Raw genomic sequence first — 72,029 nt, forward strand, 5'->3', positions numbered from 1 at the left:
TGTATATATGTGTACATATGTATTTATGTATTTATATGTGTAGTATGTATTTACATATACTGTATATATGTGTACATATGTATTTATGTATTTATATGTGTAGTATGTATTTACATATACTGTATATATGTGCATTGGAGCCCTTTGCGATTAAGTAGAAGAAAACCTATAAAAGCATATTCATTTTTAATAAAGTGTTTAACTATGTATTTACTGGAAATATTTCACATATCTATGTTCTGCACATAGCAGAATATGTTCTAAGTATTTATAAATATATAGTCATATACATATATCTTTATATATCTATACCAATATCTAATCATGTAGATACAGTATCTCACAAAAGTGAGTACACCCCTCACATTTTTGTAAATAGTTTATTATATCTTTTCATGTGACAACACTGAAGAAATTACACTTTGCTACAATGTAAAGTAGTGAGTGTACAGCCTGTGTAACAGTGTAAATTTGCTGTCCCCTCAAAATAACTCAACACACAGCCATTAATGTCTAAAAGGTTGGCAACGAAAGTGAGTACACCCCTAAGTGGAAATGTCCAAATTGGGCCCAAAGTGTCAATATTATGTGTGGCCACAATTATATTCCAGCACTGCCTTAACCCTCTTAGGGCATGGAGTTCACCAGAGCTTCACAGTTATCCACTGGAGTCCTCTTCCACTCCTCCATGACAACATCACGGAGCTGGTGGATGTTAGAGACCTCGCGCTCCCCCACCTTCTGTTTGAGGATGCCCCACAGATGCTCAATAGGGTTTAGGTCTGGAGACATGCTTGGCCAGTCCATCACCTTTACCCTCAGCTTCTTTAGCAAGGCAGTGGTTGTCTTGGAGGTGTCATTATCATGTTGGAATACTGTCCTGCGGCCCAGTCTCTGGGGGGGAGGGGATCATGCTCTGCTTCAGTATGTCACTGTACATGTTGGCATTCATGGTTCCCTCAATGAACTGTACCTCCCTAGTGCCGGCAGCACTCCTGCAGGCCCAGACCATGATACTCCCAGAGCTTACTTTGTATGCAATACTAATAATATGCCATACTGTGTTTCAGTGAGCGTGGACGGGTGAAGACCGCATTGGGCTGTACGGGAGTTTGCTGGATTTAGATTGACATGTTACCTTTTCATTTCTTTTCATTTACTGTATATTAATTGTTATGTACTAGCTGTTAGAGTTTGTTTGCATATCTTAGTATATGTTTTAGTGCAATTCCTGGTGTAGATCGTAATATGAAGTTTAGAAGCTGCAGTTCTTATAGAATCATCCCATAGGTCTGCTTTTGAAGGGGGTGTGTCCCTGCTAACCAATGGGAGGACGGGCTGTTAGTTTTAATGAGCACTTCATACACATTTTAATCAGGTAAAGAGTAAGGCTATATGCTGAAACGCGTCTACCTGCTTGTCTACAGCTCGTAAGATAAGATTTTTTCTGTTCAGTATTCTAACCCCGGGGTGTTTATCCCCTCCACGTAGTGTATATTTATATACTTATCTTTGTTCACTCGTGTATTTTTGTCACTCATATTGCGCTACTTGTAATAAATTTACATTTTATTTGCATCATACCCTTGTCTGTGCTCCTCTATTTTTTCTCATTGTATGATACTCCCACAACCATTAACATTATCCATAAGATAATTTTATTGGCCTGGATACTACACACATTTAGCTATCTTTGAGATAGCGCAGCTGTACTTAATCACTTGCCTGCAGTTTACTGCAGCCAGTGTGATTACTAAGGATTAAGGGATTCCTTATTTGTATATAGCTGTTTTGTGTGATATTCTCAGCGCTGTGGCTTGTTTGTATTTTTGCTTATTTTTTACTACCACAACCATGCTTGACTGCAGGTAAGACACACTTGTCTTTTTACTCCTCACCTGGTTGCCACTACACACACTTGACACCATCTGAACCAAATAAGTTTATCTTGGTCTCATCGGACTACAGGACATGTTTCCAGTAATCCATGTCCTTAGTCTGCTTGTCTTCAGCAAACTGTTTGCAGGCTTTCTTGTGCATCATCTTTAGATGACAGCCATGCAGACCAATTTGATGCAGTGTGTGGCATATGGTATGAGCACTGACAGGCTGACCCCCCACCCATTCAACCTCTGTAGCAATGCTGGCAACACTCATACATCTATTTCCCCAAGACAACCTCTGGCTATGACGCTGAGCATGTGCACTCAACTTCTTTGGTCAACCATGGCAAGGCCTGTTTTGAGTGGAAACTGTCCTGTGACACCACTGTATGGTCTTGCCGACCGTGCTGCAGCTCTGTTTCAGGGTCTTGGCAATCTTCTTATAGCCTAGGACATCTTTATGTAGAGCAATAATTCTTTTTTTTTTCAGATCCTCAGAGGGTTCTTTGCCATGAGGTGCCATGTTGAACTTCCAGTGACCAGTATGAGAGAGTGTGAGAGCGATAACACCAAATTTAACACACCTGCTCCCCATTCACACCTGAGACCTTGTAACACTAAGGAGTCACATGACACCGGGGAGAGAAAATGGCTATTTGGGCCCAATTTGGACATTTCCACTTAGAGGTGTACTCACTTTTGTTGCCAACGGTTTAGACATTAATGGCTGTGTGTTGAGTTATTTTGAGGGGACAGCAAATTTACACTGTTATACAGGCTGTACACTCAGTACTTTACATTGTAGAAAAGTGTCATTTCTTCAGTGTTGTCACATGAAAACATATAATAAAATATTTACAAAAATGTGAGGGGTGTACTCACTTTTGTGAGATACTGTATATAGGTATAGATATATATTTTACCAAGATATATGTAGAAATATTTATTTATTTATGAATGAATGAATAGAACATATTTTGTTATTTCAAGAACATTGGAATGCGAAATGTTCATATTTTCATGTTGGTTTAGCGCAAATGAGAATATGAGATCATTTTTGCGCAAGAGTGTGGTGTTAGGTTTTTATCCACTTTTTTTTCTCAATTGACTTCTATGAGGGAATACGTGAACGCACACACGATATTCTAACTTTGGATTTTTGCGCGTCATAATACGAGTGCAACCCGACGAGCACAAAAAATGTAATTCTAGCACAATTAACACTCAAGCGGGAGCGTTGGACATTCTATTTACTAAAAGCTAAAAAAAAAAATGTTTACAGTTTTTTCCATAGCTTTCTCATATGCCATGAATTATAAATGTAATAATGGTATATTATGAATCTGTTGGGCCTGCTGACAAAAACAATGTATAATTTGTGTGGGTCATTCAATGAAATTTGAGTTACAATAGGGTTTAAATGTAGGTAGCAAAAAACTCAAAATTTGCTCAGCACTGGGTTGAAAAAAGGATTAACAGCAAAAGGGTTAAACAATAAAAATTCTGGAATAGACTTTTATTTTAGTACTGGCAGACTTTCTGCCAGTACTTAAGATGTGGGTGACAATTGTGGGGTGGAGGAGGGAAGAGAGCTGTTTGAGAGGGGTTAGGGAGGGATCAGGGGGAGGGATGTGTCAGGTGGGAGGGTGATCTCTACACTAAAGCTAAAATTAACCCTACAAGCTACCTAATTAACCCCATTCACTGCTGGGCATAATACAAGTGTGGTGCCCAACGGCAATTATTGGATTTCTAATTACCAAAAAACAATGCCAAAGCCATATATTTCTGAACAAAGGGGATCCCATAGAATAATTTACAACCATTTGTGCCATGATTGCATAAGCTGTTTGTAAATAATTTCAGTGAGAAACCTAACATTTTGGAAAAGTTAACAATTTTTTTTATTTGATCGCATTTGGCGGTGAAATGGTGGCATGAAATAAACCAAAATGGGCCTAGATTAATACTTTGGGATGTCTACTGAAAAAAAATATATAGTTTTGATAGGTAAATAAAAAAAGGCTCAATTTATGTTTAAATGTAGTGACGGCAAAAATGCTCTGGTCTTTTAGGGAAGTTTTTGTCTGAAGTGCCCGGTCCTTAAGGGGTTATTATATACGTATATGCTTATATACATATATATTTATGTGTTCATTACATATTAACACAATAATATACATGTATATAAGTATATATACAGTATATATATATATATATATATATATATATATTTACAGGGAACACACAGTTCCTATAGACCACAAAGTAAAGGCACTTTTCAGTGCCGTTTTTGTTCTAACACCCCACTCCCACCAACTTTAAAGCCTCAAAACTGCTTAGTGCAGTTAAAAAAATGCTACTTTTTTAAGAATTAAACCTATAATGCCCACTATATCTGAGTACTAATTTGCGTTGCTTCCATGAGCTCGCGGTGGCAATACCAGACACTCGTAATGGCTGGCTATTGCATGCCCGCATACGGCTGAATTTGCCTGTTTGCAGGCGCCCGATATTTTAGTGCTCCATTTGTAATCTAGTGCTAAATATACAATTTATAAGATAGTTTTTAATTTTAAATCAGAAATGAAAACATAAATAAAAATTTGAAAAAAGGCAAACAAGTAAATTTACCACTAATTTTAGACTTACGGGTAAGTTTTTAAAAGCGCATTGCCCAGGAGAGTGGATCCGTTAGCATTTTGGAAAAATGATTGCAGCTGTGTTGACACAGCCAGGTAAAATTCACAGTTGAACTCTTGTTTTGATGATGGAGATTCAACAAGCCTTGGAGGAAGAGAAAGATGCATGCCTAATTACCTTCCGAAGCTTGTTTAAGGACGTTACTTCCACCACTGCAAACAACAAGAATTAAAATCTCACTGCATTTTTTTCATATAAATATTTAATTCAGTTTATATAAAGAAGAACAAATATATCAAAATGTATTCTTTTGTTGCACAATAATAGTAAGTTCAATAGAAAGTTTATTTTTTTTCTTGCTCACAAACTGTAATATCATTTTTAATAACTTTTTTTTATAGCAATACGTTTTGGAAAAATAAAACGTATTCATCAAAGCATCTGTTAGAATGCGAAAACACAGTATTTTTCAAGAGATTTGCATTGATGTTTAGAGAAATGACTCACATCAAGGAATAAAAAAAAATATACCACAAAACAGCTTTTTATCTATTCCAATCACTACAATCTGTTACTGTGATTATAAAGATTTTGGAAGCACACTTTAGTGTTTATTAGCTTTTGTAAGAATCTTTATAGTCAATCAAGATTCATGACTGAACTCAGCTTCTAATTTCTCTTTGAGTATAGATCTGCAGAGCTACAGTTCAGGTTGTATGACTAATGGTGTTAAAAAGTTAAATTTGGAGTCTATGAATGGAATGACAACCCAGCTCTTCATCCACTATAATCTAAACCTAACTACAGGCAGCAGTTTTAAAGAGTTAAATTCAGAAGATTGAAATTGTATACAAGACTATGCTGATAGCCCATTTGTTGATTTCATATGAATATGCTCTTCTTAAATGCTGCTCTTTTTCAAATTCTACCCTGGTTTCTGTGGTCCAACCGGCCCAGTCCGCCCCTGCGAATTATTCAATATTCAAAATACAAACATTTGAATTAATATATTTGTATCTATTATGTATCAATTTTCTAAATTCCCTACCATATGAACTGTTGAACTTTACAAATTGAATGTTACATTAGAAACCGAAAGTGACATTCGAAAACTGTAAATAGCATTTGATTATAGAATTTTTAAGAATATTCGTTCTTATCAACATTCGATTATGTAAATCGAACTTCTTCAATAACATTCGTTCTATCTTTCGAATTCGAGTAAAAACACATTCACCCATCCTTAGTCAGAAGACTGACAATTCTCCATACACCTCATGGTATAGCACATGGTCAGGCGTTTTTCCTGAGTTGGCAACCCGTTAATTAGTTCTATTCAACATGAGCTTTCAATAGCTGTTAAAATTCCTTCCTACCTTAGAATCTGCACCTTTATTAGTGTTAATTTGTTGTGAGGTTATAGCTCTTTTTTCAGTTAATTGCATCCGATGCTTGGTTCCTAGGTGGTTATGTATTCTGTAGCTTTTTAGCTACATTATGTGACTTACTTATTGCTTCATTCATAACGTGGTTGCTGACTCATAAGATTTCTCAGATTTTAATCTAAGTATTAATGCACACATTCTACATTATAATGTTAATTAATCTTAATAAAAGTTATGTTTTATTTATTTTACGGCTAGGGTTTTCCTCTCCTTGCTTTCATTGGCATAATGACATTATTCATTTCTCTTTGAGTGTTCCCCATTTTTTGTCCATCTTTTCTTTTTTCCTTTTTGATATAACTCATGGTCAACTGTTAATTCATTGTTGTAATAATCATTTTACATAAATTTATCATGATTCACATTTGCTAATTCCAGAAACCGAAAACCTCTGTGCAGAAAGCACAACATAATAGAAGGTTTAGGAGAATAAGGGTTCTCTCTTCACAAGAAGGTATTATATTTGCTATAAATTTTAAAGTTGATTGCATTATTTAATGTAATAATAAAATGAAATACATTAGAGTTAGATATTCATCTGTAATTTATAGGTAGTGAACAGTCTGCACAGCCATCATCCAGTTACCCAAGAACTAATAACAGAAGTATTATTTAGTCATCCCCTGAAGTTATTAAGTATATTATATTTTTACATATAAAAAGATGTTCACATTTGAATATATAATTTTTGATATACATATAGGGAGTGAACAGCCAGAGCAGGCAAGAACAAGCCAAATTAAAAGAACAGGATACAAGTTGTGTCTTCCACTGAAGGTACTTTCAAAACGTGTAAACAAACTTTTAGTGTTATGAAACCAAAATGTCTTAACATTTAGAAAATCTGTATTTTTAGGGCGTGACCAGTCTGTACAAGCTTCTATGAGTAGTATTAGAAGGACATTGAGTATTTTCTCTGTCCCGAAGGTATTTTATTGTAAATAATTACTTAATATTTAAGTTATGATTTACTATAATTTTAATATATCATGTCTGGCTGGCATATAGGCAGTGAGCAGCCAGAACAGGGATGAAAAAGCCCAAATATTGAAATAAAAAACCTGAGAGAGAAAGCATTCTCTATTCCCTGAAGGTATGATACAAACAAACCATTTTAAAATATTTAAATTTATTAATAATGTCCCTAATTAATGAATGTATTACTATTCTTAAGCAGTGATCTGGATGAACAAACTGACATCCATGGGCATAATTTAGCTTTGTCAGATATGCTACAAGGTACCTTTATATCTATCTATCTATCTATCTATCTATCTATCTATCTATCTATCTATCTATCTATCATATACCTACCTACCAACCTATCTATCTATCTATCTATCTATCTTGTATTAATCATGTATTCATATATTTCTATCCTTGTACTTTACAATATTATGCAAAATAGGCTAACTAAGATTTACTGACAAACAGCTAGATTACGAGTTTGGCGTTATGAGTGAAAAAGCAGAGTTATGCTTCATAATGCTGCTTTTTCCCTAACGCCGCTATTACAAGTCTTGTAGGTATAGGTGTACCGCACACCTTTTTGGCCATCACGCAACGTCAGTACCGCACTTTTTCAAAAGTCCTTTTTCAATGGGACTCCCATAGCGCCGGTTTTACGAGTTTGCCTGGGAGGCCAAAAAGTGAGCAGTACACTCTATAACCACAAGATCCGTACCGCCATTTAAAGTCAGTAGTTATGAGTTTTACGACATCGACGCCACTAAAAATTTTTATTAACCCCTATTCTGACACTCCCCGTCATCGTCGCCACTATAATAGGCCTGTTATCCCCTAAACCGCCGACCTCCCGCATCGCAAACACTATTTAAATATTATTAACCCCTAATCTGCCGTCCACTCATACCGCCGCTATAATAAACCTATTAACCACTAAACCGCAAGCCCCCCCACAACAAAATATACTATAATAAATTATTAACCCCTAAACCTCTGGCCTCCCACATCACTAACTCTACATAAATATATTAACCCCTAAACCTAACCCTAACGTAACCCTAAGCCTAAACCTAATCCTAACATCCCCTAACTTAAATATAATTAAAATAAAGCAAAATAAATCTTACGATTATTACCTAAATAATTCCTATTTAAAACTAAATACATACTTACCTGTAAAATAAAACCTAAGCTAGCTACAATATTACTAATAGTTATATTGTATCTAGCTTAGGTTTTATTTTTATTTCACGGGTAAGTTATTTATTTTAACTAGGTAGACTAGTTAGTAAATAGTTATTAACTATTTACTAGCTTCCTAGTTAAAATAAATACATAGTTACCTGTAAAATAAAACCTAACCTGCTTTACACTTAAAAACTAACATTGCAATAAAATAAAATAAATTAAATTATTAAAATACAATTTTCTAAATTACAAAAAAACCAAAACACTAAATTACAAAAAATAAAAAAACAAAATTATCAAAAATAAAAATGAATTACTCCTAATCTAATAGCCCTATCAAAATAAAAAAGCCCCCCCAAAATAAAAAAAAATAAAAAAAAACCTAGCCTACACTAAACTGCTAATGGTCCTTAAAAGGGCCTTTTGTGGGGCATTACCTGTAAAAAAAAAATACAAACACCCTGCAACAGTAAAACCCACCAACCAACTCCCCCAAATAAAAATCTAAATAAACCAAAGCTAACCATTGCCCTGAAAAGGGCATTTGGATGGTCATTGCCCTTAAAAGGGCATTTAGCTCTTTTACATTGCCCAAACCCTAAGCTAAAAAAAAAACTCACCCAAAAAAACTTTAAAAAAAACTAACACTAACCCCCGACAATCCACTTACAGTTATCGAAGTCCGGACATCCATCCTCATCCAGCCGGCGAAGTCCTCATCCAAGCAGCAAGAAGTCTTCATCCAGGAGGCCTCTTTGATCTTCATCCATCCGGCGAAGTCCTCATCCAAGCAGAAAGAAGTCTTCATCCAGACAGCATCTTCTATCTTCATCCATCCTACGCGGAGCGGGTCCATCTTCAAGACATGTTAGTTTTTAGTGTAAGGCCAGTTAGGTTTTATTTTACAGGTAACTTTGTATTTATTTTAACTAGGTAGCTAGTAAATAGTTAATAGCTATTTACTAACTAGTCTACCTAGTTAAAATAAATACAAACTTACTGTGAAATAAAAATAAAACCTAAGCTAGATACAATATAACTATTAGTTATTTTGTAGCTATCTTAGGTTTTATTTCACAGGTAAGTTTGTATTTAGTTTTAAATAGGAATTATTTAGTTAATAATTGTAAGGTTTATTTAGATTTATTTTAATTATATCTAAGTTAGGGAGTGTTAGGGTTAGACTTAGGCTTAGGGATATGTTAGGGCTAAATGTAGGGGTTAATAACTTTAGTATAGTGGCGGCGACATTGGGGGCTGCAGATTATTGGTTAATAAGTGTAATGTAAGTGGCGGCGATGTTAGGGGCAGCAGATTAGGGGTTAATATCTGTTATGTAGGTGGCGGCGATGTTAGGGTCAGCAGATTAGGGGTTAATAACTGTAATGTAGGTGGCGGCAATGTTAGGGGCAGCAGATTAGGGGTGTTTAGACTTGGGGTTTATGTTAGGGTGTTTAAACTTAACTTTTTCTTTTCCCCATAGACATCAATGGGGCTGCGTTACGGAGCTTTTCTTTCCACGATCGCAGGTGTTAGGCTTTTTTTTGCCAGCTCTCCCCATTGATGTCTATGGGGAAATCGTGCACGAGCACGTCAAAGCAGCGCTTGATTTCGGTGCGGTATGGAGCTCAACGCCACCATATCGCCCGCACAAGCCTGCTTTTTTAAAACTTGTAATAGCAGAGCTATAGGGAGGGGAAATAACGCCGCTTTTGTGTAGCGCTCAAAACTCATAATCTAGCTGAAAGTGAACTCCCCCCATAACATTTCATCGAACACATATATTGTTATTTAAATTGTAACTTCATTACTATCTAAAGCAGATGAAAATACAGAAATGTATATCATTGCTGAGTCTGGCATTATTGAATACGTGGAAATTACAAGTGTTTCTAATTATACTCAGACAAGTCCAATTGGGTATCCTTCCCCAACTTATATTATCGGTATGATGTTTTTATTTTATGTCTTAAAAATTAAGCAATATGTTTCTAAATATGTTAAAACAATGTATGTCCATTATTATCTAAACAAATGACAATTCCGAAATGGAAAATGCTAGTGAGGAGAATATTACATCCCTGGAAATTAAAAGTATTACAATAAGTACACAGACTAGTCCAATTGAATCTATGCCATTTTGTATTGTTTGTAAATATAATCTCCACAAATATATATATTTTTAAAATTTCAACATATGATGGCGTACTAGATGGAGGTCAATCAAATACATCTGATAATTATGGACAGCAAAAATACCTTGAATGCACAAGTTAAATATCTATACAACTTATGTAATCGAGCAGATGAATTAATCAGTCCTCATAGAGAGTGCAATCCTGTAACATTTTTTTTTCCACTTTTTTTTTTAAAGAAAAATAGATTTTGTATAATTTTATTTAATATTATGTTCTTACAATTATTGTGTTGTTCTTGCTTAGATAAACTTATTTGGGGTAAAAACACTGTAGAAACAAAAAGTATATAAAAACAATATAAATTTAATAACAACAAAAACAAACTAATATAAATATAAATATCACAACGAAAAACATAAATAACGGAAATACTTTAAATTAATTTAAAGAAATAGGTATTAAATGTTACCTACCCCACCCTTGGCCACTTAGGATCAGGAGAGTCTCCTGCTGCCTATCTCGCATGATGTCTATGAGAGCCTACATAGTGTTTTCAGCTAGAGTCAATGCCCTATTAATTTGTCGGTACTGTCAGCCATATGCTGGTTTCTCTCAGCCACCATCTGCATTTGCCACTCGAAGATTTTCCTGTCCAATTCCAATCTACGGTGATTGTAGCTGTTGCACCTTTCAAGATAGCCGGCTTAGCGCCTGTCTGCTATCCGCCCTATAGCCACGGGCAAGGACCATCATTTTTGATGGTAGGGGCTTCAAGTTATGCAAGCTGACGGGGTTCAGGCTCTGATTGGGCATCGTCCTGATCCAGTTGCTCTACCTGTAGCTGGAGGTTCTTCCTCATCTGAGGAGGTGACTACTGGGTGATGTATCTACAATTCCTACTCTAGTGGTTGTGCAAGTTGTGAGAAATCAGGAGTTAAGCTTTTACAGTTGTTGTTTTTAAATTAATTTCTAATACACTAAAAATACTCTTGATTATATATAATAACTTCCTTACCATCAAAAAGTAATAGAAAATCCGTAATCATAGATTTGAATATGCGTGTAACATCAGCTGTGAACGGAAATAAAAAGTGTTATTAATTGCCTAAACACCGCTTTGTGCGTTCATTTATTTTGGTGTATAATTATATACCTTAAAAAATGTATTTATACCCTTTTGAATGTAATCTCTATACATATATTAAATGTTGTTTTTTTTCTAAAAAGTCTTAGAACTTGAAATACTCTATGCTTACTTCTGCAGGCTAACTCTGCTACATATATGTATATACATTTTTATCATAAAATAACTGCAAAACAATGGCATGCCAACATATTGAGATACTTCATTGCCTTGTGGTATTCCAAATAAAGCGCTGTGTAGTAAAAAATATAAATACTTGTACCTCTTCCTACTGCTGTGAAGCAAGTACAGTATCAGCAGAAGAGAGACTATCGCTCGTTTTGGTTGTGGAAGGAACATACTGACCAGGATGCTGATGTTGCCATGATTCAGCAGAATTATCAGAGAGCCGTGACGAAGATGGCCATGGTTCTGACTGTTTGGAGGTAGGGGGGAATGCTAGCTGAAGCTGTACTAGATGACTGAGACAGTGGTCCTATTAAAAAAAAGATATACTAATACAAGTATTTGAAGGAGAGCAAGTATATGTCTAAGGCACACACAATCTAGCACTGTCTTGCAGAAGCTAGCGTCTTGGACAGCAAGTAAATTTATACGGCACACATGAACTCTCTGGCCTCTAGTTATCAAGCTCCGGATGGAGCTTGACGGCCCCTGTTTCTGGCGAGTCTTCAGACTCGCCAGAAACAGCAGTTATGAAGCAGCGGTCACAAAGACCGCTGCTCCATAACCTGTCCGCCTGCTCTGAGCAGGCGGACACGCATTGCCGGAAATCAACCCGATCGAGTACGATCGGGTTGATTGACACCCCCCTGCTGGTGGCCTATTGGCCGCGAGTCTGCAGGGGGCGGCGTTGCACCAGCAGCTCTTGTGAGCTGTTGGTGCAATGATGAATACGGCGAGCGTATTGCTCGCCGTATTCAGCGAGCTCTGTCGGACCTGATCCGCACTGTCGGATCAGGTCCGACAGACCTTAATAACTAGAGGCCTCTGACTGTTACAGTCATTATTACATAAAAATGTTTCTATATTAACTCAACACATGAAATAGCACTTTCCGGCAGTATATATCATATATTGCAAAAGGTTCAAGTATTGCAGACATGAACTAGTAATATCCTGCTATCAAAATCAGAATGATGCAACATTTTCATAATTATGTAACACATAAACTAGCCCTGGCACTGTATTTAGTATTATGTAGAATGTGAACATTAGTATGGCACACATGAACTAGGCCTGTCTGACTGTTGCTATCATTATGATGCACTAGTAAGTATATTAAACAAAAGAACATAAAGTTACCGATGTAAGTAATTATTATATAGATGTATAAATAATTTTAAAATTAGACTACATTAATGATCTCTAAATTGCTGCATCACATTTACAGCTACACATTGCTGGTTGTAAATTTAGAGACAAGTAATTATAATACTATGTATACCCTAGGCCTTTAGGTCTTCCTTGAATGGAAAAAAAGTTAACATGAATGATTAAATTTAATGTAAACGGCCTATAAAATCTTTTTCAAAATGTTAATAAACTTTGGAAGACTAAAAAACATTATAATTAAATTATAAACTAATATTTACCTGGCCTATCCCTGTCACAGTCATCTATGATGCCCTCAATCAACTCCGTACCCAGCTGCTGGAGAACTTTTTGTTGGCAATGTCTGCGACATATGATGGGTCACCACCGGTATATGGTGCTGATTGCCTTTCTTTGGCAATTTTGGCCTTGGTCTGACGATTGATGTCGTTGAATCCTTTTTTTGCAAGAATCAACATCCTTTGTGGTTGGTCCTCCTTGCACTCACTGTGTCACTAATTTTGTGCGAGATCATCTTTTATCTGGGGTTTGGTTAAAATGAGAGCCATATATGCTGTCAAAATAATCTAGAATGAGATCCACAAGTACCACATTATGCTGATGCGAGAAATTAAGTTTCCAGGATTTCCTGGATTTTCCAGAATCCCCTGCAGCAGCCACAATTCCTTCCTTCTCATGGCAAAAAAGTAGAGGAATAGAAAGTTTTTTATTAGTTCTGGAAAATACTGTTTCGTAATCTTCCTTATCTTGCCGCTCGGTAGACGTTTGTTACACCTTAGTGGTCAAGTTGGTTACCAAATCTTGGAATTGCCTGTACACAGTTTAGTACATGTCTACTTTAGCATCTAGCATCTGTTATGTAAAAGGTGAAATAACTTTGAAAAATATACAGATTAATTCATCTATATATGAAACTTTTTTAAGTATTGTACTGTAGTGTCACAGGTCTTTGTACAGTATTGCAGTTCTGAGGTCAGGATTTCACCAGTTGCTATTTGAATACACATCACTAGAACCATGTCTCATATCCAGAAGCGTCCCTGTATGGGCTGTAGAGCTCTTGTGGGTGTGTACACACCTTCCAATAAGGATGCCAGGATCCCGGTTGAAAAGTCATGTCGGAATAAATACGACATTGGACTGCAAGCGTTAAAACCCTTTGTCGGATATATTCCGACATAGGACCGGAAAGGGTTAATATAATATAATTTGCTGAACAGGTTGAATTGTATTGCTAATTCTCCTAGTGTGATGTAGCTCTCCGGATGCATCTCTTGAGATACTGTGAGTAGGAAATTGTATAGAGACATACATTGAATAAATAGGTGTATTATATATTAGCAGATATGCAGTTACACACATGTCCAATGTTAATTATATATACTCAGTTAAATTAAATAGGCCATATGACAATGACCAGATGTCTTATTGAAACATAAAATCATAAGTGTATTTTAAATGAACACTATATAAAAATATTTAAAAATATATAGTTATCTTTTTAGACAAATACAATTCAAGGCGGGGTGATGCAGCCAGAGGTAATCTAATTGGGGAGGATTCAATTACCAATTAACCAATGAGAGCTAAATTCACACCCAGAATTGTTCTTATTGAATGATTCTAAAATGAAGGAGGAGCTATGTCAGAGAATATGCTCTGCACTATGCAAGGAAGAGGGACAGACTCATTCTGTTACCCAGAGTCTCACACATTGTTTTGGGCCTGCTTTTGGACAAGTATCTGGTGGATAGTCTCTGAACCCTATGCTGGAACTCTCTCTTGGGGAAAGAGAGATGTAACTCTGTGACTTGTTACCCTGCTTGCAAAACAGTGAATCCCTTTACGTATGACAATAGAGAAATTTTGGATACTGAAACTCTCAAATATTGGTAACTGGTAACGTATAGCGGTTTTATGTTTTTATAATGAAATTGTTTAAAGCAAATATATTCTATATAGCAGTAGTTTAATTGAAGCTGTATTTAAAAGTGTAATTTATAGTTATAATTTAATATTTCATAGACCAGTGTAGTCTATAAATAATTACATCTAGCATTAAGTCAATTTAACATTGTGGAAAAGAGAGATTTTGTATTTTGTACTTTTAAATTGATATACTGTAAAATATTTTAGAAATTGAATGTAAAGTTGGCTATATAATATTTATTATTGCTGTATTGATTAATATATTAGTTTGTCAATAGTATTACATCTCATTAGTTGATTAATAGAAGACTATTTTGGATCAGATAGTTAAGTTACACTTCCTGGTATTTCTATCAGATTATTGGATTTTAGTTAAGATTGGTACTGTAATATTTGGCCCATACTTGCTAACCAAGCATTGTTAAGAAAGTAATCCACATTTTGGCATTTGGATTAAGGTTATGAATTGTTCTAATAAAATTCAATTGTGATATTTGATAGTTAATTGATTTTAAGTTAAGGTAAATTTATAGATAATATTATGTCCAAATACAGAATTACAGATGATTTAATTGAATATGAATTGATCTAAATATTGTTATAGCTTGTTAAATTACTTTAATATTGTAATACTCAATTGATATATATATATATATATATATATATATATATATATATATATATATATATATCTGGTAATAAGTGATATTCAGTTTACTGCATAAATATAATAACTGTGTTCATAAAAATTAACTGGTCAGAACTTAGGAAATATTTTAAATTTTGATTGAATATTAATATCGATAATTGATGATAATTTTATTATTAACATAGACAAAATATATAATATTATTGGAGGTTACTGCTGAGATCAATATAAATACTATTGTATATATAAATATACTAATACATCAAAGTTCAATCCGCTATGCATGAATAACAGTGGATAAATTTGATAAACCCTTTTCGATTTTTTTTTTTACCCTTACTACATGGGGCCCGTTACCTCACACTTTCCTCAGCTCACCAGAGTAAGTGCTCTGGTATGAGTTGTACTTCAGCTGCTGTCCAGCTGCAAGTAAAAAAAAATAGCCAATCAGCATCAGCAGTACTCAAGTCATGCATTGCTTTGCTGTTATCTCATGAGATTAAATTTAAATATTGTGAGATTTCATAGTAAACTTCAATAGACTGAATAGGAAAAAAATGACTATGCCTGCACATGCCAGATGCACACTCTCTTGCAAGTCCTTGGACTAGCATCCTGATTGGCTGCTTAAAATAGGGTGTGAAAACTTAAGTGCTTTAACATTTGGTTATCATGTCCCTTTAAATGGTAAGCTGAAATTGTAGCCGCTTTTCAGAAAGTTGAAGTTCTGTTCCTGTGTTTATGAACAATATGCAAATAACCACAGCATCAAACATTTTCACTTCCCCAAATGTAAGTGTAACAATAAAAGTACATTTCTTCTATTTAAAACGTGTTTATAAAAAACAACGCATTTCACAGCTAAACATGAATTTTCTATGAGAAAATGATTTATTGATGGTAATGATAAGCATTTAATAACAAGGTACTTTCTTGCTTTCTCTCTGCTTACAATTTATACTTTCAAAAACATGTAATTTTCAGCCTGTATAAACTTTTTTTATGATAATTTTTTTTCTGAAAATGTGAAAAGTAGAAAATTAAACCGTAGAAAACCTTTAGTAAATAGTGTAAAGATGAGAATACGGGAGCTACGCAAGAGTTTAGGTAAATCTGCATAATTTAAAGGGTAATATAGTCAGGGTTTGAGTTACCAAGGAGATAAGCAACTTCAAAGGATATATAAAATCAAGGGAGACAAAATAGCTTTCTAGATAAAGAGAAAAGGAAATAAATATAAAGAGGAAAAATGCACACTGGGACTAAAGTAACCTTTTATGCTTTTAAGCAAAATGCTTTATTCAGTACTTTGACCTTTAAAATAAATGTGAGAGCATTTCTGCCAATTTAAGTTATAAGCATGAATTGATACAGTGTGTGCCACATGTGTAAACCAGTTCTGGAGAGAAAAGCAAGCATTTGTATACAGCCTGTGCTTTCTATTACGATCCATCCGATTTTCTAAGCAAAAATATAGCGCTAGATTATGAGTGGAGCGGTAATTATTGCTCATACTCGTGCGCTAACTCTGCTAGAAGTAAGTTTTTTTTTGCGCGGGTTAACGCACATGAGAACGTAGGATTCTTAAGGCCTCTCTTTTGCGCTCTCTCTCCCTCCATCTCTCTTTTGCTCTCTCTACCCCCTCTCTTTTTCTCTCTCTCTCCCCCTATCTTTTGCTCTTTCCCCTCTCTTTTGCTCCTTCTCTCCACCCTCTCTTTTGCTCTCTCTCCCCCTCTCTTTTGCTCTCTCTCCCCCCTCTCTTTTGCTCTCTCTCCCCCTCTCTTTTGTGCTCACTCTCGTCCCCTCTCTTTTGTGCTCTCTCTCCCCCTCTTTTGCGCTCTCTCTCTCCCCCTCTCTTTTGTGCTCTCTCTCTCCCCCCTCTCTTTTGCACTCTCTCTCCCCCTCTCTTTTACGCTCTCTCTCCCCCCTCTCTTTTGCGCTCTCTCTCCCCCCTCTCTTTTGCGCTCTTTCTCCCCCCTCTCTTTTGCTCTCTCTCCCCCCTCTCTTTTGCTCTGTCTCCCCCCTCTCTTTTGTGCTCTCTCTCTCCCCCTTCTCTTTTGCGCTCTCTCTCCCCCTCTATTTTGCACTCTCTCTCTCCCCCCTCTCTTTTGAGCTTTCTCTCTCCCCCTCTCTTTTGTGCTCTCTCTCTCCCCCTCTCTTTTGCACTCTCTCCCCCCTCTCTTTTGCGCTCTCTCTCTCCCCCTCTCCCCTCTCTTTTGTGCTCTCTCTCTCCCCCACTCTTTTGCGCTCTCTCTCCCCCTCTCTTTTGCTCCCTCTCTCTGCCCTCTCTTTTGCTCGCTCTCTCCCCTCTCTTTTGCTCTCTCTCCCCTCTCTTTTGTTCTCTCTCTCCATCCCTCTCTTTTGCTCTCTCTCTCTATCCCTCTCTATTGCTCTCTCCCCCCTCTCTTTTGCTCTCTCTCACCCCTCGCTTTTTCTCTCTCTCCTCCTCTCTATTGCTCTCTCCCTCCTCTCTTTTGCTCTCTCTCCCCCTCTCTCTCCCCCCTCTCTCCCCACCCCCCTCTCTCCCCCTCTCTTCTTTTGCTCTCTCTCTCCCCCTCTCTTTTGCTCTCTCTCTTCCCCTCTCTTTTGCTCTGTCTCCTTCCCCCTCTTATTTTCTCTCTCCCCTCTCTTTTTCTCTCTCTTCCCTCTATTTTGCTCTTTCCCCTCTACTTTGCTCTCTCTCCCTCCTCTCTTTTGCTCAGTCTTTCCCCTCTCTTTTGCTCTCTCTTTCTTTCTCTTTAGCACTTTCCCATCTCTTTTTGTCTCTCCCCCTCTCTTTCTATCTCTCTCCCCTCTCTCTCGTGCCGACCGCGCCGGCCCCGCCCCCACCACGCACGGCCACACCCCCGTCCAGGTCCAGCCACACCCACTTTCGCCACACCGTGCCGCAAACAGCAGATCAGGCAAGGCCAGGTGTGTTTTTCCTGTGCTGTCTCTACTGCGCATGAAAGCTTCGGACAAACACACTTGGTCTTTTATATTATAGGATTACATATAAAATATTTTTAAAAATTAGTATAAATTATTAAAAAATAATACACATACTGTAACATATTCTAAATATTCCATAGAATATATCTATATATTTTACAGTATGTTTATTCATTTTTAATATTTTATCATTTGTATTAATATTTTTAATGTAATATTTCAATAATAAGTTCTCATGTGCACTAACCTGACCACATTATGACAACGGTTATCAACCGTGATGCACAAAATGCATATTTTACATTCATATTTTCTTCACATAGAAAATAATGTACTTTTTATTTTTAACTATATTATATATATTACATTTCTTTATATATCTAATGCATAAATACATAAATAAATACATATGTACACACATCTATACATACATATATTTATATATACAGGGAGTGCAGAATTATTAGGCAAGTTGTATTTTTGAGGATTAATTTTATTATTGAACAACAACCATGTTCTCAATGAACCCAAAAAACTCATTAATATCAAAGCTGAATAGTTTTGGAAGTAGTTTTTAGTTTGTTTTTAGTTATAGCTATTTTAGGGGGATATCTGTGTGTGCAGGTGACTATTACTGTGCATAATTATTAGGCAACTTAACAAAAAACAAATATATACCCATTTCAATTATTTATTTTTACCAGTGAAACCAATATAACATCTCAACATTCACAAATATACGTTTCTGACATTCAAAAACAAAACAAAAACAAATCAGTGACCAATATAGCCACCTTTCTTTGCAAGGACACTCAAAAGCCTGCCATCCATGGATTCTGTCAGTGTTTTGATCTGTTCACCATCAACATTGCGTGCAGCAGCAACCACAGCCTCCCAGACACTGTTCAGAGAGGTGTACTGTTTTCCCTCCTTGTAAATCTCACATTTGATGATGGACCACAGGTTCTAAATGGGGTTCAGATCAGGTGAACAAGGAGGCCATGTCATTAGATTTTCTTCTTTTATACCCTTTCTTGCCAGCCACGCTGTGGAGTACTTGGACGCGTGTGATGGAGCATTGTCCTGCATGAAAATCATGTTTTTCTTGAAGGATGCAGACTTCTTCCTGTACCACTGCTTGAAGAAGGTGTCTTCTAGAAACTGGCAGTAGGACTGGGAGTTGAGCTTGACTCCATCCTCAACCCGAAAAGGCCCCACAAGCTAATCTTTGATGATACCAGCACAAACCAGTACTCCACCTCCACCTTGCTGGCATCTGAGTCGGACTGGAGCTCTCTGCCCTTTACCAATCCAGCCACAGGCCCATCCATCTGGCCCATCAAGACTCACTCTCATTTCATCAGTCCATAAAACCTTAGAAAAATCAGTCTTGAGATATTTCTTGGCCCAGTCTTGATGTTTCAGCTTGTGTGTCTTGTTCAGTGGTGGTCGTCTTTCAGCCTTTCTTACCTTGGCCATGTCTCTGAGTATTGCACACCTTGTGCTTTTGGGCACTCCAGTGATGTTGCAGCTCTGAAATATGGCCAAACTGGTGGCAAGTGGTATCTTGGCAGCTGCACGCTTGACTTTTCTCAGTTCATGGGCAGTTATTTTGCGCCTTGGTTTTTCCACACGCTTCTTGCGACCCTGTTGACTATTTTGAATGAAACACTTGATTGTTCGATGATCACGCTTCAGAAGCTTTGCAATTTTAAGAGTGCTGCATCCCTCTGCAAGATATCTCACTATTTTTGACTTTTCTGAGCCTGTCAAGTCCTTCTTTTGACCCATTTTGCCAAAGGAAAGGAAGTTGCCTAATAATTATGCACACCTGATATAGGGTGTTGATGTCATTAGACCACACCCCTTCTCATTACAGAGATGCACATCACCTAATATGCTTAATTGGTAGTAGGCTTTCGAGCCTATACAGCTTGGAGTAAGACAACATGCATAAAGAGGATGATGTGGTCAAAATACTCATTTGCCTAATAATTCTGCACTCCCTGTACATAATATATATATATACACATATATATATATATATATGTATAGCGCTGCAGAATCTTTTTGGCGCTCTACAAATACCTGATAATAATAATATTAGACAGCTATATGTATGTATCTCTATGTTAAAGCTCTATGCAGTTTTTTTTTCCTCGCCCTGAGGCCTCATATCTCTGAGCCCTTATAACTTTTGCAATTTTTTCCCCCCAAATTTTTTATCAGACAGTGTTATTATGAGTGTAACTGTACTTTTTAATGCATTTTTTATGTTTTTTGTCCATTTTTTATTCAAGCGTAACAGTTAACCAGTAGTCTGAGATCACAATAACCTGACATGTGTTAAATTCAATTGTGCTCGAGCAAAAGCGTTTACTTTCATCTTGTAATACGAGCGCTACTTCCAAGTTGCGCAAACACCCGCAATAAACCCCTTATCGTTTGCGCGTAACACCGCACAACTCGTAATCAGGCCCATAGTATGGTAATCATTGCGTTTTGATTTTAAATAGAAGCATATTTTAAATATACTTCCATTAGTAAAATGCTTCTAGTAAAAGTAATTGCTGTTTCAGTGGCATACACACATATGCTACATGTGACTAGAAGATCAGGATTAAAATACCATGCTTGCTCAGAGAGCTGGAGGTGGCGTTATGCATTGCTTCAGTGAAGAATTAATTTTTATCATACAAGCTGCTGCTGAGAAGTTGTGGTATTTGAGTGATGGCGCATCACAGCATATGTGCGTATGCTGCTAAAAAAACAGTAATTACTTTTACTAGAGGCATTTTTGCTAATTGAAGTATATTGTATTTAAAATGTAACTATTTTTTTTACCAAATTGGCAATAATCCTCTGCTGATTGCCCATAATATCTTTTGATGTAAACATTAAACAACAAAACCACTTTTTTTCACAACTTATATCTTATTTCTAAATTAGTTTATATTTAAACTTTACTATTTCAAACTAATCTCTCGTTCCCAACTTCCTTTTAAAGTCACACTCCCGCACAAACCCTATAATATCATGTTATAAGTAAATAGCTGCACCTATCAAACACCTACCACATCTCTTGCATAGCCATAGTTGTAGAATGCATGCACTACATTTACAACGATAACTATGGCCCCAATAATCTAGAGGTCTCTGGGCTGGCGAGATTATTGCTCGTCAGTACTTCTGTTTCCCTGGTGGAATGAACTGATGCCCTGAAAACAGGTTGTCTCACTAAGATACTCATTGTGCATTTTCATATGTTATGTGCACAACAAAGTTTTTATTTTAAAAAATCTTACAAAGTGAATAATTGAATCATTCATCCAAACAATATGCAGGAAAACATTGTATTGTTAAGCTGCATCAAACACCTGCGATAAACTCTTTTTCACTTGCGCATAACTGTTAAACGTTCCATTATGTCACTCATGGTTTTAACCGATAATCTTTTGCAATTAACACTAGTTGTTTTTGATTGGTTGAAATAACTAGCTAAAAGATTTTTTTTTTGCATAGTTAGACTTAGATTTAAACATGGTTTAATAGTAGCATTAAGGTATTTACAAAGTCATTGATATGGGCAGAAAAGCATTGCTTGAAGTCACTTACGATTTTCAAGCTTGAGGGCACCAACACTTATTGAAAGATCTGATTTTGATTTTGAGCTGCTTTCAGTTGGGGGCACCAAGTTATGAAAAATTAAAGTTTATATATACTGTATATATATATATATATATATATATATATATATATATATACAGGTAGCCCTCAGTTTACGCCGGGGTTAGGTTCCAGAAGGAATGGTTGTAAATCGAAACCGTTGTAAATTGAAACCCAGTTTATAATGTAAGTCAATGGGAAGTGAGGGAGTTAGGGTCCAGGCCCCTCTCAAAATTGGCATAAGTAACACCTAATACATTATTTTTAAAGCTTTGAAATGAAAACTTTAAATGCTAAACAGCATTATAAACCTAATAAAATAATCACACAACACAGAATATATAATTAAACTAAGTTAAATGAACAAAAATATTTGCTAAACAGCATTATAAAACTAATAAAATAATCACACAACACAGACTTCACTTGCATTTCAATCTGGACTGATTTATAGACAGGAAGATCTTGTTCCTTTGAAATCTGCTCGATAGCTCAGGTCTGGTTAAACTGATTAATTTTAGCTTGCTTGGCTTTGCTGCAACACAAGCGGACAGCTCACCTACTGGCTATTTTAATAAATGCACAGCTTCTCAATGTTTTTCAATAGCAGTCACATGACTGGAAAAAAAGGTTGTTATTCTGAAACGGTGTAAATTGAACCGTTGTAAAACAAGGGTCACCTGTATATATATACTAATTGTTGTGCAGGTTTTAAAAATATGCCAATGACATATTTTGAACTATAATGTATATACAGCTTTTATTAGTGTATAATTTACTTGGTATATTGTATTGTGCAGTTGTGCTTTTATTGTGTAATATTATATATATGTTTTTATGGAGGGGGGGAATGGGGGACTTTATAGTTTTTTTGTAATTTAATTTTGTAGTCATGCATTGTAAGTAAAAGTACATAAAAGTCAAAATTACAGTTTCATGATTCACACAGAGCGTGTAATTATAAACTATTTTCCAATCTGCTTCTATTTGCTTCATTCTCTTTGTATCCTATGTTGAAAAATATACTTAGGTAGGCACAGGAGCAGAAATGCACTTCTAGGAACACATTAATCTTTAAAAAAAAAATCTACTTTATAAAAAAAAACATATAGGTAGTGGATACCAAATTCTTTCACATTATTATCATCATCATTTAATTTTATGGTGCCGTCTAAATTCAAACTGCAATTTAAAACAAAAAAACAAAAAAACTTTGCAGTCCAATCCCAGGTAACCCAAATAATAAATAAAGTTGATGCACAGGATAGTGCCAAATGTATTTCTTTTTTTCTTTTTTTATAAAAATATTTGTTTTAATTTTCAGTACACATAGAGGTCAAGTTCCATTACTTAGACGATAAGTACAATTTTAGAAAATATCTTTCAAATTTGCTTATTTGATTAAATGTATTTCTTTATGTTTGTTTTGTTTGTTGAAATGTATCTCATTTTATACAAATTTTAAATGAACAGCAGAGTGTTGGCACCCTGTACCATGACAGCCATCAGCCAATTACAGTCTCATATGCATACACTGTGAAATCTTGCACACGCTCAGTAGTAGCTGCTGTCTCAGGAAGAGTCCATATAAAAAGGTTGTGTAGAATTAAATAATGGAAGTAAATGTGATCCTGCACATATCTAGATATGCTCCAATGGAAAGGAGTTACGTAGAGATAAAATTCATAGCAGAAATAAATTGGAACTTTTTTTTAGCTTTACACTGTCGAAATAATACGTTTCTTTTTTTAGTTCCATGTAAACTCAGAAAAAAAATAATCTTAATATTAAATAAACAAACTTATTTGGCACTATCCTATGCAACAACTGTATCCATAATAATATGCGTTTGTCTGGCACTGGACTGGAGCATAGCGGAGTAGGTATGGAGTTGGCTAAAGGAAAGTCAGCAGAAGGGTTTAATTAATAGCTTTCATTCAAATGAAGGGAAATTAGAGATCAGTGCTAGCGCCCGGGGAGCTGTTATTTCAAGTAAACAGTGCACAACTCTACTCATTAACAGCTGGGGTCTAACGGCTTTCCATATTCTTTAAAATAACAGCACATGCTAGCTGCTTCAGTTTGCTAATGTAACTGCTAAACTAACTCACAGCTATGCTTTACATTAGCTTTACCTACACCTCACATTGTAGGTGCAAACTAGCCGCTTGTAAAAAATCAATCTCAGCATGTAGCTGGTTCAAGGAACCAATACTCATTGCTTAACCTGCTAATAAACTTTCATGAATCAGATAGGGCATGTGATTTCAAACAACTTTCCAATTTACGTTTATCATCAAATTTGCTTTGTTCTCTTGGTATTCTTAGTTGAAAGCTAAACCTAGGTAGGCTGTCTGTCAAAATAACTGAGATAAGGGGGCAGTCTGCAGAGGCTTAGATACAAGGTAATCACAGAGGTAAAAAGTGCATTAATATAACAGTGTCGGTTATGCAAAACTAGGGAATGGGTAATAAAGGGGTTATCTATCTTTTTAAATAAAAACAATTCTGGTGTAGATTGTCCCTTTAAAGGAAAATTCTAAGGCAAAAATAACTGTAATTTGTTAGATCAAGTCATTTTTGTGCCACATTACAAGTCAAGCATTGTTGATTTAATCGGAGGTGTGTTAAAGAACCATTAAATACAGTAGAATTACATCATCAACAATGTTTTCTAAAAAAAAAAATTTTCTAAAAGTTTGCCTTAAATTTAACAGCTCTTTTGCTAAAAAAGAAAAACACAAAGACCCACTAACATTACAATCCCCCCCCAAACCCACAAAATAAAAATAAAGTTAAACCTAATCTACCCATTGCCCTGAAAAGTGCATTTGTATAGACATTGCCCTTAAAAAGGCATTCAGCTCTTTCACTGCCCTTAAAAGGGCATTCAGCTCTTTTAAGAGTGCCCATCCTAATCTAAAAAAAAACCACCCCAAAACGAAAAAGAAACATTACACAAAATAACAAATTAATTATCAAAAATAATAAAAATTATTCCTATTCTAATACCCATTTAAAAAAAAAAAACACCCCAAAATAAAAAATCTAATCTATAATAAACTACCAATAGCCCTTAAAAGGGCCTTTTGTAGGGCATTGTCCTAAGTTAAACAGCTATTTTGCTCACAAATAAATATAAAGACCCACTAACATTACAAAACCCCACCCACCCAAACCCACAAAATAAAAAAAAACTATCTAAAAAAACCTAATCTACCCATTGCCCTGAAAAGGGCATTTGTATGGGCATTGCCCTGAAAAGGGCATTCAGCTCTTTTACTGTCCTTAAAATGACATTCAGCTCCTTTAAGGGTGCCCACCCTAATCTAAAAAACACCCCAAAAAAACCCTTAAAAAAACCTAACACTAACCCCTTTTTAGGTACTCACAGTTGTTGAAGTCGCGCTTGAACGATCTTCATCCCGGCGGCTCCATCTTCATCCAGGCGGCATCTTCATCCAGACGGACGGCTCCATCTTCATCCATTGCGGGGCCGGCATCTTCTTCATCCCTGCGGAGGCGGAGCGACAATGCGCGGAGGTCCAGGCCGAAGTCCGGGAGGAGGTCCAGGCGGAGGTCCAGGCGGAGGTACATCGATCCGGCGTGGAGGTCCTCTTTAAGCGATCGTCCGCAGCACACTGAGATTTGAAATGCAAGGTACCCCTTTAATACTGGGGGTACCATTGCATTCTTGTTGGCTGAAAAATTTGAATCAGCCAATAGGAATTAGAGCTGCTAAAATCCTATTGGCTGTTCAAATCAGCCAATAGGATTTAAGCAGCTCTCATTTGAACTGCCAATAGGATTTTAACAGCCCTAATTTCTAATACCCCCAGTATAAAAGGGGTACCTTGCATTTCAATCTCAGTGTGCAGTGGATGATCGCATGAAGAGGACCTCCACGTCTGATCGATGGACCTCCACCTGGACGTCCGTCCGGACTTTGGCCTGGACCTCCGCGCATCGCTGCTCCGCCTCCGCAGGGATGAAGAAGATGCTGGTCCCGCGATGGATGAAGATGGAGCCGTCTGGATGAAGATGGAGCCGCCGGGATTAAGAATGTTCAAGCAGGACTTTAACAACTGTGAGTACCTAAAGAGGGGTTATTGTTTTTTTAAGGTTTTTTGGGGTGATTTTTTTTTTTTTTAGATTAGGGTTGGCACTCTTAAAAGAGCTGAAGGCCCTTTTAAGGGCAGTAAATGAGCTGAATGCCCTTTTCAGGGAAATGCCCATACAAATACCCTTTTCAAAGCAATGGGTAGATTAGGTTTTTTAGATAGTTTTTTTTTATTTTGTAGGTTTGGGGGGATGGGGGATTGTAATGTTAGTGGGTCTTTTTATTTACTTGTGAGCAAAAGAGCTGTTTAACTTAGGGCAATGCCCTACAAAAGGCCCTTTTAAGGGCTATTGGTAGTTTATTATAGATTAGGTTTCTTATTTTGGGGTGTTTTTCTTTAAATGGGTATTAGAATAGGAATCATTTTTATTATTTTTGATACTTAATTTGTTATTTTGTGTAATGTTTCTTTTTCGTTTTGGGGTGGGGTTTTTTTAGATTAGGGTGGGCACTCTTAAAAGAGCTGAATGCCTTTTAAATGGCAGTAAAAGAGCTGAATGCCTTTTTAAGGGCAGTAAAAGAGCTGAATGACCTTTTAAAGTCAATACCCATACAAATGCCCTTTTCATGCCAATGGGTAGATTAGGTTTAACTTTGTTTTTATTTTGTGGGTTTGGGGGATTGTTAGTGGGTCTTTGTGTTTTTATTTTGTAGCAAAAGAGCTGTTAACTTTAGGGCAAAGTCCTACAAAAGGCGCTTTTAAGGGCTAACAAAAGGCCATTTTTTAGGGCCCTTGGTAGTTTATTATAGATGGGGGGGGGGGGGTTTGGGGTGGATTTTTTTTTTTTTTTTTTTAAAAAGGGGTATTCGAATAGGAATAATTTTTATTGTTTTGGATAATTTTGCTTGTTTTTTTTTGTAATGGTAGGTTTTCTTATTTTGTAATGGTAGGTTTTAGTTAAAAAAACCTAAGCTTTATTTTTAGCTTAGGTTTTATTTTTATTTCACAGGTAACTTTGTATTTATTTTAACTAGGTAGTTAGTAAATAGTTAATAACAATGTTTTACTAACTAGTCTACCTAGTTAAAATAAATAACTTACCGGGGGGCGTGTCCGAATGGCGTACCTAACCAGTCGCATGTACTGTTAGCTCCGTAAGATTTCTCTACAAACCGCCGTTTTAGAGCTTTTAACAGAAAATCTAGATATCAGCTTTTGTTGCCTAATATAAGGTGAACATAACCTAACTTCCTTATGCTGTATTTATGAAAGCGGAGACACAGTTTGGAAGCTTAATACCTAAGGCGGCGGCCTACACATAGGTAGCAACCCCCCCCCGGCTCCTCCGGGTTACCAGTGCCGGCAGCGGGAGACTGCCTTACTGTCCTTCTAAACAACACTGCAGAAGCAACATTGCACACCTCAACATATTATTACTAAGCGCACAGCATGAATGAACTCTGTTCAGCAAGCTACCGGGTAATGGACTACTCTAAAATGGCGGCCACTTGGGAGATAGAACTGGAACAGGAACTCAATTTACGCTTCGCTAAGCTGGACAGGCTGCTTGACAAAATATGCCACAACCAGCCTTGTCAGGTCGCTACAGAGAGCACTGGCCACAGGCATTTACACTCTGCCACATCAAATCCATGTATTGCAGAGCCCGGAACAAAAAATGGAGCCCAGAGAGGAGCAATAATGGAGGTGAGACCTTTACCCTTACCTTTACCCGCCCTACCAAAGCCACAGGTGGTTGCCGATGTCCCCCGGGGGCCCGATCACCTCATATATAGCAGAGAGGAAGCGTCATATGGCTCACAGACGGTGCTGGGGGGCTCGGGGGCGGCTGGAGGCCACCCGCATACCATACAGCTGACCGATATGCCCACATGGCTCCTACCGGATCACGGGGAATCAGCAGGTACTATACTAGTCGAGGTGAAGAGTAGCGACAAAGGCCCTGTATTGCATCGCAGTAAAGCCCAACTAATAACAGCACCACCAGAGCTGCTCGCAGTGCAGGAACATATCAAAGGTGCATTGGCTGTCACTCCACGACTTTTCCCATACAGTAAGCTAGAGGAGGAGAGAGGCTCAGAATTGGAGATAGTCGCTATCGCTCTGGGACTGCGCCTTCACAATGTGCACTTAACATCAGCTCCATACGAGCATGAGATTATTAAGCCAAATAACCCCATTGACGGCATATCAGATGTAACCTCGTGGAGCACACAACTGGACACAGGCTGAAAACCATAGCATTTTTGCATGCCCAAAACTCATCTCACTCAGCTAAACCTGTGCTATCACGTTAAGTCTCTTTTGCATAATGTCCCCCAAAAGCTTTCTCTCTATGGTAACCTTCCTCAAAACCCGTAAAATGTTTGTTTGCCTCCTTTAAACCCTGTAAAATGCATGAACAATGTTGGCGCTTGTAAACACCTGAACCTGAACCATCATATCTGGCAGCAACCTTCCTTTATTGCACTTAGTAATGGCCCAGGTATCCCCATATCAGCAATCGGTAGCCGCACATTTATATTGTTGCCCTCTCTCCAAGATGTAATTTTTCAATGCCCCCATATGATTAGCTAATGGGCAAAGCTGCAAGGTGTATATGTTATCCTGTTTCATTACATGTAATTGTGCAAATGTTTATACTGGCTCCATAAGATCCTAGGACTGCGCTAATATGACAACCAGTGTGCCTGAACATATGGACTCTGAAATAATCACATTGTTATCTGTTTGTTTTTTTTTTTGTTTTTTTTTGTTTGCTTAGTTTTATTTAGGTGTAATAAAATCCCCTGGACATTCAAGAAAGCAGAAAAGGTCCAAATGTGGCCTGTAACAATGTTATTAGGGGTTAAAAAATGAGGATTAGCTTTGTTAGTATTCAACCAAATGATTGTTATATGGCTGACTTTATCTGTCCTGTACATATTTATATACTTATTTCTCCCTCAATAAAAATTTAAAATTAAAAAAAATTAAAAAAAATTAAAAAAAAATTTGTAAAGTCTTAAAATATGGGAATTGGGTGTCTTACAAATGATGGCAAAGCTGTTATACATTTTCTAATCTAATTTGTTTCGAATAATTTCTCTCTATTTGTTTACGTTATTAAAAAAAATTCTGTTCAAAATAAATAACTTACCTGTGAAATAAAAATAAAACCTAAGCTAGCTACAATATTACTATTAGTTATATTGTAGCCAGCTTAGATTTAATTTTACAGGTAAGTTACTTTGTATTTAGCTTTAAATAGGTATTATTTAGTAAATAATTGTAACTTTAATTTAGTTATATTTTAATTATGTTAAAGTTAGGGGATGTTAGGTTTAGGGTTAGGGTTAGGTTTAAAGTTAGGGGGTGTTAGGTTTAGGGGTTAATATAGGTAAGTTACTTTGTATTTAGATTTAAAAAGGTATAATTAGTTAATAATTGTAACTTTAATTTAGTTATATTTTAATTATATTAATGTTAGGGGGTGTTAGGTTTAGGGTTAGGTTTAAAGTTAGGGGGTGTTATGTTTAGGAGTTATTATAGTCTTATTTAGGTTGTTGCGATGTGGGGGCCAGCGGTTTAGGGGTTAATAGGTTTAGTTAGTATTGGTGATGTTTGTGAACGGTGGTTTAATTAATGTTGGCATGTGGGGGGTGCCGTTTAGGGATTAATAGTTTTATTTAGTGGCAGGTGTGGGGGGGTTATGATTTAGGGGTAAAGGTTTAGTTTGTGTCAGCGATGTGGGGGGGGTGCGGTTTAGGGGTTAATAGTTTTAGTTTGTGTTGGCTATGTGGGGGGGTGCGGTTTAGGGGTTAATAGCTTTAGTTTGTGTCAGCGATGTGGGGGGGGGGTGCTGTTTAGGGGTTAATAGGTTTAGTTTGTGTCGGTGATGTTTCGGAACGACGGTTTAGGGGTTAATAGGTTTAGTTAGTGTTGGCGATGTGGGGGGTGCGGTTTAGGGGTTAATAGGTTTAGTTTGTGTCGGCGATGTGGGGGGATGCGGTTTATGGGTTAATAGGTTTAGTTCATGTCGGCTATATTTTGGGAAGGTGGTTTAGGGGTTAATCGTTTTAGTTAGTGTTGGCGATGTCAGGGAACGGTGGTTTAGGGGTTAAAACCTTTATTATAGACTTAGAGTTAGTGTCGAGGAACTGTGGTTTAGGAAGGAACAATGAAAAATTCTAAACATGAATAATGGGTCTGAAAATTTGGAAACATATTTATTCAATTTCGAAATTTTTCTGAATTTTTCGGCATGTGCCGATTTGGAAATTCGGATGCATCCGAATTGGCCAAAATGTGTCCAAATTCTGAATTTGTCTGAAACGAAACTCACATATCTACTGGCAACTGTGTCATGTGATAGGCATGAGGTAATCACTAACTAATATATGTACACACCGTTAACTGTATGCTCAGTAGGATTTGGTGCCTCAGAAAGTGTTTATATAAAAAGATGAAATGAGTGATAATGAAATTAACCTAAGCGCTCTGGTTAAAGGGACAGTCTACACTAGAATTGTTTTTTTTTTTATTTGTAACCAATTTTAACATACAGTATACATGTCAAAAGTTTTAGTATATAAGATCGGTTATACTATTAGGTAGGGATGGGCGAATGTGTTTATATTAAAATTTGAATGTTAGAATGAATGTTATTGTAGAAATTCAATTTACATAATAGAATGATGACAAGAACGAATATTCTTAAAAATTCTATTATCAAATGTTATTTACAGTTTTCTAATGTCACTTTCGAATTCGAATGTGGCATTCGAATTCGAATGTCACATGAGAATTTCGAATATTACATTTATAAAACACAGTTGTAGACTAGAAATACTATTTCGAATTCTAATGCTACATTCGAATTTGAATGTAACATTCAAATTTGAATATTACAATTATACAAAACAGTTGTAGACTAGAAATACTATTTCAAATTCGAATGTCACATTTATAAAACAGTATTAGACTAGAAATACTATTTCAAATTCAAATGTTACATTCAAATTTGAATGTAGCATTCAAATTTGAATATTACATTTATTAAATACAGCTGTAGACTAGAAATACTATTTCGAATTCGAATGTGACATTCAAATTCGAATGTAGCATTCAAATTCGAATATTACATTTATTAAATGTAATTATTTTTTTTGCAGTCCACAAGTTAGTCTTTTATTGCCATGTTTATTCATCTACAAAAATACGTTATAAAAATGATTCCATTTTATTCCTAGTGTCATTCCTCTAACTTCAGTGTCAAAATTGTGTGATATTTAATTATTTTACAAATTTCCCTCATTATTATTTGCGATCCTTTGCTTAAAGGGCCATAATACCCAAATGTTTAAACACTTGAATGTGATGCAGTATAGCTGTAAAAAGCTGACTAGAAAATAATCACCTGAATATCTCTATGTAAAAAAGAAAGATATTTTACCTCAAAAGTTCCTCAGTAGCCACATCCCATTGTAAAGGACTTCTAAGCAGCAAAATAGTATGTCTGTCCCGGGACAGCGAAAGGAGTGAGCTTATGTGCACTCTCATCTTATTTCCCTATTTAGCTTAAGGACGTTTACAATGAAATCTCATGAGAGTTAAGTGAAATCTCATGAGATCACTTTAAAAGAGTTCATGACCTCAGCACTGTTGATGCTGATTGGCTGCTGTTCATTTCTTCATTTTTTATTTTTTTTTAAAATGCAGCTGGGCAGCAGCTGAAAATAACTTTTTACACAGAACTTACTCTGCTTAGCTGAGGAAATTGTGAGGTAAAATATCTTCCTTTTTTACATAGAGATGCTCTGGTGATATTTTCCTGTCAGCTTTTTACAGTTATACTGCATAAGTTTCAAGTGATTTAGCATATGAGTATTATGTCCCTTTAAGGTCGTATCTACCAACTCTTCCTTAGGCCAGTTGTGCTTTCTAATACAGGTTTATTGGAGATACTTATAGTGGTCAAAGTCTAATTAATTTCTATTTAGGAGAACCGGCTACTCCGTGCTTATTTGATACAAACATTTCAAACTGTACAAGTGCATTTTTTATATATATTTTTTTAAGACTAATAAAAAAGGGTAAAAAGCTTACAACTCAAAAAAAAAAAAATAGCTATGGGCATCTGAGAACAGAACAAATCCTTTAGAACCTACTTCCTTTAATAACTTAAACTTGCATCATGTCAACTTTAGCCAAAAAGTAAACAAGTATGAGTACAAACGCATTGTCATTTGTCAAATAAGAGTTTTTGGAGTCAAGGACATAATACTAAAATCCTGATTCTCTAAACTTCTCTGGTCAGGCAAGATTCTATAAGATGTCTGGTCAGTATTACAAGTCTCCTAGGGACTGTTATAAAATGTAGTATTAAATGTGTTTTCCTTCAACACTGCTCAGTTTCTAACATTAAATGGACAGTCAACACCAGAATCTTTGTTGTTTTAAAAGATAGATAATCCCTTAATTACCCAATCCCCAGTTTTGCATAACCAACACAGTTATAATAATACACATTTTACCTCTGTAATTACCTTGTATCTAAGCCTCTGCAGACTGCCCCCTTATTTCAGTTCTTTTGACAGACTTGCATTTTAGCCCTCTAGTGGTGAAAAACTGTTAAAATGCTTTTAGATTAGAGGCGGCCTTCAATGTCTAAGAAATTAGCATATGAACCTCCTAGGTTTAGCTTTCAACTAAGAATACCAAGTAAACAACGCAAAATTGGTGATAAAAGTAAATTGGAAAGTTGTGTAAAATGAAATGCCCTATTTTAATCAAGTTTTTTTTGGACTTGACTGTCCCTTTAAAAGTTTCTTCACAGCACCAACAAATTCTAAAACAGTCTCTCTTATAGCACCAAGCTGAAAAGGAGTCTAAACAAGGCACATACATGTTTATTATTCATACATTTTTTTTTTTTTAAAGTGCCAACAATCTCTAGTGAACATTCAGTTAGGTAGGATGATGTAACCAGACCTTAATCACTGTAGAATTCACATAAAATCAGTTTGCTTCTCTACAAGGCTAAATAAAGCTTGCTATTTACAAAAAAAAAGTAATATAAAATTCTAAATGCTAAACTTTCTTTTAGTCCAGGTTGTCAGTGGTAGTTTAAGCTACAACAATGCAGTCTCTAATGTTCTGGCTCAAACGCATTAGAATTTAGTGCGGCAATCTTCCTGACTCTTAAACTTCAAAACGGCATAGTTATATGTGGTAGCCATCATGTAGATCAGCAGTGCAATAACTGTAGCGCCAGCACCAGCACAAGTCACAATGAATAGGTGGTAAGACATGTAAAACTCACTGGTTTTGCATATGCTCTCCAAAGCTGATCCACATGCTTTTCCAGGTAAAGCATTCCGTGGAATAATACCATACTGCCTGATGTCCACACATGTCTGGTCTGGTGAAGTAGTCATATTTATAGGCAATGATTTAATAACTTCACAAGATGATCACAGGTTGTAAAACATTAATACTGGAACAGCAGAAAAGCCAAAGACACCAAGCCAGGCAACTCCAAGGACATATGTAAGAAATACAAACATGCCACTGATACATCTTCCACAAGCAGTGGTTTTGAATTCACTGTGCATTTCCTTTACAGCACTTGTTGTGCAGAAACCTTCAGCCAATATAATGATTCCATACAAGAAGAAGAAGGATGCAATTCCATAGATAACATACTGCATTAACTGTATTACTTCAGTCAGAAGGGCATGATCGCTGACGTTTGCTCGAGGATGGATACTGTTCCAGTAAGTGCCACATGACCGCAGCCACAGAAAAGCACCACTCCAGAGAAGCACAAGATGGTAGCCACTAGCGACACATATGGAACGCCTCCCAGGCACTTAATACAGCATTCAAAGCAACTAATGCTTGTTTTTTTGTCTTGATCTGTCCTTTCCCCTTGATGCGCTTTGTGTCTATGTCCTTTGTGCCCTAATGCAGAAACAGTCTCCCTTTTCCCATCAGAGTCTGTATCCCACTCTCATACACCAACATCATTTAGCCCAAAACGTTCTCTTAATATTCTTGGTTGAAAGCGAAACCTAGGAGGTTCATATACAAATTTCTTAGACCTTGAAGACTGCCTCTAATCTGAAAGCATTTTGACCACTAGAAGGCATTAGTTCATGTGTTTCATATATATAACATTGAGCTCATGCACGTGAAATTACCCTGGAGTGAGCACAGATTGGCTAAATTGCAAGTCTGTCAAAAGAACTAAAATAAGGGGACAGTTTGCAGAAGCATAGATACAAGGTAACCACAGAGGTAAAAAGTATGTTAATATAACAGTGTTGGTTATGCAAAACTGTAGAATGGGTAATAAAGGGATTATCTATCTTTTTAAACAACAATAATTCTGGTGTTGACTGTCCCTTTAAACACAGTTGGAGACTAGAAATACTATTTTGAAATTGAATGAATACATAGCTAAACATTCTATTATTCTAACGAATATTTTCGAATTTTATTGAAAAATTCGAAAACGAAAATTCAAAAATAGAATGTTAGAATATTATATAAACATTCGAAATTCGATTCGAACGAACGAAAGTATCAAAATTAGTTTTAAATTTCGAATTTTTAGAGACATTTGCCCATCCCTACTATTAAGTACATAAACTGTAATACAGTTTTATCAATACAGTAACAATAAACATTATATGACTTTGTTGTGTAGTTATTGTAACATATCAATAAAGACTGAATAAAAAAGTCCTTTAACATGACGTAATTTGATGTTGTCATATGTGTATACATAGACCTAATTGAACCTTCCTATGTCAGATTTTAAAGGAGCGGCAAAGGGACACTAAACAACACGTAGTTACCTTCCATACCTCTGTGCTATATACTGATCCCACATAAATTGAATCTGTTCATACATAGGCCTGGTTTTATTCCTAGTAATTACTCTAGAATTTTTATTATTTAAAAAGATAGATAATCCCTTTATTACCCATCCCCCCATTTTGCATAACCAACACAGTTATATTAATATACTTTTTACCTCCGTAATTACCTTGTATCTAAGCCTCTGCAGACTTCCCCCTTATTTCAGTTCTTTTGACAGACTTGCATTTTAGCCAGTCAGTGCCCCCTCATTAGTAACTCCACGGGCTTGAGCACAATGTTATCTCTATGGCACACATGAATGAATGCCCTCTAGCTGCAAAAAATGGTCAAATGCATTCAGATAAGAGGAGGCCTTCAAGGTCTTAGAAATTAGCATATGAATCTACCTAGGATTAGTTTTTAACTAAGAATACCAAGAGAACAAAGTCAATTTGATGATAAAAGTAAATTGGAAAGTTGTAAAATTACATGCCCTATCTGAATCATGAAAGTTTAATTTTAAATAGATTGTCCCTTTAACTGTTTTGCAAAACAAAAAAGTGTCACAAAACACAAGAAAAATACATTGCAAAGTACACTTACACTCATAATAACGCCATCTAATAAAAATTATTAAAAAAAAATATTGCACACAAAAGTTTTAAAGGCCCAAAGATACGAGATCTCAGGTGTTAGAAGGAAAAAAAAGGCTGCAAAGGGCTTTAACACAGAGATTAGCGATGTGCACGGGAAACATTTTAGTTTCTTCTGAAATTTTTGTTTAATTTAAAATAAAATGTTTGTTTTAGTTCATTTTTGTACATGGTCATATTAATTTCAAACTAATTTCTTTAGAAATTTTCATTTTAACTAAAATTTTTGTTTTGAGCTACAGTGACGATTTTGGCTATTTTGAAGCTGTAATCAGCTTTCTTTGCTTTCGTTTTGTCATCTATGTAATTTTTTAACGTAACTTAGTAATTTTAACTTAGTACTAAAAACAAAAATGTCCCTTTAAGAGACACTAAGAGCAAATTAAAACACCAGCAGCCACTAGCAGCAATGCAACAAAAGGTAAAACATAAATTTATAAACATGCAACTTATATAACTTAGTAAAAAATTGTTTTTTTATTAACAGTACTGAAAACAAAAATGTATTTATTTATAAAATATTTTACCAGGAAGGATACGTTGATATTTCTCTCGTTTTCAAGTCTATCCTGGGTCCACAAAACATTGCAATTGATACAATAGGGTACAATAAAATACAAAAACAATATTAATACACAATATATGCAAAATTTAACATAGAACAGGTAGGAAATATATAATCAACCATGACAGGTGCGTTCTGTTTTGAGATATGCAGAGAGGGATCTCTTAAAGGATTTTAGGCTTGCGAAAGGTTTGAAAGTGTGCGGGAGGAAATTCCATAACTGTGGCGCTCTGTAGGAAAAGGAGGATCGAGCTGCTTTCTTTTTGTATTGAGGCAAGCTAAATAATGTGCTGGTACTGGATCAGAGGTTATAGGAGGTGGAAATAGCCAGGTGGAGCATTCTGCTCAGGTAGGATGGGAGCTTCCCAGAAAGGCTCTTAAACACAAGGCAGGAAAGATGGAGGGTGCGTCTGGATTCCAGCGTCAGCCAGTTTAGTTCTTTTAGCATGTCACAATGATGGGTCCTGTAGTTACATTGTAACACAAAGTGGCAGAACGAGTTATACAGTGTATTAAGTTTATTAAGGTGAGTTTGCGGTGCAGGTGCGTATACTACGTCCCCGTAATCCATGATAGGCATCAGCATTTGCTGTACAATCTTTTCCTTTACTGTAGGGCTTAGGCAGGATTTGTTTCTGTACAGGGCACCTAGTTTTGGATAAAGTTTAGATGCAAGTTTTTCTATGTGGAGGCCAAAAGATAGATTGGGGTCTAACAACATACCCAAGTATTTGAAAGAGTGGACTGCGGTCAGCGTGCAATTGGATTTTGTTTTGATGCGTAGATGGGAATTTTGTAATTTGTGTAATTTAGGTCCCGTTCCAAAGATCATTGTGACAGTTTTGTCAGTGTTCAGGAAGAGTTTGTTTTTTGAGATCCACTTTTCTATGAACTGGTCTTGGAGCACTGCTTCAAGCTACGGCAGATCGGATTTGTTTAAGAGACACTAAGTGCAACCGCTAGCAGCAATTTTAAGAAAAGGTAAAGAGAACATTTTAAACAAAGAACTTGTTTTAAAACTCAAACTATTAGTACTAAACTGCTGTACTAAAATTTTAAAATTAAATATTTATCAATTTACAAACAAAAATCTTGAACTTTACAACTAATCTGCAGTCCTGCAGATAAAAATATTTAAAATAAATAAATTAAATCTGTAGATTAGAGATAAATAAATTTATACACCAATTTTGCTCTATTTCAGAAATGTGTTTCCTAATAGGCTCTAGCCAGTTGATTTAGAAATGTTTGCTGGTTGAAATTGGTTCAATAATTCCTCTTTTAAGACTACCTCTTCCTGTAGATTTTAGCCCTCATGTATATTAAACATATAAGGCTCAAATGATTATTTCCACTTCTAATGTAGAATTAGTTTATTATTGCTCTGTATAAGAAATAGGAAAAGTGAGAAACTGTTATATCTATATTTAGAATGGGAAACCTGTACATTCTGCGAGTCATGTTAAAGGGACAGTCTACCATAGAATTGTTATTGTTTTAAAAGATAGATAATCCCTTTATTACCCATTCCCCGGTTTTGCAAAACCAACACAGTTATATTAATGTACTTTTTACCTTTGTGATTACCTTGTATCTAGGAACCTTCTTCCAGCCCCCTGATCACATGACTGTGACTGTTTATTATCTATTGTCTTAAATTTAGCATTGTATTGTGCTCGATCTTAAAGGGACAGTCAACCCAAAAATTACTGTTACTTATTTAGATTAGTTCATTAACAATCTTTACATCAAACTCTAGCCCAATTTTCATCTAAATACACTTTGGCAGAAAATACACTTACTAGATCTCATCTGGCTGTTTTGAAATGGTCACCTGACTCCTCCTTCTCTCACGTCTCTCAAAAGCTTGAGCTGCAGCAATAGTACAGATCCTCTCATCCCTGCACGCTCACGCTCCTTTCATTCAGTTCATTGGCGCTCTAATAGCTTGTTCCACGTCTGGATCTGCGTATATGGATTATGCCAAGTGAAGCAAATCTCTGTATGTGATACATAGCCTAACGTTTTCAGGCAGTGAGGAGGACGGTGTAGCAGATTACACGCAACACTTAGTATATCAGGAGTCAGACGAAGCGCAGCCGTGGAACAAGCTATTAGAGCGCCTCTCATTCCTGGGCTGTGCACACTGGTCGCTGCTGTGATATGGTGACAAATACTGTGTCATGTGACTGCACCAGTAACGTAACTCATGTACCCACTAGTAAGTCAGCACTCTAGTCACACAGTAATGGTAAAAGGAGCTGGGTGTAAAATCCGCTTATACTCAGATGTTTTATCTAACTTACACCATGTAACAATAGACATTGTATAAAAATGGAAATTACAAGCAATGCATTAAAATACCTTTAGAATAAAAATCTGTTTGTATTTGCATCTGTGACATGCTTTATAACTTCACTAGTGCTACTCTCAGCATGTGCAAGATAAAATGTGCACGGACTACACAAATTAGCCATTTTGGCATCAGGGTCCCAATGAACTGAATGAAAGGAGCGTGAGCGTGCAGGGATGAGAGGATCTGTACTATTGCTGCAGCTCAAGCTTTTGAGAGACGTCAGAGAAGGAGGAGTCAGGTGGCCATTTCAAAACAGCCAGATGAGATCTAGTAAGTGTATTTTCTGCCAAAGTTTATTTAGATGAAAATTGGGCTAGAGTTTGATGTAAAGATTGTTAATTAACTAATCTAAATAAGTAACAGTAATTTTTGGGTTGACTGTCCCTTTAAATAACGTTCTGTGCCTGAACACAGTGTTATCTATATGGCCCACGTGTACTTTCTGTCTCTTTGTGTTGAAAAGAGATTTAAAAAGCCTGTGATAAGAGGCAGCCATCAAAGGCTTAGAAATTAGCATATGAGCCTACCTATGTTTAGTTTAAACTAAGAATAACAAGAGAAAAAAGCAAATTTGATGATAAAAGTAAATTGGAAAGTCGATTAAAATTAAAAGTCCTACCTGAATAATGAAAGTTTAATTTATACTTGACTGTCGCTTTAATTTATGTATAAAATACTCCCACTCTCATATTGTCGATTTGACATACTTCATAATTTTCCTATGTAATTCACAAACAGTTTATTTCATGTCATTTCTAGATATTCTGTAATGACTCTATATGTTTTTGTCCACATTGGTGTGTTGTATCTTTGTTTTTGTTTACTATTTTGTTTTCTGTGTCTTGTTCTGTTCTTAGTTGTTATTAATATAAAATTAAGACGCACTTGTTCAGCATAAGGTTGTACCTGACTAATCCTTATTGTACCCCTCAATACTTACATTTCTTTTATATAGCGTCAATGTTCTCTATTCAGACTTGTGCAGCCCATATATACGTATGAGTAATATTTGTCTTAGTTAATCCCTCATATGATTTTATTATGCAAAACAAAACAACAGCTTTCTAATGATTGCATTAGCTGATTTCTGTATTGGGGGTAGAAATAACCACCTTTTTCTGTAACACTCAATGGCAACTGTACCGCACCGTTTGGCCGGCTTTCTCAAGAATGAATAGTACCTCCTAATAAAAAAATATGATATTGTGTTATTAAATGTTTAAAGTACTGTTTGTATATGAAAGGAAACATTTTAGTGCTGTTTAACTTTTTATTTTGCTACTTGCTCTGTTACGATACGTGTTCTTATTATATTGTGTTGTTTACAAGCCCATCCTATTATTAACTTGGTTTACCAATACCAGTTGTTTCCATCCTATAAATTATGACTCTCTCTAAGGAGGTACTATTCACTCTTGAGAAAGCCGGGGCGCTCTACCGGCGAAACACGTTTAGTCTTTTTGTCCTGAATGAGGATCCGTAGGAGAGGTTTTGGTGTGGCGTCAGCTGGATTTCTGGTGCCGCTAGCCGGGAACTTCAAACGGAAGTTGCTATTTGGCAGAGACGCTGACTGCATTGTTACCTTGTGTTCCTTCTGGATCTATGTTTTTTTGGGGCTTGTTGATTTTAAATGTCTAGTGAGTATATTACTACTAGCGTGTTGTGCATATCATTTGAATAAACACTACCTTGAATCGAGGATTGCGCTGACTCCTTTTGTGTCTTACAGCTTTCCGATTACCTGTCTGTGGATAAGGAACCTACAGAGCAGTGTACAGCTGCATAAAAAAGAATATATATATATATATATATATATATATATATATATATATTAGATGGTATATTATAATCTCTTTAAAGCGGGCATAAGCAATAGCAAATGTCTCTCAGTGAGGGGGCACAGTCACAAAGGTGCTGCTGGCACACTGAAATACACAGGTCTGAGGCTGAAATATATTAGGCAGTAACTTATAATTCCCTCTTTCACTTCACTTCTTCCACCTGAGAATGCTGAACAGGCAGAAAACGTCACCAGCTTCCACTGACAGGCTGATAGAACCTGTCAATCACTGCTTCTTCCTGTTTTTCATTCATTGGCTAAAGCCTGCCTGGATCATAAAAACAGCATCCAAAAATAAAAATGTAAAAGAAAATAATGCACATTTGTTTTCTTTTTCATTTTATTTTCATTTTCAGATTTTTCCATTTTCAGTATGCAAAGAAAATAACAAAAATGTAATTCTTCAGAAAAAAATGAACATCCCTCTCTTATACTGTAGAGATACATACATGCACATGTCTAAATATGTATATAGTTTGTATCTATAAGTCTATATGTGTATTTAAAAACACATAAATACATATATACACATATATAGACATATATATATATATAATTATATATATATATAATTATATATATATATATATATATATATATATATATATATATATAAGGGCATTGGAGCCCTTTGCTGTCAAGTAGAGGAAAATATGTAAAATCATATTTATGCAATATATTAATATTTAATAAATGTTTAACTATGTATTTACTGTTAATATTTCACATTCCAATGTTCTGCACATAGGGAAATATGTTATTATTTGTATTATTATACTTTATTTATGAAGCGCCAACATATTCCACTGCGCTGTCCATGGATACAATTCATTTAAATTAAACAATGATATAACACTTGTAAGAGACAAGACAAAATTTTACAAACACGTACAGGAAGAATTGAGAGCCTTATTCCCGTAGGAATTTACAATCTAGAAGGGTAGGAGGTTGAGAAACAGAAGGTGAGGACTGCAAGATTGAGAAAGATGTTAATGTAGAGTTATATAAGGGAAATGTTAGGTAAGTGAAATTCATTTATTGAGTTGGGTGGTAGGCTTCTCTGAACAAAAAAGTCTTTAGGGAGCATTTAAAGGAAGAAAGATTAGGGCAAAGCCTGACAGCACAAGAGAGAGTGTTCCAGAGGGTAGGTAATGCACAACAGAAGTCCTGCAGTCTAGCATGGGAAGAGGTGATAGTCAAAGATGCAAGGAGCAGGTCATAGTTGGATCTTAGTGGGCGGGCTGGAGTCTACTTGTTTATTATAGAGGATAGGTAGTGGGGAGCGGCGTTGGTTAGAGCTTTTTATGTAAGAATGTTTAATTTAATTCTGCTGTGAATGGGGAGCCAATGAAGGGACTCGCAGAGAGGTGCAGCAGATACAGAGCGACAGGAAAGGTGGATTAGCCTGGCAGAGGCATTTAGGATGCATTGAAGGGGGGAGAGGCAGAAAAGAGGAAGGCCAGTAAGTAGGTTATTGCAGTAGTCAAGTCGGGAAATAACAAGGAAGTGGATTATTTGCTTTGTGGTGTTAGCGCTCAGAATAGGGCAAATCTTGGAAATATTGCATAGGTGGTTGCGGCAGGATGAAGAAAGCAATTGAATGTGAGGGACAAAGGATAGATTTGAGTCAAGTTTAACTCCGAGGCAGCCGACTTGGGGCAATGGGGGGCTATGTTGAAAATGGTGATGCCATCGACAGGGATAGAAAAGGCAGAAGTCGGTGTAGAGCTTGAGGGGGGATTAATCTTCAAGGTATATATATATGTCTTGAAATCCTTTGAAGCCTTTGAAACGCGTAAGGAATATTTTTTAGTAAGGTCTAAATAAGCTATTTGGGCTGTTATTAATTTTTCCACACACCACTGTTTGTCAAGACTTACTGTTATTCGAATGGACTGTCTTTCTGATTTTTATACAATGAACAATTGATACCTCATATCTAATTGAGGTTGGAATGTGTAAGCAAGATTTACCTATGAGTTTAATAAAACTAATTTACTCTTAACCATACAATATTGCACTATCTTGTGTGTGTTTTTTGTCTTCTCTCCATCTGTATTTGCGGTGACAATAAGGGGAAGTGGGAAGTGGAACGAAATTAAGCAGCCTTGCAGTGGATCACAAACCGTCTGAGCAGCTGACAAATCTACAGATTGTGTATACAAGTGGCACTTACCTCATATGATTTAGGTAATTTCGAGTAAATAGGCATTCTACTTATTTTAAGCACGTTGACTGAGAATTTGGAATTCATCTTTTCTGCATGTGGGATACCATGGGATCAACGTTCTTTTATTCTCAATAAAAGTGGGACTGTTTTTGCTTGCATCTATAAGAACTGTGATCTGTGTGTTTTTTACGTAATAGAATTACAAACTCTATACATCACCTACTCTTTATAGAATATTTCATGTTGTGACATTATATTTCCAAATACTCTTTCCCTGCGCCCTTTTTCACCCATTCTTTTACTGTTTTTAACATTAGTCATTCTTTGGCGGGGGCCTTTGTTTGATCTATTGTTTGGTTATTTTGGCAGCAAATTAAGGCTTTTGAAAGTTCTGTTTGTCTGGAGTCATCATAATTGCTAAGCGCTGATTACCTTTTCTCTTTTTATATATATATATATATATATATATATATATATATATACAGGGAGTGCAGAATTATTAGGCAAATGGGTATTTTGACCACATCATCCTCTTTATGCATGTTGTCTTACTCCAAGCTGTATAGGCTCGAAAGCCTACCACCAATTAAGCATATTAGGTGATGTGCATCTCTGTAATGAGAAGGGGTGTGGTCTAATGACATCAACACCCTATATCAGGTGTGCATAATTATTAGGCAACTTCCTTTCCTTTGGCAAAATGGGTCAAAAGAAGGACTTGACAGGCTCAGAAAAGTAAAAAATAGTGAGATATCTTGCAGAGGGATGCAGCACTCTTAAAATTGCAAAGCTTCTGAAGTGTGATCATTGAACAATCAAGCGTTTCATTCAAAATAGTCAACAGGGTTGCAAGAAGCGTGTGGAAAAACCAAGGCGCAAAATAACTGCCCATGAACTGAGAAAAGTCAAGCGTGCAGCTGCCAAGATGCCACTTGCCACCAGTTTGGCCATATTTCAGAGCTGCAACATCACTGGAGTGCCCAAAAGCACAAGGTGTGCAATACTCAGAGACATGGCCAAGGTAAGAAAGGCTGAAAGACGACCACCACTGAACAAGACGCACAAGCTGAAACGTCAAGACTGGGCCAAGAAATATCTCAAGACTGATTTTTCTAAGGTGTTATGGACTGATGAAATGAGAGTGAGTCTTGATGGGCCAGATGGATGGGCCTGTGGCTGGATTGGTAAAGGGCAGAGAGCTCCAGTCCGACTCAGACGCCAGCAAGGTGGAGGTGGAGTACTGGTTTGGGCTGGTATCATCAAAGATGAGCTTGTGGGGCCTTTTCGGGTTGAGGATGGAGTCAAGCTCAACTCCCAGTCCTACTGCCAGTTTCTGGAAGACACCTTCTTCAAGCAGTGGTACAGGAAGAAGTCTGCATCCTTCAAGAAAAACATGATTTTCATGCAGGACAATGCTCCATCACATGCGTCCCAAGTACTCCACAGCGTGGCTGGCAAGAAAGGGTATAAAAGAAGAAAATCTAATGACATGGCCTCCTTGTTCACCTGATCTGAACCCCATTGAGAACCTGTGGTCCATCATCAAATGTGAGATTTACAAGGAGGGAAAACAGTACACCTCTCTGAACAGTGTCTGGGAGGCTGTGGTTGCTGCTGCACGCAATGTTGATGGTGAACAGATCAAAACACTGACAGAATCCATGGATGGCAGGCTTTTGAGTGTCCTTGCAAAGAAAGGTGGCTATATTGGTCACTGATTTGTTTTTGTTTTGTTTTTGAATGTCAGAAATGTATATTTGTGAATGTTGAGATGTTATATTGGTTTCACTGGTAAAAATAAATAATTGAAATGGGTATATATTTGTTTTTTGTTAAGTTGCCTAATAATTATGCACAGTAATAGTCACCTGCACACACAGATATCCCCCTAAAATAGTTATAACTAAAAACAAGCTAAAAACTACTTCCATAACTATTCAGCTTTGATATTAATGAGTTTTTTGGGTTCATTGAGAACATGGTTGTTGTTCAATAATAAAATTAATCCTCAAAAATACAACTTGCCTAATAATTCTGTACTCCCTGTATATATATATATTATACCAAAATACCATCAGATATATATAGAAATATGTATTTATGAATAAATAGAACATATTCTTTTGTGTGAAGAAATTAACTCACTTGAGAATATGAGTGTTGGTTAGCGCAAATGGAGTACTAGTTTTATTCCCACTTTTTCTTATCCCTTGACCTCAATCTTTTTTCTTTCAACCTGTAATACGAGAGGAACCTGACATGTGCAAAAAGTTTACTTCTAGCGCAATTAATGCTTTAGCGAAAGCGCTAAATAGTGCTCCACTCATAATCTGGCCCAGTGTTAGCACATGTATGTTTACATCGATTAGAACTTCCAAAGCGACTTGCTAAAAGACACAGAACACAGGTGATTAAAAGTCACATGCACCAATGGTGGAGAGGCACTCAATCCATAAATATTTATATACAGACAAGGCAAGATCTTTTAAACCTTCATGATATCTTAAAAGAACAGTAAAGTAAAAATTCCATGACTTTTTTTTCTATTATCCAATATTCTTAATTCGCTTGGTATCCTTTGCTGAAAAACATATTTAAGTAGGCTCAAGTGCAGGGAGCTAGCTGCGGATTGGTGGCTGCGCACAAATGCATCTTATTATTGGCTCACCCAGTATTCACCCCCACTGCAAAGAGACTTTAGTGCTAGGACTTCTAAGGGAGTGTGCATCTGGCATGTGCAGGCACAGTCATGCTATTTTTCTATTCAGTTTAAAGAAGTTTACTGTGAAATCTCACGAGAGTTAAGTGAAATCACAACAAAACAAAGCATGACCTCAGCAATGCTCAGCGTTTTATTTTTTGTTTGTTTTTTTCAACTTGTAGCTGTTCACAGGACATTTACTCTGGTGAGCTGATGAAATTTTGAGGTAAAATATCTTCCTTTTTACCTAGATATGTTCATGTTATATTTTATTGCCAGCTTTTTACAGTTGTGCTTCATCACTTTCAAGGGATTTAGCATAAGAGTATTATGTCCCTTTAAATAAATATTGGGTCCATTCCAAACCATCTGAAATTCTCATTTTTTTATATAAAAGAACAAATCAGACATTATTTTGTTTTTATATCAACATCGAAACAAAGTCTTTCCTAGCCAAAAACCCGAGGTTGATAACTCCCATGATATTAATTTTCCATTTCCTCACAACAGCACAATTAACAGCTGATAATGACAATCAATCACAGAAAACTGAATTGTGGTAATGGGGTTAATGAACTCCATGTGTGTAGCAATTAGACAGAGTGGTGTTTTTAATGTCATTTACAGATAGCCACACCCTGGTATTGATATCTCTATCGATTTTGCAACTGTTGAAATATAGTGGCTATGTTATTGTTTTTTACATTTAATTGATGAAGATGAACATGACATATTCAATCTCTTTTTTTTGTTATTTGCAATTCAATCAAAAAGTTCCGTCACAGCTGTTGGCATCAACAGTGCCATCTTGTTCTCAGCATGTGCATATTGGTGACCGATGTGTGTTATTGATCGATCTGTGGGTGTTGAGCATTTATCAAGTGCCTTTGGCTGTTAAACTCTGTTTTTATTTTCCAATGCAAAATGGTGATATTATTTGGATTGTGATTGCTACAATGTCAAAAAAGGGGTGAGGAAGCCAAAAAAACAGACAATAAACACGATCAACAAGATTAGAATTGACCCCAATGTTGGATAGATGTCAAGAGGGATTTTTAAAATATTAAAGGGATCCCTAATTTTTTGGGTAAAATTCTTTGCATTAATTTTTCTCCCAGTACACTAAACTATTAGAAGGGGAATATAGACACAGTAAGGATTTTCACTCCTGCAATGCGCAATTTCTTTGTGATGCACAAGTGTGCATCATGAATGTATGTGACGTATTCCCTGGGAGTGCTCATCACATATTCTCCTGAATTTATCAGTGCTCCAGCAGATTGAACAAAGAAAATTCTCATTTCGATGGTTGCTTGGTAGATAGAATCTTAACATTTCCCAAGCGCTTTGTATAGTAAGAGAAGTCTGTAATTTCTTTAAATTAAAGGGACATAGTACTCAACAATTTTTTTATCGTCTATATAAAAGATCATCTGTTAAACACAGTTTTTCTATGTGAAAATTGTTAAAGGAAGATTATACTCATATGCTAAAGCACTTGACAGTTTCTTCAGCTCACCACAGTAAGCGCTTTGTAACGTAAAGCTATTCTACTTACTACCATCTGCACAGAGGCGTAACTAGAAACCTCAGGGCCCCGGTGCAAGAATCCATGAAGCCCCCTCCCAAAAAATATTTTAGATTTTTATACATTTAAATTTTTTATTTTATTTTTTGTAACATGTAACACAATAAAAAATCTGTTAACCATGTCAGCTTACACTTTACATGAGAAAGGGACAAACACTCCTGCACTGTGTGACCAAAGAAGGAATACAGTGACAGACATGCCCAAGCACTCATTTGTTAATTTTTAGAAAACAACATAGCACAGGCCTGCACATGGTGTGTATATGACTGTGTCACAATTACTTTAAATGACTGCACCACAGTCTGCAGACTATCCGCACTTCTGTCACTGACTGTCTCGCTCTCTCTGCTCCTCATGCAAATGAAATGGCACATACAGGGCGGAGGAGGAGTCTCTAATACTGCCCGGTGCTTGCAACAGTCTGTAATTATTTATAGGCTGGTGACTGAAACTTTATGTACTGTGTAATGCAGAGCAGATTCAGTATATTATTATTGAGTTAATACCTGGGTTGTGCTGTATTGCAGAATATATCACATGATGTTGTGTTAGTGTCACTCACCTATTCAATATCAGAGCTGGAGCTTCTATACTTTATAACTGTCACCGAATTAAAGTTAACTCGAAGTTTAAAATCTATTTAGTGGATTAATATTGAGATATTCCTAGTGTATGTATATATATATATATATATATATATATATATATATTTATATATGAAAGGGAATAAAGAAGGAACAAGATGGAATAGTTCCAAACTAGAGCGCTAGTATAAAAGAAAAGGAAAATAGCCAAAAAGCAGCTAGAGACTATAGTATATCGGCCTCAGACAATAAGCAAATAAAAAATGAATAAATCAAAAAGAGTGTCTCCAGCACTGAGACTATGGCGGTAGAGTAAATCTAAAACACAATGTATACATTGAGATCGATAGCAACAACAGAGATAGTTGTAACAATAAAGTGAGCATAAACCAAACATGCAACAATTAGTATAAAAACATCAGTCCACAATATTGTATCAGATGCACAGATAAATTAACGATACAGTTAGTAGGTGCACTTGTTTAAATGTGTGCAAAGTCTCAAAGAGTAGACTATAGGCGATGAAGTGAAGCAGTAGTAGAAATTCCTACTTTCAGGAGAGAACCTCAATCCTATGAGGTAAGATAGTGGCCCAGATATAGGAGGCAAGTCAGAGTCGCACCTGTTATCCTAAGGAGACTTTTCCAAGATAGGAACCCCCACTTCAATAGGATGCTGCAGTCAGTGATAACTGATAGATGTTCAGATGAATTGTGAGGTTACACGCTATAGATAAAAAACAGGTATTTGCAAGAAACTGGAGTAACACCGGAGACCCGCTCGATCCTAACGCATTTCGACTTCTTCATCAGAGGAGTGTGGTGGTTTGAATAATTACCTGGTGATTGGGCGGGTCAAAAGGCGTTGGACAAGATAATTAGCTAAAAACAGATCACGTGACCATAGTCTCAAAAGACATCATAGGATGCTAGGAAGTGAAAACAAAAAGAAAGCGCCTCATGGTGTAGTAATCTCAACTAGATGTGAAGCAATGTGTAACAATGGTGAACAGGTACTCACAAGTGTGATGGCACTCTTAGTGAAAAAAAATGCAAATGAGCAGGCTGACCTTTAACAGCAGTCAGTACACTGGAAGGACGATGTCTTAAAGGTAGCAGGGGGAGACAGAATAGATATCCACAGTCAAGCTGATATCCCCTTATCCGTATGGGGTGATGAGCATATCCTCCAAATGGAGCAAGGTAAGACCTCTGGATATCGTCTCGGCTACGGAGAGTTCAGGGCGGGAGGGCAAGGTGAAGCCTCCAGATGTCATCTCAGCTGCAGAGGATTCGGACCAGAGGGTAGCAATATAGAGAAACCTACAAGGAAGGAGTGATGTTTGCTCCTAATGACTGGTCTGTCAGATCTCTGAGCCTCTGGGGCCTATCTATCAAGCTCCAAAAGGAGCTTGACGGCCCGTGTTTCTGGCGAGTCTTCAGACTCACCAGAAACAACAGTTATGAAGCAGCGGTCACAAAGACCGCTGCGTCATAACCCTGTCCGCCTGCTCTGAGCAACAATTAAACCCGATCGAGTATGATCGGGTTGATTGACACCCCCTGCTGGCGGCCCATTGGCCGCGAGTCAGCAGGGGGGTGGCGTTGCACCAGCAGCTCTTGTGAGCTGCTGGTGCAATGTTAAATGCGGAGAGCATATTGCTCTCCGCATTCAGCGATGTCTTGCGGACCTGATCCGCACTGTCGGATCAGGTCTGCAAGACATTTCTTAAATACTGTATGCCTCACAGTGTCTGCCTTCAATCAAGCTTTCCTGTCTTAGGAAATGCTGGAATTGCCCATAGGGTATATTATTGATCCACTATCCACCTGCAAGTAACCATTACTATCCGTTTCTTTGCAATAAATGTTAGTATAAATACATACATCTTCATGGAATATACTCAGATCTAGAAATGTAATGCTATCCTTTTCCAATCTATGAGTGAATTTTAAATTCATATTATTGTTGTTAACAAAATCAACAAATTGCTGAAAAATTGTCTTTTCTACATCCCAAATTAGGATAATGTCATCTATAAAGCATCCCCACCAGACTATATGTTGTCTGTATGGGTTGTTTTTATAGATGAAATGTTCTTCCCAGTGAGCCATATATATGTTAGCGTAGCTAGGGGCCATTATGGTCCCAATAGCTGTCCCAATAGTCTGAAGAAAAAAATCATTAGAAAAATCAAAAAAGTTTTTTTCTAATACAAATTTGGTACAATTTAAGATAAAATTTTTGGTCCTCAGTTAGCTCAGATTTCGTTTTCAAACATTCTTGGATAGCTCTTATACCCAAATTATGTGGTATGCTCGTATAAAGAGCAGCCACATCCAGAGTTGCCCATCTATAGCTATTTTTTCACTCATATTTCTGAACCTTCTTGATGGTGTGTGCTGAATCTCTAAGATAGGAATGTAGAGTGGGTACTATGGGTTTTAAAAAGAAGTCTACGTATTCTGATATGTGGGCTGTTAAAGAATTAATGCTAGACACTATCAGTCTACCTGGAGGTTTTTTAGTATATTTGTGCACCTTGGGTAAATGGTAAAATGTAGCTATATGAGGATTCATATTGTACAAGTACTTAAAACTCGTATTTAAAATACCCATATATTTGTCTGTATCCAGGAAGGAGAGGTATTCTTTAAGAAAGAATTGGATATTGGAGTTTTACATAGGTGGAAGTTTTATTTAAGAGTTTATATGCTTCTTCCAAGTAGTCCTTTCTATCTTGTATAACCATTCCCCCTCCTTTGTCTGTTTCCCTTATTCTCTTTCAGTTTACGTAAGACTTCCTTTTCAGATTCTTCATATTATCTTTTTTTTATTTTATAGTTTTGACATAAATCATAAAAATCATTTTGCACTAAGTCACAAAATGTGAGAATGCAGTGTCCTTTGGACTGTGTGGGAAAGAAGATAGAAGCTGGCCTCAAATTAGAATAGTAGCCTTTATTTTCTTTTACTAGAGAATCTATTTCTTCACTAGGTAGGGGGATTGCTCTCTGCCTCCAATTCTTCAAGTGCTATTAGTGCATCTAGATCTTTATCAGTTAAGCTTAGTCAATATTTTCATAGGACTTCGTTTTATCAATTTTTGCTTTTTCAAAGTGTCGCTGTAGGGTTCAGTTACTTACAAATTTATGAAGGTCAATAAAAAGGTCAAAAGGATTACGGCCTCTTGTTGGGGCAAAATTAAGTCCTTTCTTAAAGGGACAGTATACACTCATTTTCATATAACTGCATGTAATAGACACTACTATAAAGAATAAGATGCACAGATACTGATATAAAAATCCAGTATAAAACTGTTTAAAAACTTACTTAGAAGCTGTCAGTTTAGCTCTGTTGAAAAGGTAGCTGGAAAGCCCACTGCATGTGGGAAATAAGACACTCCCCCTTCTTTTGCATATGAAATGACCCTTTACACAAACAGGAGCAAGCTGGAGAAACTAGCTGACGGTATTCACATAAAACTTTGGGGCTTGGTTAGGAGTCTGAAAATCAGAGCAATGTTACTTAAAAATAAGCAAAACTAATAATTTATTTTAAAAAAAACTTTATGGGCTATATAAATAGATCATCTACAATACATTTATGTAAAGAAAAAAATGAGTGTACAATGTCCCTTTAAGGACATTAATTTCACTTAGACTTAAAGGGTATTTTGATAAATTAAATATCTTAATTAATTGTCCAGATTCCTTCTCTGAGTTCTTTTTCAATTGGAGTCTGTTTTGTACCAGTACTCCTCCTCTCTTTCCTCTTATTGTTCTTTTCTTTTTCTGTTGTTCTCTACTAACCACTGTGGTTTTAATTTGATATTTGTGTTTTCTACATCTCTTTGTCCTGCATATTGAGTCTCTATAGAATTTTGTAAAGGGTATGACCCCACCCCCCCCCTTTGTTCTTTGTCCTAAAAAAAAAAAGAGTTTTTAGGGGAGACTTGTTTTTTATTATTTTTCTTAAAAAAACTGTATTCTATTCTCATTATCATTGTTTATCCTCAAATTATATTGATGATTGTACGGAAAATGTTGATGTCTATATTCTGTGGGAGTAGAAGTGATGAACATAGGGTCTAAATGACTGTCCATTTAGTCTTTTATTACTATAGTCCCTATATTCATAATTAGTGTAGGGCCTTCCATTATGCTCCCCTTTAGGGTGATTCTGTTTGAAATGAGTATACAAAGTTTTTCTATTTTTCTGCATTGCTTCTGGAGTTTTATATGTGAATTTGGCAGTTTCCTCCCTATTAAAAAAAGTCTCTACACGATTTCTTCTATTTGGGGGGCTGGGGAATTAGTTGGTATTTCATCTGTTATATCTTCCCATACTTCATTTTCACTATCTTTAACCCCATTCGCAGGATCAACCTGTTCTTGTTCTAAGATGTTATTTTTTCAGCTAGACCCCTTAAGAATTTATTTTTCTTTTAAGCTTCTACCATTAATTCAAATTACTTATTTTCTTAATCAAAATCCTTAAGGGAAGTACACATTTAAACAAGTGCATCTACTAACTGTATCGTTAATTTGCCTGTGCATCTGATACAATACTGTGGACTGATGTTTTTATACTAATTGTTGCATGATTGGTTTATGCTCACTTTATTGTTACAACTGTTGTTGCTATTGATCTCTCTGTGTACAACGTGTTTTAGATTTACTCTACCCCCATAACCTCTTAACGCTGGAGGCGCTAAGACCTGAGACCCTTTTTAACATCCCTCCCTTCATATGTCCAAGACTCTTTAGAGGTATTAAAAAGACTGGATGGTCTTTCTTTGGATAGTAAAACTCTATTGGTAACAATTGACATAGAGGCGTTATATTCCTCAATACCCCATGAAAAAGGCAGAAAGGCAATGGAAAAGTTCTTGGAACAAAGAGGTTCAAAATATCAATCACATACAAAATTTGTATTGAATCTATTAGAATTCTTGTTAAAACATAATTAGTTTATGTTCAATAAAAGGGTTTATGAGCAGATACTTGGAACTGCAATGGGGACATGTTGTGCCCCAACTTATGCATGCCTTTTTCTGTGGCTTTGGGAAATGCAAGAAGTATATAATTTGGAAAACAGCCCGTTCAGCCTTTGGATGAGATTTATCGATGATGTTTTGATGTTCTGGGAGGGCACTGATGTGGAATTGCAAACATTTATGGTAAAATTGAACCAAAATGAATATAATTTAAAATTTACATATGAATATAGCAATACAGAAGTGTCCTTCTTAGACCTCAAAATAAGGAAAATGGGAAACAAGTTAGTTACTGCCACACATAGGAAAAAAACAGCAGGTAACACTCTATTAAGAAAGCCATCATCCTTCATATTTACTTAAAAACATTCCACAGGGACAATATCTTAGGCATAAAAGGAACTGTACAGATATTTCACAATTTAAAATTGAGGCAAGAGACATTCAAGAGAGATTTAAAGAAAGGGGTTATACACAGGGGGACTTTAAATAGAGCTTATACTAGGGCCCTAAATACAAACAGAGAACCCCTTTTATATAACAAACAGCATAAAGAGGATGATAATCATTTGAGATATGTAACTAAATATGATAACAGATGGGAGATGTATTAACAATTTACCCTGTTTTAGAAAAATTAGTAGGGACAAGACCAAAACTAACAGCAAGAAGGGCACCAAGCCTAAAAGATAAACTAGTGAAAAGTCATTATTCCAAACAGGAATCGAATTGGTTAAATAAATTAACACAAAAAGATGGGAATTTTAAATGCAAAACATGTTGAGTTTGCAAAAATTTACTGGTAGGAGAAAGTTTCATTGATAAATCAGGCAAAACAAGACACAAAGGGACACATAACATGTAGATCAGAGGGAGTAGTGTATATGTTAACCTGCAGTTGTCAGATGTATTACGTAGGAAAAACGTACAGAGAGTACGTGAGAGAATAAAAGAACATAAAAGAGATATTAAAAATAAACTATACAAAACAAGCAGTATAGCAAGACATTTTTGTATTATCATAAAAGCAACAAAAATGACTTAAGATTTAGAGATTTGGAAAAAAATGACCTGCAAGGAAGAGGAGGGGATTTGGATAAAATCCTATTGCAACAAGAATGTAAATGGATATATAATTTGCAGTCTCTAACCCCAAAAGGTTTAAATGAAGAGATTAATTATGCCTTATTTCTAAATGATTAGGGAAAATTTTTATTATTAATTTCTTTGTGTTTTTCTAGAGGTCAATATAGAACTAACCTCAATTTGGCTCTTCGTTCAAAATTACAAGGTTTATGCACGTAGTATGTATCCCTTTAAGAAAAACTCCATAGTCAAAATTAATCTAAGTTTGAGATAAAAAGTAAAGTGAATTGTATTGGAATAAAGTTAATTGTAGATATATAATACTTATACTTTTGATACATTTCTTGAAAAGAGCAACTTTTGAATAAGTCTTGTCTTGTCCTGATAAAAAGTAAAACTTGTTTGGAAAGTGAAATGACAGCTAAGCAACCGAGTATGTAAGCATCAAATTTCACCTGGCTGAAAAAAGTAATCAAAGGTAACAGGAGGAGTTACGTAAACGAATAAAAATCAACTATCTTGATGACATCATGAAAAGATTTGCCGGAAGAAGCCCTGAGCCACAGTGGGTGAAACGCGCGTAGCTTGGCGAACACACAGGTTGCTACAAGAGGGATGCGACTGTGAAGATATCCTATATCATTGAGGATTATTTTGCCCAATAGAGGTGACAATTGAAAAGCAGTATACAGTCCCGCGGAAGGAGGTGGAGATTTGCAGGAGCAACAAACACACTTCACGCTTGGCGTAGAGGAACAACACCTGTTCATAACTATCAGTCTGAATGGTGATTCGCATAGTGAAGGGGAGGAGGTCATTGGATTGACTGAGTGAGTAATATCTAAGTAACTGGTTCAGGCGGAGGACCGCACGGTGAAAAGATCTAACAAGTTTTGTATTATATGACCCTCTCTCTGATACCATTCTTAACTGGCATATACAAGGAACGGTAATATCTATAAGTGCAAAAGTTGTTGCTGAGAGCTGTATATATTGCTTGCAAGGATTCCCATAATTACGAGTTGAAAAATGGTTGAAAGTGAACCCAAATTGTCTAAAGGGATCATACAAGTGTGAATTGATACAAATTATTATGTTTCAGAATCCTTAAAGTGGCAAGGAAACACAGTATCAAAACATCAAGTCAAAGTATCCTAAAAGTGGTAAACTGAATTATTTATATCAGCTCTGGGGATCCCCAGTTCCAAAAGGAACTCTCTATATTGGGATTTGAATGATTAATAATTTGTGTATGGTACTATTAATCCTCATTTGTATATGTCGATATAGGTAAACGGTAATTTTGCCTTTAATTATAGGAATTGGTTGGCAAATAAATATGTTTAAAAGTACACTTTATTGGTAAATTGTTCTTTTTGGATATGAACAGATCTGTCAATCTATAGTCAAACCCTGATCCCAAAGGTTGCAATATAATTATTTAGCATGAATTGTTTTAGTGCTGGATAGGATTGGCTTTTTTCTTGTTTCTAGTATTTCTTTCTATATCTTTCTCTTTAATATTTCTATAAACTTTTTATTAGTGATATATATATATATATATATATATATATATATTCGGCTAGTAGGCGTCGGTTGAAGAGGATGGATCCGCGTCGGTTGGGAAGAAGATGGCTCCACTCCGCTCCAGAAGAAAGAAGATTGAAGATGCCGCTTGATAGAAGACTTCATCCCGATGATGGACTTCCGACTTCAGCCCGATGATGGAGTTCTTCAGCCGCCGCTTGGATCAAGACTTCGGACCCTCTTCTGGACCGATCGCTGAACCCGGTGAGGTGAAGACAAGGTAGGGAGATCTTCAGGGGCTTAGTGTTAGGTTTATTTAAGGGGGGTTTGGGTTAGATTAGGGGTATGTGGGTGGTGGGTTGTAATGTTGGGGGGGGGTGTTGTATGTTTTTTTTTTTACAGGCAAAAGAGCTGAATTCTTTGGGGCATGCCCCGCAAAGGGCCCTTTTCAGGGCTGGTAAGGTAAAAGAGCTTTGAACTTTTTTAATTTAGAATAGGGTAGGGCATTTTTTTTATTTTGGGGGGCTTTGTTATTTTATTAGGGGGCTTAGAGTAGGTGTAATTAGTTTAAGATTGTTGCAATATTTTTCTAATGTTTGTAAATGTTTTTTATTTTTTGTAACTTAGTTCTTTTTTATTTTTTGTACTTTAGTTAGTTTATTTAATTGTATTTATTTGTAGGTATTGTATTTAATTAATTTATTGATAGTGTAGTGTTAGGTTTAATTGTAGATAATTGTAGGTATTTTATTTAATTAATTTATTGATAGTGTAGTGTTAGGTTTAATTGTAGATAATTGTAGGTATTTTATTTAATTAATTTATTGATAGTGTAGTGTTAGGTTTAATTGTAACTTAGGTTAGGATTTATTTTACAGGCAATTTTGTAATTATTTTAACTAGGTAACTATTAAATAGTTATTAACTATTTAATAGCTATTGTACCTGTTTAAAATAATTACAAAGTTGCCTGTAAAATAAATATTAATCCTAAAATAGCTATAATATAATTATAATTTATATTGTAGCTATATTAGGGTTTATTTTACAGGTAAGTATTTAGCTTTAAATAGGAATAATTTATTTAATAAGAGTTAATTTATTTCGTTAGATTTAAGTTATATTTAACTTAGGGGGGTGTTAGTGTTAGGGTTAGACTTAGCTTTAGGGGTTAAAAAATGTATTATAGTAGCGGTGAGCTCCGGTCTGCAGATTAGGGGTTAATGTTTGAAGTTAGGTGTCGGCGATGTTAGGGAGGGCAGATTAGTGGTTAATACTATTTATTATAGGGTTATTGAGGCGGGAGTGAGGCGGATTAGGGGTTAATAACTTTATTATAGTAGCGGTGCAGTCCACTCGGCAGATTAGGGGTTAATAAGTGTAGGTAGGTGGCGGCGACATTGGGGGGGGCAGATTAGGGGTTAATAAATATAATATAGGGGTCGGCGGTATTAGGGGCAGCAGATTAGGGGTACATAGGGATAACTTAGCTGGCGGCGGTGTACGGAGCGGCAGATTAGGGGTTAAAAAATTTAATAGAGTGGCGGCTATGTGGGGGGACCTCGGTTTAGGGGTACATAGGTAGTTTATGGGTGTTAGTGTACTTTAGAGCACAGTAGTTAAGAGCTTTATAAACCGGCGTTAGCCCAGAAAGCTCTTAACTACTGACTTTTTTCTGCAGCTGGAGTTTTGTCGTTAGATTTCTAATGCTCACTTCAGCCAAGACTCTAAATACCGGCGTTAGAAAGATCCCATTGAAAAGATAGGATACGCAAATGGCGTAGGGGGATCTGCGGTATGGAAAAGTCGCGGCTGCAAAGTGAGCCTTAGACCCTTTCCTGACTGACTCCAAATACCAGAGGGCGGTAAAAACCAGCGTTAGGAGCCTCTAACGCTGGTTTTGACGGCTACCGCCCAACTCTAAATCTAGCCTTTTGTGTGCTATCCTATATTAAAAAAGGCTAGGTATGTTTGTCCAATTCAGTCATGCGCAGTAGAGACTGCAGCACGAGACAAACATACCTGGTCATAACTAAAGGAAGGATCATTCAGTGAGGATCTGACAGCAGAGAGGGGGGGGCGCATGTGGGGGGCGAGCCAGGGGGGCGAAAGTGGGGGGGGGGGGGGGTGCTGCACTGCAGAAAAAAAAGTTGAGAGCGGCAGGCAAGGTAAAGGAGGGAGGGAGATGGGATCCAAGTGGATGGGGATCTAGGCCCGTGTACACAGGCTTTAGGACTAGTTTATTAATAAAAGCATTATATTATCCTTTAAGAGAATGTCATCTTAAAGGGCCATAATACCCAAATGTTTAAACACTTGAAAGTGATGCAGCATAGCTGTAACAAGCTGACTAGAAAATATCACCTGAACATCTCTATGTAAAAAAGAAAGATATTTTATCTCAAAAGTTCCTCAGTAGCCACATCCCATTTTAAAGGATTTCTAAGCAGCATATTAGTATGTCTGTCCTGGGACAGCTGAAGGGATGAGCCTCGTGCACTCTCATGTTATTTCCCTATTCAGTTTAGGGAAGTTTACAATGAAATCTCATGAGATCACAGTAAAAGAGTTCATGACCTCAGCACTGCTGATGCTGATTGGCTGCTGTTCATTTCTTCATTTATTTTTATTTTTTCCCTGCAGCTGGGAGCAGCTGAATATAACTTTTTACACAGAACTTACTCTGCTGAGCTGAGGAAATTGTGAGGTAAAATATCTTCCTTTTTTACATAGAGAAGCTCAGGTGATATTTTCCTATCAGCTTTTTACAGTTATACTGCATCAGTTTCAAGTGATTTAGCATATGAGTATTATGTCCCTTTAACAAGTCGTGCCTTTATAAGACTGTCACTTAACATACGAGTCTAGATAAAGATTAATGCCTTCCATTGTAAAGGAATGTTGCAGCCCTCTTTGGTATCTAAGGGGTGGATCACAATATATCGACAATTTGCTCCCAAAATGGCTTTTAACTTTCCAAAACGAAATTGGGCAGTTTCTCTGGTGATCATAATGCAAAATAGATTAATTTGTTAAAATCCTGCAGCCATCAATTCCTTTTCAACATAAAAAAGGCCTTTTGGTGTGTTAAGTACCTATTCTTGAAATAAAAACTGGGAAGTCACCTGAAACTAACTGATACAATGGCCCTTCACACCTCTTAAAGAGCGTCAGTTTACTCAAAAAAAATCTCCCCTTTAATTTGTTTCCAATGATCCCCTTTACCTGCTGGAGTGTATTCAATTGTTTACAACATAGGATTTCCATTGGCATATGAAATAGTTTATTTAGCCTGTGGTATCCCCACCCACCCTGAAAGTTTTTGGCCTCTAGGCCAAGCTGTGTTAACACAGCCAGTAGAAGAAATTACACTCCCAGTGGGTTATATAAGAGATAAGGTAATAAAATGTTAATTTCTCATTGTTCTCTCCAAGTGTTGGTGATTGGTTTATGGACAGATATACGATAAAGAAGGTATATGTACACAATGTGATAAAGTAATGATTATACCTACAAGCTCAACCCATTTTATTAGGTTGTGGCTTCAAAACACAAAATCCATATATACAAATAAGCCTTAAAAAAGCAAATCTACATTTTATACTCTGCAGTTGGTAAAAAAAGTAATTGGAAACACATTAAGGGAAAAACTATTTTATAGTATACTGTCCCTTTAATGTGTTTCCAATTTCTTTTTTTTACCAACAGCAGAGTATAAAATAAATATCTTCTTTAGGTTTATGTTTGTATATTAAATAGCTGTTTTTGTTCTTTAAAATTACAATCCATTAAAATAAGTTAAGCTTGCAGGGAAATCAGAATTCATTATTTTATTGCTTTCTGTACACACACAATTTTTTTTTATATACCAAACCCAATATAGAGGGCCCGATGATCTAAAGGTCTTGGAGCTGGCAAGATTACTATAGAATTCTCACCAGTACTTCTATTTCTCTGGTGGAAAGATCTAAAGCTACTTTTTCCCTGAAAACAGGATGTCTCGCTAAGGGGCGTATACTATTCATCTGTCCACTGTTAGACAAATTGTCTATAAATGGAGATGATTTAGTACTGTGACTACTCTCCCTAGAAGTGACCGTCCAGCCGAGATAACTCTTGGACACACTGTTCAATTCTCAATGAGGTAAGAAAGAACCATAAAGTGACAACTAAAAACTTGAAGAAATTATCATGGGAACCGGTTAATATCTCTGTTCATGAGTTTAGTATATGAAAACATTGAACAGGCTTGGTATCCATGGCAGGACACCACGAAAAAAGCTGCTGCTTTCTAAAAAAAAAATTAAAAAAAATAATCATTCTCCGGGCTTCCGGTAAGGAGGAGCTAGATGGAGCACTCAACAGCAGTGTGCTACCTGTGTGCTACCTGAAGGACCTCTCCTGAGATCTTAATGGTCGTAGTCCGTTGTTGGAGTATCTTCTTTCCACTCCCTAGGACCAAGCCTTGTCGATATCAGGGCAGACCTGGAAGCCTGCACACAGCCGTTTGGGCTCATTCGCTAGGGCCACAGTCGGAGGGTCTACCCAAAAACCTGTCTTAAGTTAAAGCGCCCTTTTACCAAGGAGAGGAGAGCTAGGGCGTTGTGGCTAAGGAGCTGTGATGTGGCTGGAGATAACTGTTAACATTGCCCCTTGATTTTGCCAGACTACCGAGAGAGGAAATGGACAGACGGCAAAGTATGAATACCTGCGGAGGACATCCTCAACGCTGTGAGTAGTCGGCCCACAGAGAGACTCACCTGGCTGAGAGCGGAGTCGTAACAGAGGCTGATCACGCCCACATAGCACGCTTCTCACACGGAGCATCATGAGGGTGCGCGGAGCACCAGTGGATTACCGGTCGGATCAAGAGGAGGTACCGGTGGTGAGTTCGGCTGTTGCCGTTGGGGGAGTGAGAAGGTGACGGGCAAAGTAGAAGGCAAGGCGCTTATATAACCACTGTCACTGAGTTGTTTGGCTTGAATTACTGCATCCACCAGGCCCTGAATGCTTGAAATTTATTAAGCGCCCATCTTAGAACTAAATAACTTACAACAGGGGCTGTATATTGTAAGAACCGCTGTCTGGGGCATCCAGATTTACATCCAGGGGCAAATCAGGGCATAAGCCGCAGTATTCCTTAGCCCTATAGAAACTTATTGGGTGATACTTAAGCTTATAAATTTTGTAAGCACTTTCACTCTGCCATTTCAATTAACTTTATACCAAAATTTGTGGGAAACTTGTGCCTAAATATATTTGGAGACTGTGTATTAACTATCCTAGGTCTATGCCTACTTTCTCTACTTGGAATAAATGACTTTCATGGATAAGATCTAGCCCCAAACAGGACGCTGAATAGAAAGTTATGGGTTCCAACATGGAATCTCTCCTTCTGAACTGAGGCATTATTATTGATGGCTAAATATCCTTATTTCTGAAATGAGAATTTGCAAATTTTCCCTTATTGTGTAATATAAATAAGAGTTTGGAAGGCCTGATTGTAGGATATTGTGCTAGATGCTTTCTTGTTATAATCTTGTTATAATTTTATAATTGTATCTGACCACTAGATGTTTAAATTGTATTCAAACTGTCGTCAAAATGGTTCCTAGGAAATTGTGCACAGAGATTACTATCTCTTATTCCTGTGCATAGCTTGAATATTCTGGTTGAATCTCAAATTTATATATAGGAACAGACCATAGGAGAGAACAATAACTCGTATAGTTGCAGAAGTATAAACCTAATATAGGCCATTATTATATAAAGGTTAAGTTTGTTAAAGACTATTCAGGGGTTATATACATGAGTTATAAATCTCTCTAGACAATAACTGACATAATGTATTAGAGGTTCCTGTGTAGCAAACTCTGTTGGTAAACATAATATAATTTACAAAACTCTATCTAAGAAATATTAATGAGGAACTTACTGTTTCACCTAGCCCTAAATTTAGGAAGTGCTTGGGTCTCTCAAACCAATGAACAGTCTAAGGGGGTAAATAACTGAGTAAACAGTTAACTAGGTGTAGAACAGTAACTACATATACAAGGCACTTAAAAGATAGCAGGCAAGGCCTATTAATTTATTAGGATCCCTCATTCACCTCATTTAAGAAAGAGTAACGAGGAACTCACTGTCTCATCTAGTCCTAAGTTTAGGAAGTGTCTGGGGTTCTTATACCAATGAACAGTCTAAGGGGGTACATAACTGAGTAAAACAGTTAACTAGGTGTAGAACAGTAACTACACATACAAGAAATATAAAAGACAGCAGGCAAGGTCTATTAATTTATTAGGATCCCTCACTCACCTCACTATTTCACTACCCTCACTGGTCCTTTTCTTCACTCAGATTTATCTAACCTCACTATTGGGGGAGCCCTCCCCTTAAATCTCCTTTATAACAGATCACAAGTATATATATATATTTTTTTTTTCTTCTCTCACGCATAATATATGGAAAGATTTCTCCTCACTTCCCGCACACTTTCACAGACCATGCCTCCTAAAATTAAAGATAAAAAATCGCGCTTATCTGATGCTATGGTGGAACATACTAGCGAAGGAAGTAACTCTAGATTAGACCTCCAACCACTAGTTAACCAACTCAGTGATATCTTTTTACCCCAATTTGAATCTCTTAAAACTCAAATATCTAGCTTATCATCTGAATTAAAAGCATTTTCTAATAGACTCACTGAGGCAGAAGAACGAATATCTATAACAGAAAATGTCTCTAATAATCATGCATTAAGAATATCTGAACTAGAAAAGAAAAATATGATACTAATAACTAGGATAGACGATCTAGAAGATCGATCTAGGCAGAGTAATCTAAAAATTATAGGCCTACCAGAGACAGAACAGTATAATAATCTGTTACAATTTGCAACAACAACTCTCCCGTTAGCCTTAGGCATAGAGCAGCTCCAGCTTCCAATTTCTGTAGAAAGAGCTCATAGATTGGGCCCTCCCAGAACTGGAGCTAATGGGAAAACTATCCATAGACCAATACTTATTAAATTCCTGAATTTCCAAGATAAAACCAATATCCTCAGAGCATACAGAAAGATTGAGAATGTTTACGTGGGGGAAAGCAAGATTTTAGTATTTCAAGACTATTCCGCTGAAACAGCCGCCAGAAGGAAGGAAATGGCACCTTTTTGCACAAAATTGATACAAGAGGGTTTTTCAGCAAGATTAGTGTACCCCGCAAAAATATTCATACAAGAAAAAGAGGGAATATCTAGATTAAATAGTCGAGAGGAAGCTAAAGCTTATCTGGAAAAACACAAAATATCTCTTACATGAAATAGATCTTTTTGAAATTGGTTATATTATCTTCTCCCTCTCTCTCTTCTTTCTATTTTTATGCCGAGTTTTCCTTTTGTTTTGCTTTTTTTTTTTAAATTGTCGGAAATGGAAAAGGTACATAATGCTATTGGAATAAACATGTGTTTTAGGTTTTTTAAACTGGTATATAAAGTAGAGGAGTGCGCAGATGGCACCCCGGCTGTAAAGGTTTTGTTGTTGTATGAATGCTTGTTCTCTTTTTCCTTTTTTTTTTTTTCTCTCTCTCTCTCTCCGCTCCAGCCCTCCTCCCTCCTCCCCTCCTCACCTACAACTATCGCCCACATTTCACTAGCTGTTGAACTTGTTTTCTAATGACGGGGAATATTAGATGTCTTTCATGGAATGTGGGGGGTATAACCTCCCCAATCAAAAGGAAAATGATAATTAGACAACTGGGCAAGTATAGCCCCGATTTAGCGCTACTACAAGAAACTCGTTTGAAAGCAGAGGAAATATTTAAGCTTAAAAGCAAATGGGTTGGGGAGGTGATAGCCACCCCCTGTTCCGGAAGGAAAAAGGGAGTTGCGATTCTGATAAATAAAAAATTATCTTATAAAATCTTAAACATTATATTAGACCCGTATGAGAGATGGCTAGTCCTGGAAATACAAATCAACAACTTTAGGTTGGTGATATGTAATGTATATGGCCCCAATAATACAGATGCCAGTTTCTGGAATAGTTTGATGTTCTCGCTGTCTAAATTCCATAGACAAAACCTAATTTTAGCAGGAGACTTTAATCTGATTCCTTCTGATATATTAGACAAATTTACTCCCATAAATTCCGCTTTCTCCAAACAGAAAGCATGGATTTTTAAACAAATCTGTAAAAACCTCAAACTCCACGACATCTGGCATTTACAACATCCAGACTCCAGATCTTTTTTCCTGCAACTCTAAAAGCTATGGATCTTTTTCCCGTATAGATTTTTTTCTATTGTCTAGTTCACTAATTAAATTAGAAATTAAGACAGAAATATTTGACATATTGATCTCGGATCACGCCATCATCTCATTAGACCTTCAATTACAACTAGTGCAAAATAATGAAAGAAACAATTTCTACTTTCCGAATTTCCTGGTGAATAATTTTGAATTTAATAATTGGTTAAAACATAAGTGGTGAGAATTTGAATTGACAAACAGAGAGTATAGAGGAAAAGTAGAAATATTCTGGGAAACCGCAAAAGCCTATCTAAGAGGCGATATTAAAGCCTATATGATTTCAAAAAAAAGGAAACTTTTAGAAAGGGAGGTCCAATTATCCAGACAAGTCCAGAATGCGCACCGTAAATATCTCTATAATCCTTCTAAACAATTAAGAGAGAAATATAATGCTCTCAAAGCAGAAAGAGATATCTTTATTAAGAAAAAAGTTGAACTAGAAGAACTGAGAATCAGTATTAAATATAAAGGTCAATATGGAAAGTCTGCCAAATTCCTATCCATATTAGATAAAGCAAGGAAAAAATCTAATATAATAGAAGCTATTAATGACGGGACAAATAGAGTTATGGAACAGTCTAAAATTAAAAATGTTTTTTTAGAATATTATCAAAACTTATATGAAGCCAAAGAGATTAATGTCGGCAATAAGAATACATTTTGGCACAGGATTAATCTGCCTAAAATAACGCCAGAAGTTGCTGACACTCTTAATAGACCAATAACTAATGAGGAAGTCTTGGAAGCCATAAATAACACCAAATCTAATAAAGCCCCGGGCCCAGATCAAATACCTATTGAGATGTATAAAATACTTAGAGCAGAGATAGTGGATACCTTAGTTTCATTGTTTAATGGATATTATGTGGAGGGGCTAAACATGTCTAAATATTTTACTGCCTCAATTATATCATTGATTTTGAAAAAAGGGAAGAACCCATTAGACCCCAAATCATATAGACTTATCTCGTTACTCAATGCAGACTATAAGCTATTGACGCATATTGTGGCAAATAGATTAAAATCTTGCCTCGACCCCATTATACATCCTGATCAAACGGGATTTATGTCTCAAAGAGCCTCTACTAAGAATATTAGGAAGATAATCTTACTAATAGAGCATTTTTGGTATAAAACAATGGAGAGGAAAACAAATAACCAAGACTTCGCATTAATTACGTTAGACGCCGAAAAGGCATTCGATTCGGTAGAATGGAATCATTTGCTCTCTTTTGGCTTCACAGGTAATTTTGTACAATTTATCCAATCCATATATCCTAGGTCCAGCATTTTAATTAACGGGAGTTACACTACAGATCTTATCTTAAATAGGGGGACAAGACAGGGGTGTCCACTTTCTCCTTTACTTTTTAATCTTGCCTTAGAACCCTTGGCTATTATTTTACGACAGGAGCTACAAGGCATCAGATTAGGACAAGAAAAATTGGTATTAGCATTATATGCAGACGACTTAATATTATGTGTAAGAAACACAAAGAGGAATATTCCACAGGCATTAAAGATTATTGACATGTTCAGCTCTTTCTCTGGCTATAAAATAAATGCTAGCAAATCTGAAATCCTATGGCTACATAAGACTAAGGCAAGTATCCAAGAACATCCTTTTCAAGAGGTCGCCAGCATTAACTATTTAGGATTAAATCTACACTCTGATCCAAGTCAATGGTATAAACTTAATTATTCCATTTTCTTTAAAAAAGCCTCAGAAAAAATGCAACGATGGTTGACATTCCCCATCTCCTTCTCTGCTAAAGTTATGATTATAAAAACTATTCTTTTTCCCCAACTGATGTATATCATGCAAAATCTACCATTATTTATAAAAATCCAAGATATAAAAAAATTCAATAGTGAATCAACTAATTTTATATGGAACAACAAAAGACATATGATATCTATAACTAAACTATCTCTTGGACCTGAGGAAGGTGGCTTATCTTTCCCAGATATTAAAAAATATAATATTGCTATATTAGCTCGATCAGCATTTGATTGGTTAACAGAAATCCTATGGCTACATAAGACTAAGGCAAGTATCCAAGAACATCCTTTTCAAGAGGTCGCCAGCATTAACTATTTAGGATTAAATCTACACTCTGATCCAAGTCAATGGTATAAACTTAATTATTCCATTTTCTTTAAAAAAGCCTCAGAAAAAATGCAACGATGGTTGACATTCCCCATCTCCTTGTCTGCTAAAGTTATGATTATAAAAACTATTCTTTTTCCCCAACTGATGTATATCATGCAAAATCTACCATTATTTATAAAAATCCAAGATATAAAAAAATTCAATAGTGAATCAACTAATTTTATATGGAACAACAAAAGACATATGATATCTATAACTAAACTATCTCTTGGACCTGAGGAAGGTGGCTTATCTTTCCCAGATATTAAAAAATATAATATTGCTATATTAGCTCGATCAGCATTTGATTGGTTAACAGAAGCTAATCATCTTACACATCTCCAAACTGAAAAATATCTTTGTAAACCATATGCATTAAAAGCCTTGTTACATTGCCCTGTGTCTCAGTTGCCTAAGGAAATTAAAACTATGACTATAATACGTAACACCATTGATGCTTGGCAAAAATTAAACAAATTATTTAACATTAATTTTGAGATTTCCCCATTACTTCCAATACAAGGTAACCCAAAATTTACTCCTGGGTTATCTAATGAAGTTTATAATATCTGGGCACAGAAAGGTCTATTGAACGTATATCAATGTTTAAATAACCGCCTTCAAATAAGAACGTTTGAGGAACTTGCGAGTGTTTTTTCTTTGTCAAATAAAAACTTTTATGCCTATCTTCAGATTAGACATTTTATTACTGATAGTAAAATTTCAAACGCTGATACGGAAGGATGGGGTAAAATTGAACAATACTTCACTTATTACAAATCTGGTCACCACAGCATCTCTCTATTATACAAGATTATGCTTGCTAAACAGGGGCAATTGAGCATCAATAGCCTTTCTGAAAAATGGAATTTCCATTTTTCTGATATATCTGTAGACATACTATATACAGGCTTTAAATGGGTTAAAAAAGCTACCATTTCTACAACTTGGAAAGAATCACATCTAAAGCTAATGAATAATGCATATCTCACACCTAGGAAAATGTCTAAATGGCATACAAAACATGTCTTTAATAAGGGTAATAATTGTTCCAGATGCAATAACGCAAATGCAGACATAGTTCACTGTTTTTGGGACTGTCCTAAAATTAAACAGTTCTGGTGTAAAGTTGAGTTTTGGATTAATAAGATGTTAGAAAACAGAATAAAATTTACATGCAGATATATTTTTTTTCTTGCCCCTAAAGAAAATACAGTGATCATGTTAGGGCGTAATCTTATCCTTAAAAATTGGAAGAGCAACAAGGCTCCATCGATCCCGTCCTTTTTAAACTCAATACTTTCCCAGATAATTTTTGAACAAATGACCATATCACCTTTACACAAGAAAAAGATCACAGTTTTCTTCTCAACATGGTTAAGAGTTATACTATCTTATCCTCGAGATACACAATTTTCTCTTATTACTAGCCTGCGCAGAACAGAGTACTTTGAAACCCTAATTTTGTCAGGGGTATTCCCACCTGAATGGTACTGAGTTTCAGAGTAGCTTGGTTATGAGATAAGGAGATGGGGAATGGATAAACCATCTTGAGTGGGGCGGCAGGGATTGGGGGAGGGTTGGATGCGGAGGGAGTATAGAGTTAGAGCGGTGGGTGTTTTCTCTTTTTTTTTTTTTTCCCCTTTCTCCCATTTTTTTTCTTCTTTTTTCTCTCTTTCTTTGTATGAATTTAAATTGCCTTATATCTCAATTGGGATAAGGCAAAGGATCCTTAAAATCCAAAGGATAATGAGTACAAGTGTAATCTCTATAGATAGAACTAGAATTGTATGAAATGTATGACAATGTATTTGTTTTCTAGTTCCCTCTTTGTTTATTACTGCAAGTGTACTTGTTTCCTTTCAATAAAAATTTGATTAAAAAAAAATAAAAAAATAAAAAATAATAATAATTGCTGCTTCAGGGCCTGGACCACTTGCCATCATCAAGGGAAAAATGAATTCCCAAGTTTATCAAGATATCCTACACTATAATATCAGGTAAGCTGTGCACCAGCTGAAGCTCAGTAGACGTTGGGTGATGCAGCAGGACAATGATCCTAAGCATCAAAGTAAATCCACTACAGAATGGCTTAAAAAAAAAGAAAATCCTCCTTTTGGAGTGTCCCAGTCAGAGCCCAGACCTTAACCCCATAGAGATGCTGTGGAATGACCTCAAGAGAGCTGTTCACACCAGACATCCTAGAATGTGGCGGAGCTGAAGTTGTTCTGTAAGGAAGAGTGGTCCAAAATTCCTCCTGTTGTGCAGGTCTAATCCGCAGCTACTGGAAAGTCTTGGTTGAGGGTATGGCAGCCAAAGGAGGATTAACTAGCTATTAAATTCAAGTGCTCACTTACTTTTTTCCACAGTACAGTTTAAATGTTTAATGGGATGTGTTCAATAAAGACATTATTATAATTATTTGCGTGTTGTTAGTAATGAGCGTTGCAACATTGTATCTGCCTAGGAGACCTTCAAGATTGGGCCTTTATGACTGTGTTTTTATAGGGGACGTGCCTTCATGCACACTAAGGGGCCAATTTATTAAGGGCCTAATGGCCCCTGATGCCCCCGTTTCTGCGCAAGCTTTAAGGTTCGCCGAAAACAGCAGTTATGAAGCAGAGGTCTTAAGACCGCTGCTCCTTAACTGGTCCGCTGCCTCTGATGCGGCGTACATCAATACGCCCAATCTCATACGATTGGGTTGATTGACACCCCCTGCTAGCAGCCGATTGGCTGCAAATCTGCAGTGGGCGGCATTGCACAAGCAGTTCACCAGAACTGCTTGTGCAATGTTAAATCAGCGGATCATGTCGAACAGACATTTGATAAATCGGCCCTTATGTGCCTTCATGACTGTGAGTTCAATTATGTGGGCACAAGGACAGATTAGAAATAAACATGAAATAATTGTAACAAAAAGTAAAAAATATCCCTTTCAGGGTCTCATCAAGTGCCATTAGGTGTCGGATTTGAAAAGTTAAAACTGGCCTTGAAAAGTCACATGAAAATAGATTGTGATCACTGAGGTCTTTATGGTGACATAAAAACAGGGCTTTTAATGAGCATATGAAAACACATCATTTATGTGTGCGGGAAAGAGCAAAAAACACGCTATTCTGATTGGGTTGAATAAAAAAGTGGCCTTTTCAGCCAGAAAAAAAGCCAAACAAGCTGCAGCCGATAGATTGTGATTAAGGCCTAAGATGTTTATTGAACAGTTTCAGGTGTACAACTTTTTAACAACATTTATACCATCTCACTGCATTTCAGTGGTGCTTTAATCTTATGCACCTTTATAACAACTACATTTCTAAATCTGTCCATTTAATCTGCTTGAAACTGCAGTTTATTTTTGTACAGTATTATTATATTCAGCGCATTGTATTTAGCTAAGACTTTCATTGTATTCAAGGCTATATTTATGCTTTATGCTGCAGTCAGCATATTCTAATGCACTGTTTTTAATTACTTCCACTTTTTCCTATTTCTATTCTTCATCTCATATAAAAGGATTGCTGCTTCTATAGAGACAACACAGTTTATTCATATATTGCCAAGTATTTCAGTTATGTGGTGGTCTACTGCCCATTCACGTTAACCTTAATATCCTTCTTCTTTGTTGTCTTTTGCATAAAGTTAAAGGGACTGTAAATACTTTGATATTGTAATATAAAATGCTTAAAGGGACAGCCAACACTAAAATTGTTATTGTTTAAAAAGATAGATTGCGCCTTTACTACCCATTCCCCAGCTTTGCACAACCAACATTGTTATATTAATATACTTAACAACATTTAAACCTCTAAATTTCTCCTTGTTTCTAAGCCACTAAAGACAGCCGCTTATCACATGCTTTTTTTATTTGCTTTTTACAAAAGGAGACTGCTAGTTCATGTAGGCCATATAGATAACATTGTACTCACGCCCGTGTAGTTATTTAAGAGTTAGCACAACACAGCACTAATTGACTAAAATGCAAGTCAATAGATAATAAATACAAAGTCATGTGATCAGGGGGCTGTCAGAAGATGGTCAGATACAAGGTAACCACATAGTTCAAAAGTTCATTAATATAACTATGCAAGACTGGCGAATGGGTAATAAAGGGATTATCTATATTTTAAAACAATAAAAAATTCTGGTGTAGGCTGTCCCTTTAAAGGGATAGTCTAGTCAAAATTAAACTTTCATGATTTAGATAGAGCATGCAATTTTAAGCTAATTTCTAATTTACTCCTATTGGCTACAATCAGCAAGTGCTACCCAGGTGCTGACACAAAAATGGGTCTGCTCCTAAGCTTACATTCTTGCTTTTTCAAATAAAGATACCAAGAGAACAAAGAAAAATTGATAATAGAAATGAATTAGAAAGTTGATTAAAATCGCATGCTCTGTCTCAAACACCACAGTTTAATTTTGACTAGACTATCCTTTTAATTATGCCCAATAAAATAACTTTGCAATATACTTTCATAATTTATTTTGCCCCCTTTTCTGTAAAATTGTAGATTTTCCAGTCTTAAAAACTGAAAGAGCACACGTCAGGCTTCACCAGCCTAACCATGCCACATATATCTGCCTAATAACAATGCATATTTGGTCAAAAGAATGACAGTGGCAAGTCTGAATTGGCCTACTCAGACACGGAAAGCGTTTGGTGGAGTTTAACTAATGAAAAACAATCAAAGCAAACAAGTGTTAATCTTTACTAATGTACACCTAGATTACAAGTTGTGCGCTAAACCTGGTGCATAAATAACGATAAAAATTTAGCGGTACCACACTTTCTATAGCGCTGCCATTACAAGTTACAAGAAAACCTTCTTGTGTTGTGCAGTATGGTGCGTTAAGCTCCGTACCGCACAAAAGCCAAGTCCTGACTTGACGTGCTCAATGCTCATGCACGTATTCCCCCATAGACATCAATGGAGAAAAAGTGTTAGAAACAACTGCGATTGCAGAATGGCGATCACTTTAACGCATTCCCCATTGATGTCTATGGAGACAAGAAAGTTTGTTATAAATCTTACACCCTAACATAAACCCCTGATCTAAATAACCCTAATCTGCCACCCCCCTGAGATCGCCAACACTAAATAAACCTATTGACCCCTAATCCGCCACCCCCTGCATCGCAAATACTAAACTAAACCTATTAACCCCTAAACCGCCAAACACCCACATTGAAAATACTAATCTAAACATATTAACCCCTTAACTGCCAAATATTGTAACAAACTAAACTATTAACCCCTAAACCTTACTCCCCCCTAACTTTAAATTAAAGTTACAATATAACTACCTTAAAATAAATAAAAACTTACCTTTGAAATAAAAAAAACTAAGCTTTAACTATAAATAAACCTAATAAAATTAAAATATACCAAAAATAAAAAAACCTAACATTACAAAAAATAAAAAAGTCTAAAATTACGAAAAATGGGTAATGTCCATACAAATGCCCCTTTAGGGGCAATGGGTAGCTTAGTTTTTTTAGATGGGTGTGTTTTTTTTACTGATAGGGGTTAATTTTTTTTTTTTTTAATGTAAAAGAGCTGTTAAACTTAGGGCAATGCCCTACATTCATAGGTAAGTTTTAATTTATTTTAAGGTAATTATATTGTAACTAACTTAGGTTTAGGGGTTAATAGTTTAATTTAGTTTGTTGCAATGTGGGGGGCGGCAGTTTAGGGGTTATTAGGTTTCTTTAGGTAGTCGCGATTGTGTGGGGTCAGCAGTTTAGGGGTTAATAGTTTTTTGTTTTTTTTAGTAGTAGTGATGTGGGGGGCTGCCAGTTTAGGAGTAAATAGGTTTATTATGGGTTAATACTTTAATTTAGTTTTGGTGATGTGGGTGGGCTGCGGATTAGGGGTTATTTGGTTTATTTAGTGCTGGCGATGTGGGTGGGTGGCGGATTAGGGGTTAATAGGTTTATTTAGTGTTGGCGATGTGGGTGGGCGGTGGATTAGGGGTTAATCGGTATATTATAGTATTTGCGATGTGGGGGGTGGCGGTTTAGGAGTTAATAGGTAGTTTATGGGTGTTAGTGTACTTTGTAACATTTTTGTTATGAGTTTTGTGAAACATTTTAGTTTTGCAAAATCGATAAATACTGGCTTTTGTTTGCGGAATGGATCGTGGCGGTATAAGCTGTAACGCTAGCGGAATAGCCTGACCGCACAACCTGCAATACAACAGGTGAGCTGAATATTCCACACTCAAAAGCCATTTTTTTGAGTGCGGAATGGATCGTTGCGTTATAAGCTAAATTGCGTTATAAGCTTATGAGCTGTATATTCCACTCGCAAAGGCCAATTTTTAAGCTGTATAGCCATACCACAACACAAGCTACTTTGCTACTTTGTGATATTGCTTTTAAATAAGCACATTATTATTTATAAATAGAATATTGCTATTCAAATGACTCACGAGTTTCAGCAAATAGACATTACATTTGAAATTACTGTGTCTTATTATACCATTCCTTTCATTAATTTGTGACACTTTTAATTTGTGCAAGCAGATATCTAAATGCATACTGGTTCAATACTGAGGTCATTAAATGTTAATTATAATTAACTTTTCCTTTTGCATTTTTCTATTCAAGAGTCAGATGGTATAAACAACCATTTGAGTATTTGGACGTGATAC

The 72,029-nt window shown here is 36.3% G+C and overlaps 1 pseudogene; it reads right to left on the reverse strand.

The window, feature by feature from the left end:
• Positions 1-33,105: 33,105 nt before the first annotated feature.
• LOC128652667 (neuronal membrane glycoprotein M6-b-like) lies at positions 33,106-59,745 on the reverse strand (annotated as a pseudogene).
• Between the last annotated feature and the right edge of the window lie 12,284 nt (positions 59,746-72,029).

The sequence above is a fragment of the Bombina bombina genome, chromosome 3 (genome assembly GCF_027579735.1).
Source record: "Bombina bombina isolate aBomBom1 chromosome 3, aBomBom1.pri, whole genome shotgun sequence".
In the NCBI taxonomy this organism is placed as follows: domain Eukaryota; kingdom Metazoa; phylum Chordata; class Amphibia; order Anura; family Bombinatoridae; genus Bombina; species Bombina bombina.